The 72,089-nt window shown below is 39.4% G+C and overlaps 3 protein-coding genes across 3 annotated transcripts in view; 1 reads left to right on the top strand and 2 right to left on the bottom strand.

Moving 5' to 3' along the window:
• Positions 1 to 5,292, top strand: part of LOC104856293 (zinc finger protein 878) — a 30,802-nt gene extending 25,510 nt beyond the window's left edge. Inside the window, 2 exon segments of the mRNA XM_010615651.1 lie at positions 2,380 to 3,912; positions 3,914 to 5,292. Coding sequence (XP_010613953.1) covers positions 2,380 to 3,912; positions 3,914 to 4,043 — 1,663 coding nt within the window. The 3' untranslated portion in view covers positions 4,044 to 5,292.
• A 10,190-nt stretch (positions 5,293 to 15,482) lies between these two features.
• LOC104856294 (60S ribosomal protein L21-like) lies at positions 15,483 to 16,118 on the bottom strand. The gene has a single exon (XM_033759537.1). It carries the CDS (start codon positions 16,073 to 16,075, stop codon positions 15,593 to 15,595), a length of 483 nt encoding a protein of 160 aa, XP_033615428.1. The 5' UTR covers positions 16,076 to 16,118; the 3' UTR covers positions 15,483 to 15,592.
• A 2,396-nt stretch (positions 16,119 to 18,514) lies between these two features.
• On the bottom strand, positions 18,515 to 34,670 carry LOC104856295 (zinc finger protein 14). The gene is made up of 4 exons (XM_010615652.3): positions 34,549 to 34,670; positions 23,478 to 23,604; positions 23,243 to 23,303; positions 18,515 to 21,499 (listed from the first exon to the last, which is right to left on the bottom strand). Exons 1-4 carry the CDS (start codon positions 34,549 to 34,551, stop codon positions 18,958 to 18,960), a joined length of 2,733 nt encoding a protein of 910 aa, XP_010613954.1. The 5' UTR covers positions 34,552 to 34,670; the 3' UTR covers positions 18,515 to 18,957.
• Between the last annotated feature and the right edge of the window lie 37,419 nt (positions 34,671 to 72,089).

Raw genomic sequence — 72,089 nt, 5'->3', positions numbered from 1 at the left:
TGCCAAAAAATTGAAATATCTTAAGCCTATAACTTTTAAGTGAAATAAGACAGATGTAATTTTTTTCTCATTGAGTTTATTGGTACATTTTAGGTATACAGTACAGTTACATTCATCGTTGAGATCTTGTATCTTTACATGACAGGTCTTGGTTCTCATTTTTTTCCCCCTTACCTCTGTCCTCCCTTCACCTCCTACTCCCTTCCCTATTTACAAATACTTTATTTCCATTTTTTCATTTTCTCATAGTTTTTTTTCTTTTCCCTTATTATCTTTCCCCTACCCTTCCCATTTCCCCTACACCTTTAGCCCTTTTCTTCCTGTTCCACATTGTCAATTATACCATTAGGATCTTATGTACCATTATAGTTTTTCACACCAGAGAAATTATTTGGTGTTGATACATGTGTGACTTATTTATTTCATTAGGAGTATATCCTCGATATGTATCCATTTTTCTATGAATGACTCTAATTTCTTATTCTTATGGCTGAGTAATATTCCATTTTATAGAAAAACCACATCTTCCTTGTCCAGTCTCCAACTGATGGCAAATGGGCTGTTTCCAAGTTTTAGCTATTACAAACTGTGCCTCGTAAACATAGGTGTGCATATATGATTCTTTTAATTCTTTTGGAAAGATACCCAAAAGAGGGATGGCTGGGTCAAATGGAACCTCTGGTCCCAGCTCTTTGGGGTATCTCCATATTGATTTCCATAGTGGTTGCACCAGTCTGCACTCCCACTGACAATGGAGAAGGGTTCCTTTCTCCCCACAACCCCACCAACATTTGTTATTGGTTGATTTCTTGATAGCAGCAATTCTTCATGGGGTGAGGTGGAATCTCAGTGTTGTTTTCATCTGAATCTTTCAAATGACCAGTGATGTGGAACATTTTTTCATATATTTACTTGATGCTTTTACTTCTTTGTCTGACAAATAAGACACATAATTTTAAGTGAAGGAAATCAGACAATGAAAGCCTAATATCTGGTGATGTATATGAGAAACAGAAAATATGAATTAAGGAGTAAAAGAAAGGAGAGATGGTAGAAAATAAAGTGGCTTTTTGGTGATGGTGAACAGGTTCAGTGGATACAGTACAGTTACATTCATCGTTGAGATCTTGTATCTTTACATGACAGGTCTTGGTTCTCATTTTTTTCCCCCTTACCTCTGTCCTCCCTTCACCTCCTACTCCCTTCCCTATTTACAAATACTTTATTTCCATTTTTTCATTTTCTCATAGTTTTTTTTCTTTTCCCTTATTATCTTTCCCCTACCCTTCCCATTTCCCCTACACCTTTAGCCCTTTTCTTCCTGTTCCACATTGTCAATTATACCATTAGGATCTTATGTACCATTATAGTTTTTCACACCAGAGAAATTATTTGGTGTTGATACATGTGTGACTTATTTATTTCATTAGGAGTATATCCTCGATATGTATCCATTTTTCTATGAATGACTCTAATTTCTTATTCTTATGGCTGAGTAATATTCCATTTTATAGAAAAACCACATCTTCCTTGTCCAGTCTCCAACTGATGGCAAATGGGCTGTTTCCAAGTTTTAGCTATTACAAACTGTGCCTCGTAAACATAGGTGTGCATATATGATTCTTTTAATTCTTTTGGAAAGATACCCAAAAGAGGGATGGCTGGGTCAAATGGAACCTCTGGTCCCAGCTCTTTGGGGTATCTCCATATTGATTTCCATAGTGGTTGCACCAGTCTGCACTCCCACTGACAATGGAGAAGGGTTCCTTTCTCCCCACAACCCCACCAACATTTGTTATTGGTTGATTTCTTGATAGCAGCAATTCTTCATGGGGTGAGGTGGAATCTCAGTGTTGTTTTCATCTGAATCTTTCAAATGACCAGTGATGTGGAACATTTTTTCATATATTTACTTGATGCTTTTACTTCTTTGTCTGACAAATAAGACACATAATTTTAAGTGAAGGAAATCAGACAATGAAAGCCTAATATCTGGTGATGTATATGAGAAACAGAAAATATGAATTAAGGAGTAAAAGAAAGGAGAGATGGTAGAAAATAAAGTGGCTTTTTGGTGATGGTGAACAGGTTCAGTGGAAACGGGGGAAGGTGCAGGGTCATGGAGGAAATAGCATTAAAAGTAATCACATGATATACCTGTGTACCAGTTCCCCAAAATGAAAGCAAGTGTCATGTATTGCAAATGTGTCATTTTTAAAGCTTCCTAATTAAGACTTCTATTTCAGAAAGGGCAGTTAATTCATAGTTAAATATTTATAGGGGCATCCAACCAGATCCCCTCCTGGTAAATCATTGATAAGGAAACACTTTATAATATGATTGATTTTTTTTTCAATATTTATTATATTTGTTTTACAGATGTGAAGAGGCAGTGGAAGTCCATCAAAATAAATCATGGCATCAACATGGAGAAATGTTTTTTTGGACTCCAGATTGTGATATGAACATGAAGCCACCTGGTTCGAAGCCAGCTGAAAATCTTATTTGTAGGAAACCCTTGATTGGTCATTCATTGCTAGATGTACCCATCATAGCTCACACTGTACTCAAGTCATATGAGTGCCAGGGATTTAAAGACAAACTGTCTAATTATGATGTGCATGATTTCCAGTCCCTTCAGAGGCATGCCAGTGTAAACACTGGGGAGAGATCCTATGAACATAAGCAGTGTGGGAAAGCTTACACTGATTGCAGTGTAGAAACTCACACTGGAGAGAAGCCCTTTGTATGTAAAGAGAACTCAGATGCCTTCAGTATGCCCAGTTATGTTCAAATCCATGAAAGAAATCACAGTGGAGTGTATCCCTATGTGTATACACAATGTGGCAAAGCTTTTAATTCCCACGACTATATTCAAATACAGGAAAGACCTCATAGCAGAGAACACTCTGTATGTAAACAATGCCAGAAATCCTTTACTAATAACACTTCATTTTGTACACATGAAAAAACTCAATCTAAGGAGAAACCATATGTATGTAAGCATTGTGGAAAAGCTTTTGGCAAACCCAGTAATTGTCGAATACATGAAAAAACTCACATTGGTGAGAAACCCTATATATGCAAGCAATGTGGGAAAGCTTTTAGTACGCATAAGTATTGTCAAATACATGAGAAAAATCACACTGGAGAGAAACCCTATATATGTAAGTACTGCGGGAAAGCTTTCAATTTCAAGAGTAATTGTAAAATACATGAAAAAATTCACACTGGAGAGAAACCTTATCTATGTAAGCAATGTGGGAAAGCTTTCACCAGACACAGTGATTGTCAGATCCATGAGAAAACTCACACTGCGGAGAAACCCTATGTATGTAAACAGTGTGGGAAAGCATTTAGAACATATAAGTACTGTAAAATACATGAAAAAAATCATACTGGAGAGAAACCCTACATATGCGAACAGTGTGGAAAAGCATTCACTTGTAAGAGTTCAATTTGTACACATAAAAGAACTCACACTGGGGAGAAACCCTATGTCTGTAAACAATGTGGGAAAGCATTCAGTACACACAAGTATTGCCAAATACATGAAAGGAATCACAGTGGAGAGAAACCCTATGTGTGTGAACAGTGTGGAAAAGCATTCAATTGCAAGAGTTCATTTTGTAAGCATAAAAGAACTCATACTGGGGAGAAACCCTATGTATGTAAGCAATGTGGTAAAGCTTTCAGGACACAAAGTGATTGCCACATACATGAAAAAATCCATACTGGACAGAAACCCTATTTATGTAAGCATTGTGGTAAAGCATTCAGTAGACACAGTAATTGTCAGATACATGAAAGAATTCACACTGGAGAAAAACCTTATGTATGTAACCAGTGTGGGAAAGCTTTCACTGATAACAGTTCATTTTGTAAACATAAGAAGGTACACTGCAGTGAAACACTATGTGTGTGAACCATGTGGGAAATCATTCAATATATGTGACGATTGTCAAATACATGAAAGAAATCACACTGTAGAGAAAGCCTGTGTATGTAAGCAGTGCGGCAAAGCACTTGGTAACTTAGGATAAGCATGTTCTGTCGACTACTGAGATAAATCCTATGGATGTGAAACTACGAATGAAAGGATTGTGGCGAAGCTTTCAGTATATGTAGAAGAAATCATACTGGCTAGAAGTTCTGCACATGCAAGAATATATTAAAGCCTTTAGAACACACAGTCATTGTCAGATACATAAAAAAACTAACTGTTGGGAAACCCTATGTATGTAAGCAATGACAGAAAGCTTTCTGCACACATTGTCATTGTGAAATACATGAAAGAACTCACTGAATACAAAGTCTAGAAAAGTGTTAACTACATATACTTACTGTCATATGTGTGAAAGAACTCACTAGTGAGAAACACCATATGTAAGAAATGAAAGCATTCATTACACACATGCAAAGATTTTACGCCAGTATTTATTGTAGACATTAAAAAATATCACAGAAGAAATTAACCAGGAGTATATAAAGGCACAATGACATGAAAGGATTCAGAGTGGAATGCAGCCCTTTGTAAACAGTGGGAAGTTAGTACTCACAGGTATCATTGTATACATAAAATAATTCAGAAGGAAGAAAATCTGAGCATATGTGAATAATGTGGTAAAGTTTTTTTTCCCCCAGAATGCATTCCAATACAATGCATCTCTCTTGGGAGAGAAGCCATTTTTATGTGGTAAATGTAGGAAACTCTTTACTTCATCAACTTATCTTGAAACATGAGGAAACTAACACTGGTTAAAAGCCTTATGTAAATAATGTTAGCCTTTTATAATTTCTATAGCTTCAGAAAACAAACACACTGAAAGTAAGTACAATTATAAGTTGTGGAAATTCTTCACATTTACATGACCTTTCATTTAAAAAGGAACGTGAACAGTGCAGGTAACTCCTCTAAATGGGCACTGTATGAGAACACTTCTGGTTATTTAGATTTTTTTTTCTTACTGAAGTACACAATATAGTGAGAAGTGGAAGGGATGCATGCAAGTCTTTAGCTGGCTTATAAGAATGCATATTGGATTAAAAATCCCAGTAAATTCTTAAATATCTCAGTTTTAACTCATTTTCAAAATCCTTTGAACATGTCTCATGTAGTGGAAACCTAAAAAGTATATTACTTGAAAACTCCATGTCAATTACTTTTGTGTAGAATGCTCCAGAAAGTACACAAAGAAGGGATACATCATACACTATAAAGGTAGTGTGTTTATCGGTAAATTTTTTTTTTTTTTTTGGTACTGGGGATCAAACTTGGGTCCTTGTGCTTGTGGGGGCAGGCGCTGGAACCACTAAGCTAAATCCCCAGCTATCGGTAATTCTTTTGTTTTGTTTTTTGGTACTGGGGATTGAACTCCGGTCCTTGTGCTTGTGAGGCAGGTGCCGGAAACACTGAGCTAAATGCCCAGCTCTATGGGTAATTCTTTTTTTTTTTAACTTTTTTTTTTTTTTTTTTTTTAAATACCGAGGATTGAACTCAGGTCCTTGCACTTGCAAGGCAGGCCACTGAACCGCTGAGCTAAATTCCCGTCCCTCTATCAGTAATTCTTAAAGTAGATCTCTGGATTATGTAAGTTCACTTCTAAGAATTAATGTGCTGACATAATTCTGTTTAAGCAATATTGTGGGAATTTATTGTCTTGTAATCAAATTAGGTGATATTATTTTGCATCATGTTTAGTTCACAGGTGAATTGACATATTTATATTCCAATAAGCTTAATATTTATGTAGTTTGTACTATTTTAAAATAATTGTGAGGTAATAGGACACTTAAAACTGAATTTTTATTAATGATTGAAATTTTCTCACTAGATTCCATTTAAATTCTTCATGCATATGCTTCAATTTTTCTCCTTTGCTATGAGAGTTTTAAAATGAATGCTATATTTTTAAATTATAGTGTATATGTTTTAAATATTTCTGAACATGTATTTTAGACAGTCCAATTGTTTTCCAACAATTTATAGGTTAGCAAGTATTGTTTTCCATATTCTGAGATGTCTGCATGTGTCCAAACATAATTATAGATTATGTGCAGTGTATAATTTTTCCTGTTTTTTTTTCTTTGGTATCAAGAAACATGTCTATACAATTTTAGGATTTTGTACAAAACAAATATTTATTTTTTATGCTCATATTTCTGTACTTCAGTGGTACTAAGATATTCGGTAAGGCTTGTGTCCTGACTTCTGAATTTTTGGAATGTGAACAACATCCATTTACAATGAATCAAAAGCCACTTTGAAATAGCACTGTTGTTTAAGAGATAGTCAATCACATACTTTTACAGGTTCAAAGTCACTTTCTGTTCCATGAACAGTCTGTCATTCACTGTACATAACAGTAGCTCTACGAACCCAGTGAATTGCTGATTATCAGTTTGAACATAATTTTTTAATATTGGTAGGTATAAAGTTCTAAGTTTTTTATTAAAAAATCTGTCACTATATATGTAGTGAGAGATGCTAATATATCTTGTGCTTTTTCATATAGGAGATCAGAACTATTCTTGCAAAATGGATATACTGGAGATAATTTTCACTCAAATTTATTCTGTTTTCCCTTCAAGAAACATGGTACCTGCAGGAGAGGCCTGTTTTACTCTGCCAGAGCCCCCAGCGATGTGAATCATATTTCCTGGCATGTCCTTTTGTTTTTTCATACCATGTACTCATCAGTGTCAACATGAAAACCATTCCTCCATAGGCGAGCGTAGCAGTTTGCATCATAAGCTGGATATGTAGGCATTGATCACCTCTGATGTCAGTCTTTTCTTTGACTTTCTAAGCTGCACTCCTGATGGCCAGCAGAAAGTCTGCCTGCGGATAGCTGGTTGCCTGAAGCATTTGTGTTTGCAACTGTGCCACTTTGTTTGTTGCTGTCCAGTCTGAAAATTATTTCTCAACTTTTCATGTTATAGGATAGGATAGGTTTTCATTGGTTCTTTTCTAATGGTAATTTATTTAAAAATACTTTAGAATGAAATTTCTCAAAAATATCATGTGACATAACAATATGAATGTCCAGGGAATGCTCAAGCATCATTAATAGGCTTTGGGCCATAGATGAGAGTACTGAGACACCCTAAACTGATCTGTAGATTTTCTTGAACTCTACAGTACAGGAAGTAGGTGAGGCGTGTGTCAATTCATCCTCCATTCTTTTTTTAGAAATTATTTTTTATTTCTTGAGACCAGTTCTCACTAGGTAGCCCAGGCTGGCCTCGAACTCACAGTGATCCTTCTGCTTCAGCCTCCTGAATCCTGAGATTACAGGTTTGTGCCACCACACCCAGCCTCATCCTCCATTCTTGCATAAGAGTAACTATTGTGGTCATTCACACTTTCTTGTTTTTGGCTTTTGTCTCAACCAAGGTCATGGGTCTTATTTTATCTTTGGTGTTTTTAACTTGAATTAGGTGTTTCATTTTTGAAATTATTTGTTTTTACTCTGTACACAAATATTTTATGTTGCATATATTTCACATTTTTTTCTCTTACCTCATAATTTTCCAGAATTTAAATTTCTCTAATTCTTAGGGCTTTTAAAATTTATTCTGATGAAATTCATATTTCATATCCAAAAGATTTTACAATGAATCCTCAAAGTATTTTAGTTTATCTTTCCTATTTCAAGCTGTTACTTTATTGTACATAGAAGACAGGAGACTACAATATAGATTCTGAAGTACGTACCAATTTCAGGTATTAAACATTGATTTCTGCCACTGTTGCACAAATAGCAGCTCTATCTTGTATTAATACTTTGTTCACTGAGTATTGTCTTCCTGTAAAGTATTTGTTACTCTCTCTCTACTAATGGTACCAGGCTCTGAATAATGGATTTGAATTTCTTTTGTTTATATTAAACAAGCTATCACCTACTTGTCTATGTTATTGAGTGTTTTTAGACATTTGTTGTGCCGAAGTGCTATAATTTTTGAAAGAAGGTGGGTCTTTGACATTTTTCTTGAATTTTTATTATTATTATTTTTTAACAGTCTCAGAAAAAATTCAATGGATCATTCTTTGATTAAAAGTGCTATTTCTAAAGAATGGCAGCTTATTTTTATTATTAGTGCCTATAAACATTGCAAAATATGGCTTTTCAGCACATACTTAATCACAGCCATCCCCCCAATAGCCTCACTTATTCTACCCAAGATTTTTATATCTGTGTGAAAGCTGATCTTTTAGCGCCATTAAACTTCAAGAAAATCCCCTAATACTGTCCTTAACCCTCCTCCAATAAAAACTGTGATTTTAAAATTAGCATTTGTAATTATCATTCATGAGTTTTATTTAGTGTTCAAGTGATGTTTTTGTCTATGAAACCAGGTCCAAGTCTCAAAATGTTGTCTAGATACAAAGAGTGAAATAATAGAGAAGAGATACCTATGGTCTATCACAATAATTCATTAGCAGTTCATCTACTGAGAGTTTTGTGTCTTGTAGGCTCTCTAAAAAGCATGCTTGAATGACAGTGTATAAATAAAACAAGTGACCCACGAGGACAAATTGTTCATTTTCATTTTTTCTTTCTTTTTAGTCTTCTGAGACAGGGTCTCACTATGTAGTTCAAACTGACCTTAAACTCACTATGTGTAGCCCAGGCTGGCCTTGAACACCTGTAGTCCTCTTGCCTGAGACTGCCAAGTGCAACAATTATAAGCATGTCAACATAACTCCCTAAAAAACTGTATTGTTTCTTTTTCGGTTATTCCAGTGACTTTCCAGCTTTAAATTTGGAGGAAAATTTTCCATAAGAGGATTAAATACCAGTATTTTCGAACGCTGATAAAGTGTTACTTAAGTCCCACCTGTTCACAACTGCGTTATCATATACACTACATACTCAAATTTTCAATCTTTCACAGCACATTAACAAATCAGGCAAATTGGACTAGCATGACCAAAGCATGTGACAGCGCACAGGATTCTGATGGGGCAACAATCAGGAAGTCGTTTTCTTTAGGAAACAATTCTACTAAAAACAACATGGGAATAGAAGTCATTTAAAACATCCAAGACATATTAAACGCACGACTGTGACTCCAAATTGCCATTCAGTATGCTTTACACTGCAGGATATAAAACTAACCCCATCTACGGGACATTACGCTGACACACAGGACAGGCAGAGCCGACCACAACTCTGTATCCCACTATTTTCTGGTTGTACCAAAAAATGAACCAGCAAATGATTTCACCTCTAAAAAAAATCATTTACACTTAAAAAATGCGATGAGGTGGGATGACCTTTTTAAAAATGTTTCTAGAGCTGCTAAAAAATTTGCATTTACAAAATAGTTGCTAAAAACATTCCTCTGGATTGTACAAGAAGGGAGACAGGGAGCACTGGTAAGATGCGGTGTGTGACTAATCAGACTTGGCTTCTTGCTCTTTTGTTTCATCACAAGCTGCACTCATTTTTAGTTTCTCCGTTTTCCGTGGGTAAATCTTCCTTAGTTTCTTGATTAGCCACTTCGGCCTGTTTTCCTTTTGGCCCCCCTTTTCCTTTTGCTTGCACTTTTTTGTCAGAAGATTTATCCTTGGGCTCCTCCTTCGCCGCCCCTGGCGGAGCTGACCTTCCTCTTGGGCATCTTGGCGGCGCCCAGGAGCCTTGCAGGCTACGCTGCCGCTCCCCGGCCGTCAGAGCTCTCTATCTCAATTCTTATGTAATGCAGTAACATTATTTACATCAGGAAGAAATTGGGAGGATCTGCAAGTTAATCTGTACAGATAATAAAGGAAGATTTTAAGATAATTTTGCACTCTCAAAAAATGATATGCTCCTCAAGAGTTAGGGGGTAAGCAGAAATATAATAAACAGTAAAAATGAGACCATGCTCAATATTTTTAATCTCACAAGCTTTCTCCAAAAACAGATAAAGGTTGAATTCTATAATCTGACAAGTAAATGTTTAAGATATTCCAATACTGAAAATTGGGAGTACTGACATTATGACACTAGTGATACTATCTGATGTTTCAGTAGACCTAAGTTATTTCCATGCTCAAAGTTATGAACATGTTTGAAATTGCATTTTGCTCTAGGACTGAACTTCAAGATACCTAATTATGTATACCTCTGAATATTTCGTAAAAATTTTATATCAAGTAATTGATAAATATTATCGGAATTTAAATGTGGTATAGCCATTCAGTATTTGCCAAATTGCCAACCTGCTAACAGTGTTCAAAACCCAAGTGAATGCCACTCTACATAATAACTTTCTAAAGCATCCTTTATAGCATTCAGTTGATGCAAGCTGAAAGATTTTAAAAGATTGTCAAATCTAATATGCTTATTGGATCAAATATCTAAATATAAAATATTCTTAAGTATAACTCATTTTCAAAATTCCTTGAAAAATTCTGATACAGTGAACAACTGTTGCAAGTAATATGAAAATGATGTAAATTACTTCTGTGCAATGCTCCAGAATATACACTACCAGGAAGTACTGAAAGGCTAAATACAATGGTCTGTCAGAGACCCTGGCAATGGGTTCCAATCTGCTCAGTGGTACAAAGCATGCCAAGAAGAAAGAGAAATAGTTAAAGAGAGAGATCCGGGGAGCCAGGATGACCATTGCTTGTGCAATCAAGGCTGAACAAGCAAAGGTCCTGAGCACCCAGAGCTGTGGATATTTATGGGTGACGTTATAGTTAGATTGAGGTAACGTGGCTACATGAGAGAATGCGTAGTTGCTATGGATATGTTACTGATGCAAGACAAGGCTTGTAAAGGAACAGACAAAAGTATTCTTGAATCAGGAAAAGAATAGATAAAATATAGATCATGCTTTATAAGCCTGTCTTTTTTGTAAAGAAGGTTTTAATTCTGGGAGTAGAATTTGGGTAAGAGTCACTCTGACCTTGGCACGTAAGCTTTGGCTGCTTCTCAAAACAAGCCAATCGTGGGGTCAACTTCACAGCCTGCACTGCTCACAGCCTGATTTGGGCATAATCAATAAGGTGGTCACCCATATTCATCAGTAACGCTTAAAATACAACTCTGGATTGTGCATTTTTAGTGTTCACTTTATGAATAAATTTTGACCTGACATAATTCTATATTTTTGTAACATTGTAAAAGTATAGTAGTTAGCATTGTATACTCTTATTTTTTGCATTAATCATTTTCTTTTACATATTAGTAAATGTTTGTAGTACAAAATGTTTACATTCATTGTGGGGAGGTAGCACATGTACATAATACATCTTATTTTCTTTTCTCATCATTTTCTTCTCTGTGTCCCCCTCCTGCATGTCCTGATCCTCTTTTTTGGTACATGTTTGCAGTAGAATTGATAAATGAACATAACACATCTTAATTCCTTTTCGTATATCCTGTCTCTCCTCTTCTTCCTTGCTCTTTCCATCTCTTGATCCCCTTCCTCTTGGAGAAAGATCTATCTCCATACTTCTTATCTGTTTTATTTTGCTCTTTATTTGTACGTCAGTGTTCCCGTATAAGAGGAACCATGCAAGATTAAAATTGTGTGTGATTTATTGCACTTAGCATTATGGCCTCAAGGTGCATCCATGTTCCTACAAATGTATCAGGTATTTCTTATCAGAGAGGTAATCCACGCTGGGTAAATACCATAGTTTTTATCCATTCATCTACTGATGGACATATAGCCTTCTTCCAAGATTTAGTTATTGTGGATTGTGCTGCTATAAACATGGGCATGCATATGTCACTGGAAAATGATGCCTTTTACTCTTTTATGATGATACCTAGAGAGGGAATGGCTGTGTCAAATGAAATTTATAGTTTCAGTTTTCTGAGGTATCTCCATACTGATTTCCCTAGTTGACTTTGTGATTATTAATCTTGTTATCAGCATGGCTGATGGAGATATACCATGAAACCCAGTAAAGGACAATTTTGGGTCTGTCTGTATAGGCTCTTCTAGGAAAAACTGAGTTGAAGTTCCCTGACCTGAGTGAGAAACGACTGCCATGAGAATAGGTGTCATCCAAGAAGATTGGGCATTGGTGGATCAAAAGAGTAGAAAGCAGAAGCTGCTGCATACTTGTATTTTCTGGAACAAGTGTGACTTCTGGTGCTGTCACCCTCCAAGCACATCTGACCCAAGCGTTCAGCCTTTGAACACAGACCTTTATTAGTGATTCCTTGTGGGGCTTCAAAGCCTTCTCCTTTGGATTGTGGTTGAACTGTTGGTTCCTCTTGTTCTGAGGATTTTATCTGTTTCATTTGAACAGTCACTTGCTCCCCAAGGTTAAGCACGTAAGCATTCATTGTAGGAGTACTCAGCCTCTGTTTATACAAGAAAATAGAAATAATCTGTTACAGCATAAGAGAAGCAGAAAAACATATACACGTGTATACACATTTCACTGCAGTACACTAACACAGCATTGAATCTAGGAGAAAATACATTGAGGTTGCTTATATTTGCATCCTAAATTCACTAATGATGAAGTGGTTAGAGATGTTCCTTGAGGTAAAGTGAAAATATTTGATAAAAAAGTTGAAATAAAATATGTTGAATATGCATTTAATATACTCATTCTGCCTGTCATGGTGGTGCATGCCTACAAACCCAGCACTTGGCAGGCTGAGGCAGAAGAATTGCCAAGAGTTGGCCAGCCTGGGCTACATAGTGAGTTCAAGGCCAGCCTGAATTACATAGCAAGACCCTGTCTCAAAAAACCAATATATGTATAGCCAGCCTGGTACATAGTGAGTTCAAGGCCAGCCTGAATTACATAGCAAGACCCTGTCTCAAAAAACCAATATATGTATATATATATATATTTTTTCCCCTCTAATGAGCATTATAGCTGAGGCCTTGTTACATCATCATACTTATGCTTATATTGACCAGTAGTCAGGAAAAAATGTAACTTAGAGTCTATCTCATAACAAAATTCAAAGTATCACATAGAATTTATTAAAGAGCATACACTGAAGCCTCACGAGGCTGAGGCAGAAGGATAGCTGTGAGTTCGAGACTAGCCTGGGCTACATACTGAGTTACAGTTTCTTCTACATAGTGAGACCCTGTCTCAAAAAACAAAACAAACAAACAAACAAGCAAAGTATACACTGAAGAGTACTTGTTGTTTATGCTTGGTATTTGGTGGCTGGCAGGGCAGGGACCACTACTGTTGCCCAACAGCAAAAGTAAGTACTGTAACCCAAGTCACTAGTGAGCAAAAAGGATACAACTTTAAAAGCAAAGTATGTTCTCTGAAGAATGAGTGTGAGTTTACTTCAATTTGAAATACCAGAGACTGTGATCAGGGCCTGTGTATTTTAGACAAAAGTCCTAAGGTAGAGATATATTTCCAGACCATTTTATTTTATTTTTATTTTCGTAAGGGACTTCCTCAAATTTTCAGGCTAGTTGCAACTTTGCAATGTTTTTGGCCTCAGTGTCCTAAGTGACTGAGATAATAATACTATGCTGCACTGCACATCACTTTTCCATTATTCTACATCCAACAGTTGCAAGTGGAGACATCTCTCTCTCTGATGTGAGATAAGGGCACACTACTACATTTCATCAACTGCAGTATTAAAAGCTTAATGACAATGGGTCAGAGAAAGCCAGAGTAGAAGAAAGTAATATTGCTTTACACAGAAATGCACAAAGCAAATTTTCAAGTTATGGTACCTGATCAGTTTCTTACAAGAAACTAGCCAAGTGCTAATGAAAACATCTTACCTGGTAGAGTCAGTCTTTCCTCTCCTCCCACTCTGCCCTAATATGCTGACTTCTTAGTTCCACACCACTGACAGGGCCACAACCCCTGGATTTTTCTTGCTTCAGCTAGTGGGAGGTAACAGCAGGAAAGCTGCAGATAAGAGGAAAGAGAAGATAGACTATTTATTCTCCTGCCAACCACCTTCGTGTCCTCAGACTATGGACACCCTGCTGTCTTTTACTAGCTACATTGCATGTGAGTTAAACTCTGTAGCTCTTGGTATCACTGAGCTCTGGTATCTTTACATTTTGTCCCTTATACGCACTGTATCTTATTGCAGGTGAGTGTTACTGGCCTTGTCACTTTCTACACGACTCGTGTTTCTTCTAACACTATGAGAATAGTTAAACACATTCATCATTCCCTCACTGTAGATTTGTGTGCAGTGACCTTCACACTAATCGGATGCTTAATCCTCCTAGAGAAAATACATGACACATCGATAGCTTCTACACAATTTCACTTCTCTGTGTGGCCCTAAAGTTCATCTGACAACTGGAAGCCCTTCGATATGTTAACCAACTTATTTCCTTTTTCTAAGTTAAAGTTTTATTTACTTTTATCTTTTAGTATGTTTGATTCACAATGAATTCATTTATGGTGGAGAGTTGGTGCATGTGCATATTGACCCTTTTACTTTCCATTCCCTAATCCCTCTCCCTCCATCACTAGCTCCCTTTCTTGTCTATAAAGTAATGGCTTTCCCAGTATCTAAAATTTATTTTGCTCTTTATTTATGCTTGGAATTTCTCATATTGTAATAATGTCATATATCACATTTTTATGTTTATTATGTCTGATTTATTTACTTCAGTATTATGATATAATGTGTAGGCTTTTTTCTACAAATGATTTAAATTTACTCTTCTTTATGACAGAGTATTAATCAACTGCTTATATGTACCACATTTTCATCATCCTTTCCTCTGTTGATAGGCATGCAGGGATTTATGGATATGCACATTACTGAAATAGGGTGTTTTAGCCGGAACCACTGAACCAAATCCCCAGCCTTTTTTTTTTTTTCCCCGCTTTGAACAATTTATTTAACTGAAATCCCATATACTGACTTCCATTTATTTTGATACTTTTTGTTTTTGTACTGGGGATTGAACTTGAGTCCTTGGACTTGTGAGGCAGGCAGCGGAACCACTGAGCTAAATCCCCAGCCCTATTTTGATACATCTTAAATCTAAGTGTAAATAAGGTTCAAATGGTACTAATTGACAGTGTGAAGTAGGAAGAAAATGGGTAAAGGGGAAGCGGGAAGGGGAGGGGAGGGGAAAAAAGGAAGGGAAAAGAAAAAAATGTGAAAAAAGGAAAAAATGGACACAAAGTCTTTGTAAATAGGGAAGGGTGAAGGGGGTGAAGGAAGGGCAGGGGTCTGGGGAAAAAATAAGAACCAAGACGTAGTGTAAAGGTACAAGATCCCAGTGATAACTGTATTGTTTGCTTTAAATGTACCAGTAAACAATGGGGAAATTTTTAAAAAAGTAAAATATTTTTATATGTCTTGCCCCAAACATGATTTAGAGGATTTTCAAGCCAATGTAAATATTTCATAGATATGTGGCCATTTGGGTACACATCTGCGCAATACCTCATATCTTTCAGCGAGAAAACACTGAAAAGTAAAGACCTGGCGCAATTAACCGGGTATAATGAGAATCTGCTCCAGATCCTGTTTCTCTGAGGTAAAGGCACCACACACCTGCTCAATTAGGAAACCATCCTTACAACACAGGATGATTTTTTATTTTTTAAGTCGGGCTTAGGGCACTCGGCCGCTAACTGGGAGCTGCATGGCAGAGCTACGCCCCCAGCTTATGCCGTGAGTTCATAGGGAACAGGTTCCGACAACTCAGCCTCCTTCCCGTCGTTTCTCAGGAAGTGCGCTTCTCTGGGCGGGGCAGGCTGGCGCTTCACCTGAACCCAGGTCCCTTTCTCTTTGGCGTCCTTCTTTTTCTGATCATTTTCCTTGACCCGTTTCAGGAAGCTATCACTACTCTTTGGGTGTTTAGTATGCTCAGTACGCACATTAATCCTCTTGGCAAGAATCTCACCCTTAACTTGCTTGTTTACAACAACGCCAGCAGCACGCCGGGTAACACTGCAGACTCTTCCAGCCTTGCCATGGTAACATTTGTGTGGGATTCTTTTCCCAACAGCACCCATTCCCTTGATGTCTACAATAGCACCCTTTTTGTAGACTCGCGTGAATGTGGCCAAAGGAGCAGCCCCATGTTTCCTAAAAGGCCTAGAGAACGTATACCGGCTTCCCCACCTCTTTCCCTTTGTGCTTGTCATTGTGGCAAATTACTGGAAGGTGCCGGTTCCGGCTGAAAGGCTTAAGAAATTCTTGATGACAGTTGTTTTTCTGGAGTAAAATACTGTCAATTAGCATTTCTCTGATTGCCAAAGGTGCTGAACACTTTTTTCAGGTATTTATTGGCCATTTGTAGTTCATCTAATGAGTGTGTACTCACCTCATTTGCCCAGTTTTCAATTAGGACTTTTATTTGGGGTGCCTAATTTTAGTTTTTTAATATATTCTAGGTACTACTCTGAGGAGTAGATGGCAGTTTTTCCCCATTCTGTAGGTTTTTCCTTCACTGGCTTACTTCCATGTCTGTGCAAATGTTTCTTAATGTGATATAATCCTATGCGTTCACTGTCATCCCACCTTAATTTCTACCCCAAACACCCATAATAGCATTGAGAAACCTACTTTTTCACATCTCTATAGTCAGAACACATAATGCCCAGCTTATTCATGCTTCATTGTTTATGTTTTAGTCTATGATGCAGGAATATGGGTACAAAGTGTCATGAAAAGAATATTTCCTGAGCAACAAAATCTCGACTTGGAATAGTGATATTTTCTCTATCCCATCCTACTTTATATTCTAAGCCTGAATTTTTCTTTAAGCTTATAATGTAGATAGAAAGAAACTATTATGTAGTTCACTAAGGCATCTAGCTAAGTTGCTCAGGGTGGCTGCAAAGCTATGCCTCAGCCTCTTCTGATGTTGGGACTAAAAGGAATCACGATCACATCTGGCTTGAACTCATATCAACTGAGAAAAGGAAAAACAGTTATGTGGAACATTTTGCGTTAAAATAATTTTGATACTGGGGAATAAACCTAGAAGTACTTCTCCAGAACTTTTATATTTATGGTGAGGCGGGACTTAAGTTGCCCAGCCTGGCCTAAATTATTTTCTTCCCACCTCTGCCTCCTGACTGGGTGGAATTACAAGCATGCATTGCCAGGACCAGCAAGACTTTTTTTCATGGTAAAATAATGGGAAAGTAAATGTGCTTTGCCTAAAATGCCCAAAATTTTCACTATTTCAACACTGGCTGTATTAGCAATAGCAATATACATTACATCTTCCTAGTGATGGTGCAAAGCAGAAGTGAGCTGCAGCATAGTCACCTGTTCTAGGGTGAAAAACGGCAACCTGCTCTGCCATGTTATTATATTCCACAGATTGCAGAAGACATTTCAGAGAGAGATGTTAGATAGCATTACCCAAGTGGTAATTTAGGCGCCTACACATATTTAGGGCTACAGCAAGATACAATGTTAAGTCCATTATGGGTATTTAATGCACTGCTGCATTATGTTCTCAGTTTACCACAGATTGATAACAATATAAACCCATGAGAAACTGAGCAGCTTCGGTATTCAAGAAGAACACTGTACAAAACATTTCACAAATATTTCAATGTTTAAAGGAAAGGCAAAACACAAGTCAAGGAGATCAAATTTGCCACATGCTCACCTGGGCAAGTCCATGTGTTTGAAGGTATTTCTCACATACTTCAAACACCAGTGGCCTTTATGGATAATGGAAAAGGGCACTGTATAAAGTTTTCTTTAGATTGGTAAAACAGAACAGTCTGAGTCATAGATTTCTTCTTGCTAAACTGACACTTATGAGTTAGGTTTTCCTTCATGCCATTATTTTAGCTTCTTACATTAAAAATGTTTACCAAATAAGAATAGACACCCCCCTCACAACATTCATTTAATAGCAATCATTCTCTTCAAAACTCCGCTGTTGACAAAAATTCCTTTGAAAATGTTGTTGATAAATCATATGATCACTTATATCTTTGGACAGATTTATTATATCATGGGCCGGGGTTTTGTTTTAGCTCAGTGGTTCTGCCACCTGCCTCGCAAGGACAAGGTCCTGAGTTTGATCCCCAGTACCAAAACCCAAAATAAATAAATAAATACAATATATAATTCACGATATCCTACTGGAGACAAGTTATGGTCTTTGCTGGTCTGTGGAACTGGGAACTCACTGCAGAATGGTTTATTTTTTTGGTACATGTGGTAGGAAAACTGCTATTAAATTAAAAGTCATGGCAAGGTAAGGATGGAAGGTAAAATTCTGATACAAAGAAAAAAATTTTATGTAAATGTCAATGTTGGATCCAATATGAAAGAAAAATAGAGGAGAAAATATGTACTTGATATAGTTACATTAGGATAGATGCAGGGATCTTAGCGTATGAAAAACAACATTTGCTAATCTACATGTGTGAAAACAATTGGACTTTGTCAAAAACACATTTACACAAGTCTGCAAATATATATATCTTAATATAAAATATAACATCTAATTAAAAATATTGTTACACAAAAGATGGAGTATACACATCATGAATTTAAAATAAAGCTAGAAGAAAAATCCTGACAGAAAACAAAATTTATGTTTTAGTGGCCTAGAACTTTCAATTATAAAAACAAATAAAAAAGCAAACTACATGAATACAAACCCTACTTATGTGACAAAGATATTTCATCTTGCTTAATTAAAACCCTATGTATTTGACTCAAAGAAAATTGCTTACAGAAAAATACATCAATTAAACATATATTCCCATGTTGAATACCACAGATACATAATTAAAAGATGTACTGAACGAAAAAGTGTTTATACTTTAGGGTATTTCCATCTGGGTGTGCATTTTCTGGAAAATTTATTAAGAAAAGGTAACATCAAGCTTTTCATATAAGTCATTTCTTTAGGTCTCTACTACATCAGAAATTTTTATGAGTATTTTTCAAAATAGGCTTATATACATAAATTTCCTCCCATGAGGTATCTTTCATACTTTTGACAGTATTTCCACATACCGAAAGCTTTCCCACACTGCCTAGTTTCTTCTCAGTGTGACTTTTCATGTATTTGACAATAATTGTGTCTACTGAATGCTTTCCCACAGTGCTTACATACATAGGGTTTTTCCCCAGTGTGGGTTCTTTCATGAGTTTTATGAGAACTGCACGTACTGAATGCTTTCCCACAGTGCTTACATACATAGGGTTTCTCCCCAGTGTGAGTTCGTTCATGTATTTTATAAGAACTGCACGTACTGAATGCTTTCCCACACTGCTTACATACATAGGGTTTCTCCCCAGTGTGAATTCTTTCATGTATTTTACAATGACTCTGTGTACTGAAAGCTTTCCCACAGTGATTACATACAAAGGGTTTCTCTCCAGTGTGAGTTCTTTCATGTCTTTGACAATACTTGTGTGTACTGAAAGCTTTCCCACAGTGCTTGCATGCATAGGGTTTTTCCCCAGTGTGAATTCTTTTATGTATTTCATACTGACTACGTGTACTGAATGCTTTGCCACACTGCTCACATATATAGGGTTTCTCTACAGTGTGACTTCTTTCATGCCTTTGACAACACTTGTGTGTACTAAATGCTTTCCCACATTGCTTACATATATAGGGCTTCTCCCCAGTGTGAGTTGTTTCATGTATCTGACAATAACTCTGTGTCCTGAAAGCTTTCCCACACTGTTGACATTCATAGGGTTTCTCCTCGGTGTGATTTCTTTCATGTGTTTGACAATACTTGAGTGTGCTGAAAGCTTTCCCACATAGCTTACATACATGGAGTTTCCCTCTGCTATGAGTTCTCTCATGTATCTGGCAATCACTGTGTGTTCTGAAATTTTTCCCACAATGTTGACATACATAGGGTTTCTCCCCTGTGTGAGTTCTTTCATGTGTCTTTTGAGAACTACATGTACTGAATGCTTTCCCACACTGTTTACATACATAGGGTTTGTCCTCACTGTGAGTTCGTTCATGTAGCTGACAATACCGTTGTGCTCTGAATGCTTTCCCACAGTGCTTACATACATAGGGTTTCTCCCCAGTGTGAGTTCGTTCATGTATCTGACAGTAACTCTGTCTGCTGAAAGATTTCCCACACTGCTTACATACATAGGGTTTCTCCCCAGTGTGGGTTCTTTCATGAGTTTTATGAGAACTGCATGTACTGAATGCTTTCCCACAGTGCTTACATACATAGGGTTTCTCCCCAGTGTGAGTTCGTTCATGTATTTTACATTGACTCTGTGTGTTAAAAGCTTTCCCACAATGTTTACATACATAGGGTTTCTCTCCAGTGTGAGTTCTTTCATGGATCTGACAGTTGTTTTGTATATTAAATGCCTTCCCACAATGCTTACATACATAGGGTTTCTCCCCAGTGTGAATCCTTTCATGTCGTTGACAGTGACACTGACTGCTGAAAGCTTTCCCACAATGCTTGCATACATAAAGTTTCTCCCCGTTGTGAGTTTTTTCATGTATTTGACAATGCCTGTGTGTACTGAATGCTTCTCCACATTGATTACATACATAAGATTTCTCCCGAGTATGAATTTTTTTATGTCTATAAAGTGAAATGTTAGAAAAAAACTTCTTTCCACATTGCTCACACACATAAGGTTTCTCACCAGTGTGCCTTCTTTTATGTATTTGATAATACTTCTGCATACTGAATGCTTTCCCACATTGCTTACAAACATACGGTTTTTCCCCAGTATGGCTCCTCTCATGTACTTGACAATTACTGTGTGTAGTGAATGCTTTCCCACAGTGCTTACATATATAGGGTGTATTCCCAGTGTGACTTCTCTCATGTATTTGACAGTACCAGTGTGTGCTGAAAGCTTTCCCACAGTGCTTACATACATAGGATTTCTCCCCAGTGTGAGTTTTTTCATGTCTGTGACAGTTACTATGACTCCTGAAAGCTTTCCCACATTGTTTACATTTGTAGGGTTTCTTCCCAATGTGAGTACTTCTATGTTTGTGAAAGGAATTACTAGGAGCTAATTTGGCACTCCCACATTCCTTAGATATATAGGGCTTCTCTCCAGCATGCCTTCTTTCTTGTATTTCAATATAACAGGAAGAAATTAAAGATTTCCCAGTTTGTTGGCATACATATGCATTCCCTGCAGTGTGACAGATTTGAACATCACTGAGTGTGCTGGGGGCTTTCACAGTTTGCTTACATACAAAGGTCTTCTCTCCAGGGTGAGTTCTTTCTCTGGGATCACAGTCAGCTTTCCCACGTTGCTTGTATTCACAGGGTTTCTTTCCAGCCTCTATCCTTGCAAGCTTCTTAAAGGGCTGGAAACCACTGCTGGTTCTTCTATCTTCATTACATTTATAGTGCTTCTCTTTAAATCCTGAATATTCCTTTGGCTTCAGTCCAATGTGAAATCTGATAGGTGCATCTAGAGATATATTATCAATCAGGGGCTTTCTATAAGCAATGATTTCAGCTGGTTTTAAACCAGCTTTTTTCATGTTCACATTAACATATGGAGCCAAGAGGAACATTTCAGATTGATTAAAAACTTTATATTCATAGCATTTCTCTACCTCTTCATTTCTGTAAAAAAAAATTAAAAATATCAATCAAAATAAAAAGGGTTTCCTTAGTAATAATTTACTGGGAAAACTTCCCACATTTAATGCCTCCTAGGAAATTTTGACTGAACTGACTGATTGCCCTGGAGTATGTCTTAAAAACAGCTATTAGGAAAGCAGTGGTATTCATCTGGGAATTTTAAAGCTGACACACGTTTGCAGTACGTTTGCTTTCACTGTGGGGAACTGGTCCACGTACATACCACACGTGTATCAGCTCTGACACCTTCCCCATGATTCATCTCTTCTCTCCTAACCCTCATTCTCTTCCCATCTCCAAGGAGACCGACTGCATGTTTTCTGATACTCTCCTATATTTTACTACATAACTTATACTTTTGATTTTTTTATTAAAGAGAAACCACCTGGTATTTCACTTTCCTCAACTAATTTATTTTACTGATTATTACTGGATGGAGATATACCTTTTTTTTTTTTTTTTTTGCAAATAACATCATTTTTCTTTATGGCTGAATAAATAAATAGAGCACACTTTCATTGGTTTGTTTTTCTGTGTCAGTGAGGATTAAACTCAGAAACTTAGCACTGCATTATATCTTCAGCTTATTTATTTAGTTAGTTTTTTGGTACTCGGGATCAAACTCGGATCCTTGTGCTTGCAAGGCCGGCACTGGAACCACTGAGCTAAATCCCCGGCCCTCTTCAGCTTATTTAATTTTTTATTTTGATACAGTTTTTCACTGACCATTAATTTGCTCATGCTGAACTTCAACTTGTTATTCTGCTAACTCAGCTTCCCAAGGTGCTGGGATTACAAGAAGGCACCCCATGCTGAGCCTGTCCAAAATGTTCTTTATCTATCCATGCATCAAATGACAGACATCTAGGCTGTTTCCAGAGCTTAGCTATTTGGAACTGAGCTGCTCTGAGCATATTTGACTATAATACGATGACTTGAACTCTTTTGGGACTATAACCCAAAAAAGTGTATCTGGAGTAGCACTCGGGAGGCTGAGGCAGGAGTATTGCTGTGAGTTCAAGACCAGCCTGGGCTACATAGTGAGTTCCAGGTCAGTCTCAACTACATAGAGACCCTGTCTCAAAAAAAACCAAAAAACCAAAAATGTATATCTGGATTAAAAGGAATTTACATTTTCATTTTTTGAGGCATCTGTGTATTTTTTTTCATAGTAGTTTTACTTTACACTCCCACCAGTGTAGGAAGGTGCCTTCAAGAATTATAAAGCACCCACAGATTCAATTCTCTAAGGATGGTTTGAAAACACCTATTATTACAACACTACCATTCATTTGCATGTTGCATACAGCTTCCAGGTTAACAATTTTCCAGATACAGAATGTCTCATATTCATGTATACAAAATTAGATACCCTTAAGATGGGTCCTGTCAAAACACAAAATTTATTCTTTTCAAATATATCTATACCCAATGCCTAGATGCAATTTATTACGTTTTCTTGATGTTGATCATGGGAGAACATTTTTGTATACTGATATATCAGATAGTGTCACTTGTTGCATAAAATCTGTACTACATCAGTTTCCTATATTGGAATATTTATGTATTTGACTGTCAGGCAACACAAACGCAAACTGTATACATTTTTAGGGAATGTAGGATTAAATACATTTCAACATTACATTATTTTTACATTTTCCTTGGTTTTAATATTTCTGCTCACACTCTGATTCTTGAAGTATTTTACTGGTGAGTGTAAATTACCTTAGATTTCTCCAGCAATTTTTGTACTCCTCTCCAATTTGCTGGCTATCCCAGGTTTTTCCTGAAATGTAAATATGCAAATATAAGAAGTTAGTATATTATTACATAAAAATTAACAGATTCCAGTTAGATTCATGGTATAATCCAACCAGGTAGTTTTTACATTCTGATTAAACTGCACCAAGAGTAAGAAGCAATGTTCTCTGATTGTCTAAGAAAATGATATCATCCTTACCTACAGTGGCCATGTTCATAAACGTTTCCCCCATCACATCTCTGTAGAGCTTCTTTTGGGATGGGTTCAGCAAAGCCCACTCTTCCTTGGTGAAGTTCACAGCCACATCCGCAAAGGTCACTGCCTCCTAAATCATAATACATATATTTCCAAGGGAAAGTTGAAAAAGCCTGAAACAGGTCAATCCCTCTCATAAATTGAAGAGAGGCTGACTTCTTCAATTATTAACTCCATGTATGCACATTTTTTTCACAGAGGAATTCTGACGCGAGATTGCAACTCATTATTAATGCTGCACTATGATAGGGTAGTGGTTCTCCTGCTGGGTTACCCCATATATTTGTGCACAGACTGTCAAACAGAGTTCATGAAGGAGGCTGCACGATCACAATCTGGAAAACACTGGGACAGATGAATATCTAATGAACGATTTTGATAGATGATAGACAATCTCTTTTCAAATCTTATTATTTATGGAGTAGAGTCCTTCTTTCTCTGACTGCACTTAAGCAGCATTTTGAAACTTGAATCTGGTTTCAGAAAAAATAATTTAATTGACGATTACATAAGATTTATGAAATATAATTACAAATCCTAAGTGAAAATTGCTTTATTGGTGCAAGACTGAAGACAATTAAAATAGGAAAAGAATGGCATACTATCTTACAACTCAGTGACACCAAATGGTCACAGGTGTAAGAAATTCTAGAGGAGTATAAGTGGGAGTAATGACGGAAAGAATATGATTAACACACCTCCAAGAACTGAAAACCAATGGGCACTATGAATAGCAGAAAAACTCCAGCCAGGTATGGTGTTGTATGCTTGCAATCCTAGTACTTGATAAGATGATGCAGACAACTGCCTTGAGTTCAAGGCCAGTCTGAATTACACAGTGAGCTCCTACTTTAAACAATCCACAGAAAAGGAAAATTTCAAAAACAATCATGTTACTTATAAATCACACCTTTGATTTGTTAAAAAAAATTACTGCCATACAGTATAATAAAAATCTAATAGGGCTGGGGATTTAGCTCAGTGGTTCCACTGTCTGCCTCACAAGCACAAGGTACTGAGTTCGATCCTCAGTACCCCCCCTCAAATCTAACAACATTCAATACCTTATAAGAAAGGGATACCTTGCATAATATATATGAAAGACATTAAAATTTCATCTTTCAGGACCCTGTGCTATTAGTAGAGAAAATGGCAAATGGATCTTAGGAAAAAGACAGTTGTCAATGGGTCCCCATGTACAAGAATACTGATTCACAATAGAGCTATTCATCTGAAGATGTTATTACCTCAAGAGAAAACATCAAATATAAAATAAGGTTCAAGATCATGTTTAAGACAACTGCCAAAAAGTGTGAAGGAACACAATTAATAAGTAGGCTTATGCAAGAACGGAGGATAAATCCATATACCCTGTACTTAATTCTCTTTACTTTGGAGTTTACCAAAATCTACAAAGCAGTAAATTCACTCTGGTGTTGAGAGAATTCATTATGTTATTGTTCCTGGAGATAGATATGATTCTTTGCATGTCAAAATAAAGTAAACTTGAAACTCCTCAACCATATGGCCAATGGAATGGATGAGAAAGCACTTTGCCTGTGATTCACATATTAGCACTTGTGAACAATAAATAGTGAGACCAAAAAAGGGGGGGAAAAAAAGGAAAAAGAAACTCACCCAAACTGTTAATTTCTCTAATACCAATTTATGATAACTCTAAAAAGGAAAACAAAAGAATACTGTTCACTGAAATTACACAGGGTAAATGTAGGAAAAGTAGCCAAAGTGGAAGAGTGGTTTTCTATAAAGCAACAAAGGGTTGAGTCAGGTAGGGTATCACCTGGATACTCTCATGAACTGCTCAAGTCCCAATTATGAAACTTTATGAATATTCCCAGGATATTTACATTGTTAGTATATCTCATCAAAAATTTTTAGAGTAAAATTTATAATAAAATATTTAAACAGTAAATTACTATTATGATTTGTATTTCAGTGTCCTTAGACATTGAGCCAGGATTTCTCAACTAAGTCCATACAAGAAAGGATGTTGTAATGCTCTTTCCAGAACTCTTTAAGGGTTAAATGTGTATATGAGACTATCTGGAAGCACAAGTGGCTAGCATTTGGGTTATAACTTAAAACCAAAATTCTGGTCATAACCCAAGTTGTTCCTGTGTCAGACCAGTCATAACTCGAGGGTCCACTGTATAATGAAAGCTATAGAAAACACTAGTTTAGTATTGATTCAACAATACTTGATGAAGCTATATTAACTTGACATAATTAAATTTGTACCGCAAATTAAAGATTATAGTGATCAAATAGTAAGGTAAAAAGCAGTTTTCTAAAACAAACTTACAGTCCTTAATATATATCTCACTAAACAGAGCATCAAACCACATGAGGCAAGATTATGTGAAGGAAAAAAATCACTGATTTACAACTATACTGAAGAGTTAAAAAAAACCTCCCTCCAACAAGGGGAAAAAATGAGACCTGTCATGTAGAGGTACAAGATCCCAACAATGAATGTAACTGTACTGTATCCCTAAAATGTAACAATAAACGCAATTAAAAAAAAACCTCCCTCCATAATTGATAAAGAAAGCAGAAAAATACAGAATGGATTAGTTAAAATCAACAACATCATATCTCAAGAATTATTTCAGATTGCATAATATTTTATCAAGTAAATACATAGTACACAGTCTTCTAAAAACTGCAGGAAATATTCTCTATGTGAGTGATGGTGCTTTTCTCTCTCTTCACTCATACCTACATTTTATGTACATGTAAAGGTCAAGAAGATGGAAAGTGTGGGTTTAAAGGGCAGTCGCTTCTGGAAGTTGTCCTTTCCAACATTGCTTTAATCTTCCCTTGTTTAAATTGGTAACTCCTAATCTGATATTTGTGGCATTATAAACAAAATGAGCTTGCTGATTTATTAGTTCGTTTGTTTATTGCATTGCTTTGAATATCACACAGGTGTTTAAGCATTTGGCCAGTGTCCTAACACTGAGATTCATCACAGGTAATGTTAAACATTTCTTCCACAATTTTTATGTCATTTGTCAGCACTCTATAATGACTTTGGAATTAAGGGAAGTGTTTGGAAATTTTGGAATTTACTATCATCACAATGAAGCTCAAAGTGGAGGATACAACTTGTCTCCGTCTGAGATCCTGTATGTTAACTTTTAATAAACTTACCAAAAGTAGGCACTTTGATACCAACAATTTAAATGAAGAGGGTTTTATGTTGGCTCAGTTTTAGACCATGTTCTGTTGGTTCCAAGGTAGAAACTGGGTAAGTGTCAAGGTGGAGGAAAAGGGATTCAATCTAGCAGGCAGACAGGAGAGAGAGGTGGGAGGAGCAGCAGACAAGAATGCACTCTTCCAGGCTTTGATCCTACTAACCCATCTCCAACAGGGCCCCACCTCCTAACACAGTCACACACTGAACTCATCAATGCCTGAATCCACTGATGAGGACAGTGCCCACCCAAACCAATCAATTTGAACACTTAAGAGACATTTGGGTGACATCTTAGATATAAACCATAACTGGAAGTTCGTTAGGGAGAAAAAAACAAGGCACAAAACACAGCCCAGTCTCACCCACACAGAAACCTCATGCAGTAGTCCAGAGCCTCACATCAAGCCTCCTGCTCACTGAACAGGATGGAGAAAAGTGGGGCTGGTATCACTTAGTTGGGAAAGGCAGGGCTCTGGCCACAGTAATGTCGCCCCACTGATACAGGGCAGGATGCTTAGGTCATGGCAGAAGTCTCAGCTCTACCCAGAGGTGTGTACCACTGACAGTCTACATGTGGGAAGGAAGAATTCTCAACTGACACAGAAAGGCCCAGATTCTGCCAAACCTAGTTCAGTCCACTTCCCATAAGAACTTATGCTTCCACCACAAGCCCCACCCTGTCTTGGGTCATCTGGCTCTGCACAATTGCCTTTCAAGAACTGAGGATCTCTCAGGTCTCTTCAGCCAAATTTAGAAGAGCTTACACAAGTCAGGATGAGACAGCTTTGGAGTCTCTCAGCAATGCACTGGGAGCTTTTGACTTAAGTGTCTTGACAAAAGAAGATTCGACTCTCTGGCCAGTGTACCAGACCACAGATTCCCTGATAAAAGGCTGCTATATTTTCTGCTCAATGAGGCAGAGGGAGAAGAAAAGCAATACACTACCTGCTTGAGTGGATCCCAAAAGACACACTCTAAAGAAAACCCTTCTCAGCCTATGCTTCCTCCCAGGATATTGACTTGATCTAGCCTGTTGAATCATTGTACTAATTGCTAACTTGGTCTTGTAGGTAAGACCATCATACATTTTAGAAATAGCACCTTGGCAAGACAAAGAAAGGCTAACGACATTACCCAAGAATTTGCATGTAGGCAATGGAGAGGGTCAGTAGCCAAATCAGGGGTCTCAGAGCCTGAAATAGTCAATCAGGACCAAACAAAGGCACCCCAAAAAGCTCTCAAGGATATCCTAGAAAAAGACAATGAAGATAATAATTCCAAAAATCCTAAGAGATTAAATCCACCAGCAAGATGAGCAACTTAACTGAAGGGAAAGAAAGAGAACCAACAACAGGAAAATAATATACTGGCAACAGTCTGTCAATACCTATCAGTTATACCCATCATTGCAAATGGTCTCAATTCACCAATCAAAAGAAACAGACTGGTAGAATGGGTTAAGAAGTAAGATCCAACAACATGCTGCAAACAATTAATATATTTACTCAAAAAGACATTCTTAGACTGAAGGTAAAGGATGGAAAATAATACTTCGTGTAGCAGGAGCACGGAGACAAGCAGGAATAGCTATTCTAATTACAGAGTGGATTCCCAGCTAAGATTGATCAGAGATAAAGGTCACTACATATTTGGTTAAGGGAACAACTCAAGAGGAAAAGGTAACAATCATAAGTATATTTGCAGCGAATACTGGCACAAAAATCAGATCAGCACAAATGCAATTTTAATGGCACATTTGTGTACACTTTTCTAATTAAAAAAGGAAATAAAACACAGTCAACCAATGTAACATCTTATGCCAGTTTCTTCATCTTAAAAATAGAATAAAAACTCCAATCTTCCATAGGATGAAATACTTCAAGTATGTATAGTTATTAAATCCATGCTTGGCACTAGTCATGAGTGAGGCAAGTGTTTTATTACACCACAGTAAGAGTCCACTAAGTAGACCACAGTGAGAAAGCCCCACAGAAATGACTGTTAGTGAGGATGTGAAAAAAACTCAGTTACTGAAAATACAAGATGGGCAGTCATGCAGCATGATACTCTGACAATTTCTTCAATTATCAAATATACAGGTACTTTCTCAACTCATTTGTTTCTAAACAAAATATTTCATGCTTAGGAAATAATGAAGAAAGAGGTTTACTTTGACTCATTTTTGGGCAAAGGAAGAAAATTTACATCTGTTAATGCCCTTCTTGTTGATAGAGACCTGAGGTCACACAGCGTATCACATGGAAAGAGTCTAAAAATGCAGGTATGTGATGCTCTCTGTTCTAATTCCAATATTCAGTAATAGGGACATTAAAAAAAAAAATCTCATTGGGTAGGAGATTTAGCACAGTGGTTCTACCGCTTGCCTCACAAACGCAAGGACCTGAGTTTGATTCCCCCGTAACAAACAAACAAACCCCCCAAAACCTTATCTATTTCTAATTGCTCCCCAAGCATCCCAACTGCTCATATTTTCTCAGATAATGTACATACTGGGAATTAGATTTTTGTCATGAATTTTGAGCGGAACAAATCACACACAGTCTTTATTGTTTCGATATAACTCATCAAACTGTATCTTAGATATATACAGAAAAATTATGAAGACCTAAGCCCATACCAGATTTGTACATGAATGTTTATATTGCAGATAGTGAAGCTAAGTAGAGACTGTCAGGCAGTTAAAAAGGGACCCAGCCTGGGATAGAGTGGATGTGAACTAGGTCTGTGATTGAGGGGTAAGGTAATAGAAACCAGGCCCCAAGATGAAGACAACTTGGCTAGGCCCCCTTAAGCCTCATAAGAGATAACAACAGCTCCAAGTTGGACTGTAACTAAAACCATCTGGTCCAATAAGCCCCAATGATATGGATGACCAGAACACTCTGACACTCACTGCTAACTCTTCCAGGAATGCTTTGCTCTTCTTTATGCTAACAGTTACAGATAAACTAAAGTTAATGATGCCAGTGTGTGTATCTTTGTTATGTGCCTTGCTTTTCTATTAGATCAATATTAGTTAAGAAATTGCACTCATAACTCCATAGGTTGATTTTAGGTTGACCGGGGTAATCCGCAACATGACTTTACTGTATTAAAAATAACCCCTAGACACAGCACCTTAGCAACAACCCACTTTCAGGCCCCCTCCTGCTGTCAGGAGCTCATCTCTTTAATAAAATTCTTCCTAAATTGCCTTTCCCATCCTTGGCTCCATTCTTTGGTGACATGAGACATTAACTTGGCACATTTAACAGGTTGGGATACACTTTAACGTTTACAACTTAGTACTCATCAAACCAAAAGGCAGACATAACTGAAATGTCCATTAATTGATGAACAACTAAAAGTGTAAGCTTTCCATATATTATTCATTCACAAAAAGAAATAATTTTCTGATAAATGGTAAAATATAAATTAATCTTAGACATGTCATGAAAAGTGTAAAAACAAAGAGTTTTGAGTTATCCAAAATGGCCAGAATATGAAAATTTACAAAATATACAGTACATTAGCAGTTTATAAGGCTCGGGAAAAACAGGAGAAATAAGGAGACACGCTTTCTCTAGAAACTAAAGAAAATATTCTAGGGTGTTGACTGTATATAATTTTAAGTTAATGAATCAAATGTTAAGTAAATTATATTTTTGTAAAACTGGCACAAGAAACAATTCCTAGTTGACAATAAATGTTCAAAGAATTCGGAGAGCTGTTTGCAATGCAACTAATAATAAATGGAGAAAGCCAGAAAAGAGGAAGATAACTGTGAGAGGAAAATGAAAAAAGAAGGTGTATGACAGCATTAAGTGGAAGCAAGGAGGAATAAAAGGTGGGAAAAGAACAGAAAAGGGAAGGGACAGAAAGAGAGGAAAAGGACTAACAAAAAAAGAAAGAAAGAAAACATTGAGTATAGTAGGAAGGGAAAGGGGAAAGGGAAGAGGGTGGATGGATGGAAGAAAAGGTAGAAACACAGAGGCCAATGTGCTTCTATTTACAACATTCCCAGCCTCAAAACTTCTAGTTGAGACTTTAATGGGGAAAGGCCTTCTTCTTGTTGTCCTTCTTGTCCTTGTCCCTAAGGATAAAATCAACAGGATCGTTGACCTTGTATGTCAGACTGCAGAGGATTTCCTGTAAGATATTTTGGAATTTGGGCTGAAAATACTGACAAAGGAATAGCCAGAGTGCTACACACAGTGAGGTAGCTTACACCATGGAGAAGGCAATCTGCTATGCCTCACCAGAGGGGACCCTGAACATGACACACACAATGAAGGCACAGGAGAAGAAAGAAAATCAAGGCTAAATAGCTTATGAGACCACATCCATGTTGAGTAGGATTTCTTCTCTGTACAGAGCGCTCTCAGGAGGGAAAACAAGGCAGAGAAAATCTTGGATTATTTTAGACTCATACAAGGCAAGTTAGAAAAAATATTACCATCACCATAATTGTCATAACTGAACACAACCCAGGATTAATTCACAAGGTAGACAATGTCAACAGGGGCTAGGCTATTATGCACATTGAAACACCATCAGAAAAATAAGAGAAACAGTGGGCATAGTCTATAATTGTGAGCAAAAATTGAGTGTAACAAAAGGTGAAGAACAAGAACATCTCGAGAACAAGAACAAACAAGTAGTACAGAAGGGGAGGCACAACAGACTGACCACCAATGATGATGGCACTCAGTAAGATGTTAGAGGAGGCAAAAGCAGACAAGAAGTACACAGATGTGTGTAGACTGCACTCACTCCAGGCAGTAACCTGATGAGCAGATTCCTCTGCAATGTGAACAGATTCATCAGCAGATACTGAAGGGTGGGAACTGACTGGAGCTGCCTGTGGAAAAGCCAACAAACAAAGAGGATAACCAGAGACAAGGTTCGATATTTCTCAACAAGCATGGCTGTGGTATTTGCTGAGATACCAGGGTGACCAGAAAAGCCTAGGCCTGTTGGAAAACTTTGAGACAGTTTGGGGGTGGGCAGTCTGGGGTGAGTGGGAGTGTTTGGGGTCAACAGGGCCATCAGGACTCTGAAAGCTGAGAAGTCCTGGGCTCTTGAGGGCCTAGGCTGAGGCTGTCTAAACTGAGAGGGAGAGGTGGGGGGTGCACAACGCACTGACTGAGGGGTGGACAGGAGAGGAAACAGACAAACCAAACTGTCTAAATCCAGGAGGGGCAGAATGAGGTAGTGAAAACCCGAGTCTGGCTGAAAGAGCTAGACTATGAAGCTGAGACCAGCCAAGCCCCAGGGCTCAGAAGGTTAAATGAGCTATGGTCCGTGAACAGAGACTGAGGTCATGGGAACAGGGTGGGTTTCCTCTCTCACAGTTTTAATACTCATTAAAACTATATCAAAGGCCTGGGATTTAGCTCAGTGGCACTGTGCCTGACTAGCAAGTGCAAGATCCTGAGTTTGATCCCTGGTACTGGAAAAACAAACAAACAAAAACTGTATCAATACAGGGCCATGCCTGCCTCATAACAGCAAGGACCTGAGTTCAATTCCCAGTACCGGAAGGAAAAAAAAAAAGCCTGTATCAATACAATGAAGCTACATGAAATGCAATCAGAACACAAATTATAAATAAATAGCTCTTAAACATTTTGATCTCAAGGTCACTGAACATAAAAACTATAGAGAAATATAAAGGTCTGTTTAAGGACCAGTTTTTTTGCCTATTATAAATGTAAATAGAAACAAAAAGTTACTGATAGAATTAAAAATGCAAGAATATTCCCTATGTTTTAAATAGTGAACATTTTAGAGAAGAAACCGCATTTTCAAAAATCAATTTAATTAGAAGATAGAAGCTGTTTAAAATTTTCGCCAAAAGAGTATTTCTAAGGCTGGGGATTTAGCTCAGTGGTGCTGCCTGCCTCGTAATCACAAGGTCCCCAGTTTGATCCGTGGTACAAACACCAACACCAACACCAACACCAACACAAAAATCCCCACAGCATTTCTAAAATCTGTCTTCAGCCAGCTAGATGTCCCAATCTGCTTCCTCACTCAGTCTGCACTGTAGTTTTATTGAAGAAAATGCCTCCTCCCATATCACTGTAAAGCAAGGAAGTTAATGATGCATAGAGATGATCTCACACTAAACAACTGTACAACCAACTCTAAAAATTATTGTGAACTATATAAAAAAATCCTTAAAAGTGTGCCGCATCTCTAAAGAGAAAAATCATTCATACAAATAAAATTGGAGATGATCTGAATATCAGAATAATTTACAAACTTAGATTTGATGATGCAACATGCTATGAATTCTTTAAATATATGCTCAATAAAACTATATTTATTTACCAATAAAAAACTATAATATATCTATTAGGATTCCTTCTGAAAACCAAAAGACCCTGTTACGTTTTTCAAAAAAGAGCTATCCTTTCTCATTTTTTGGAACATGCTATATGGATATGGTCACTTAAGCCTGTAACTCAAGACAATGTGTAGACACACTAAGGGTATGAGTACTACAAAGAAATACATTTGCTGTAAACCGACTGATAGTCTCTGCAGTTTACAACCATCATAAAAAATGTACATGAAGCTATAGGGTGTAATCCAGTAGTGACGAGGAGGAGCACAAGAGTGGAAAAAAATATGAACCTTAAACTGGGCTGTCAAGCACAGCACTAGTGATATTTGGGGCCAATATTTCCTTCTATTAAAAGCTGTCCTGGGCCGGGGATTTAGCTCAGCAGTTTTTGCTGCCTGCCTTGCAGGTGCAAGGTCCTGAGTTCAATGCCTGGTATGGGGGTGGGGGTGGAGAGCTGTCCTATATTTTATATGAAACGCATCAACATCTTTGACCTCCACCAACAAAATGGTATAAATCTTGCCTAGACTCTATGTCATGACTGCAACAAAAAAAGCTGACACCAATATGTGCTAGGACACGCGCAATCACCAATGGCTACCCCCCCCGCCCCGACTTACTAGGTAAACATATAAGCTTATGAATGATAAGGTATTCAGGGAGCTGCCACATCTTACTATGCATGACAAATACAATCAGAGTGATTCTACCTAACAAAGTACACTGTGTCTACTTGCACACTCTGTCCTTGTCCTCACCACCTGTACTACATTTCAGATGTCACTGATGTAACCCAAATAATTAAGGTTGTTATTTTATTTTTTGTATTGTTATGCAATCCAAGAGACATTCACTGCATGCTTGGCAAGTACTCCACCACTGAGTCACATCATCAGCAACGTTAAAACTTTTTTTGGATGCCCATGGCCCTTTCAAAAACCTATCATAAGCCTGGCAATGTGGGGTCACATGGGAAACTTATGAACTACTAAATATAAAGAGGCCGAGGTCTGAGAAAATGAGCTGTGGTATGAGACTTACATCGCAGGTATTTATAAACTTCAGATCTACCAGGTCAGCTGATGGGAGGAATGAGACCAGGGATCTAGTTCAGCACAACTGCACTCAGCTCCAACTCACACCTTCCGAAGCAGGGTCTTCCCAAAACTCTCTGCTCTTCCCAGATTAGCAGAGGGAGCTGCAGCTGGGGCGGTGGAAGTCCACATTCTAGGTTGGCAGTGTCCCCGTGGGCACAAGGTGCTGGGAATCAGAACTGGCCATACCCCAGCAAAGGGCAAAATGACAAAGAATTATGAAGCACCAAAGAACAGGGGAACTCAGGGGCTAAAGCAAGGAGGTGTATTCTGCCATAGCTGATTCTAGTCACTATATCCAGACCTCACGATTCCATCCCATTCCCAAACCCCGTTCCATAACGTCACCATTGCGTGGCTTGAGGGTCTCCCTGGGTCATTCCCATGCAGCCCTCAGCCAGTGGATGTCCCAGAAGACCGCACAGCCTATTCAGGAGCTCTCGGCAACAAACTCTCGCTCGCTCCGCGGCGCCATGACACAGGAAGTGTCCGCCCACTTCAGCCCACTTGATTGGATAATTCATAAAGCCCGCCCTTTCATCACAGATTGGCTCCGGCAGCATGGCCCGCCCCGAGCCAAGAAAAACAAATCTTTACTTGTATGGGTGGCGCTCAAATGCTCTCTCCCGGTGTTAGGTCTGGTGGGTCTGGGATCTGGGAATCACCAGATTCACCCTCCCCGGGCCTGTTGTTAGAGTGCAAAGCGAAGTACTTTTATTTCAGGTATTGCAGGAAGCAGCAGAGTCACTCCAGGGAAGGAGTGGACGCTCACAGCAGTCAGTGCTGAATCTTGGGCGGCGGTCCTATTTCACAGGGTAGGGGGCCCGTCTCCACCAACGTCGACGCTATGGGTCTTGCTGCTAGGATTTTGGTCTTGTGGGCTGATAGAGGAATTGGGTAGGCAGGGCAACCTGAATTTGGAGGGACAGTTGCCTGCACAAGGGCAGATGTTAAAACCAGACTGTCAGCCTCAAACCAAAAAGCTTGAGAAGTGGTTGCTGCTCACACAAACACAAAGGGTGCTTTTTCTACGCTCAAATAGGGCTCAAATCTTTTAACACTCCTCAGGGGTCCCTTCTGACCCTATATACTAGGTTGTCGACCTCACCTTTCCTGAGGGGTAGTTGCATTTCAGCAGTTTACTCAAGGCTTTTCAGAGCTGCTCATTTTCATAATGGACTTAGTGCACTCTTCCTGAAAATGGGGTCTTAAATTCCCTCGGGTTTCAGGGCGAATGCCTTAAGAAAGAATCAAAACCCAGTCGTCAGTAAACAATAAAGGGAGGACCTTCTGTTTGAGAGGTCAGTATCTGGGAATGAGGCAATAGGCTTCATTGCCAAGATTTTCTCTCTGTCTCTTTCAATCAGCTCTCATTTCACCTGACGTGGTGGTGCATGCCTGCAATCCCAGCACTTGGGAGGCTGAGGCAGGAGGATCGCTGTGAGCTGGAGGCTATCTTGGGCTGCATAGCGAGTTCAAGGCCAGCCTGAACTGCATAGCGAGACCCTGTCTCAAAAAAAAAAAAAAATTCAACTCACTTTATCCAAGAAAATGAATATATATGTTGCCAAAAAGAATTCAATTAGTGTGTATCTGAAGAAATCACGTTTTTTAAATGATAGCAATATTCTGCAAAAGAGTAAACAAAGAAAGGCAAACATTCCATCTCCTTTAGACAAGCTACATACTTCATCCAAGGTCATTAAAAAAAAAAACAACACCCTGAATTCTGAAGATAAACGTATTGACAAGCATGGAGGACATGAAATGGAGGCACACACCTGATCCACTGGGTCACTTCCTGGTGAGGAGATACCGGAGGACTTCAGAGTGAAAGCTCCCCATGCCCTGTCGTCCCACCCTGACACTGAATTCCTAGAAGGAAATATAAGCACTCCTGTGATACTTGTTTACAACTCATTTGGCTTGATAGATGTATAGGATAATAGTAAAGCGTACTTCTTGGAGTGTCTGTGTGACTCATGTTGTGTAAGCCAAGGGACCATATGCGTGTGACCCCTGTCCCCTTCCTCTCAGGCTCTTTCCTTACTCTCTGGTCTTTGCCTACACTATGTTTTCAAGAGTTTTACCTATTTTATCCTTGAGCAGATTAAGTGTTTCTGTATTTATATCTTTGATCCAGCTTGATTTTAGTTTAGTGCATGGTGATAGATATGGGTCTAGGTTTAATTTTGGCACATGGAAAGCCAGTTTTCCTAGCATTTATTAAAGAGGCTATCTTTCTTCCAGTGAAGCTATCTGGCTTCTTTGTCAAAGATAAGGTAGCTGAGTGTGCTTGGAACTGTGCCTGCATCTTCTGTTGTGCCCAAGTCGCGAAGTCCCCAAAGACCACTAAGGAGTCGAGTCTGATGTAAATGCACAAGGAGTTTATTGCAAGCTCGAGCCAGGACCCTCGTATTTCACCGACCAAGAGGATCAGAAACAAAAGCCCCCTCCTACTATCAAAGCATGATTATATAGGGTTGGGTGGCTTGAAATTCTTCCTCTCCTATTAGCACTTATTACTATGACTTACTTCTATTGGATGTTGCTGGGGCACTTGCAACAGAGGGGAGATAATTACAACAAGCTGGGGAGGGGGCTAATTCAGAGAAAGATCAGCGTATCTTTTTCTACAGAAAACATCTTGAGTAGGCACTTTCCATAATGCACATCCTGCGTGGTTAAACAGTTAGGCAATTAAAAATCCCCTCTGTACTTGGCAAAGCATGCGGTTTCTCTTGTTCAACTTATCTCTAACTTATCCTATTTTGCAAACTTAAGCAACTATTGGGGAGGAGGTAGATTGAACAAAGGAACAAAAGATCAGGAAGGTTTATATACAAAATGGAGTTTCTTTTGTTCTCCTCTCAGAAAACCCAGCTTCTACATTCTGGGCAAAGGGCCAAGAAGGAACCCACCTTGATCTTAAAATTCGGTTCCCACATTCCCCCCTTCTCAAGGACCTCAGGGAACCAATCATGGGAATTAGGGCGTTGTCCTCGTTAAGCTGCTTCCTGCTCAAAGGGGGCATTGCAAGACCTAAAACTAAAGAAGGGGTCCCCTTGGTCTTCGAGATTTCCGAGGCCAGGGTTTAACCAGAGTTTGGTTCCATTTATGTCAATAATAATTTTGTTGTGCGTCAAGGTCTTCTTCTACTTTACACCTGGCGCTCTTCAGGAGTTCCCGCAGAGCCAATTCTTTGAGGGATCTAGGAGTGGTAAGAGGAACATACCTATTAGATGGACAGCATTTCCAATGCTCGTCAGCTCTTAAATACTTTGGTCTTATGTCCCGCGAGAAGTCTTTGTAAAGACTTAGAACTCTTGGACCTAAGGGACATAACTGTAATGATTCTAGGAATATTATAATCCAATAGAATTGATAGGGGTCATTTTGATAGGCAACAGAGTCATGATAGGGATGAGAATCAAATAAATGTCGATGCTGCATCTTTGGGCGCACTGGGACGGTGGGAAAATGACAGAATAGATGTACCAAGTAATCTATGGCTAAGATAAGGGGAAATCAATGATGGTAGATTCCCCCTATCATCCAATCAGGTTCATCCATATTTATTGTGAAATTCATCACCATTCTATGTTTTGGACAATATCCAGATAACAATGCCATATCTTTTACACGGTTGAAGTACCAACTGCTGAATATTGCACTTGAGTGGCACAATAAAAGCAAAACTTTTTAGGATACAGGATCAGAAGCCATTCCATTGTAGTTGAGGAGATCCAATTTTTTCCAATGGTTTCGAAGAATTGCGTGTTTAAAGTACTTGGGGTCAAAGCATATCCTGGCCTTAAAGAGAGAGAGAGAGAAAATTAATTAGGAAAGGAATATTATAATTCTTCTTGGATGCCAGAGATTTCTTCATTTTCAGGAGGAGGCTGATATTGCTGTCTTAATATCATCAGTTGCACAGAAGTTATTCTTTCCTTTTTTTCTTTTTTCTAGTCCCTCACAGACCTTTGCCATAGAATCTTTGATTACCCCAGAGTGGTCGACATAATAACAACATTCTTGTCCTAGGGCAGCACAGACCCCCCTTGTTGTTGAAACACCAGGTCCATACCTCTCTTGAGCTGTAAAGTCACTTCTGCAAGACAGCTTAAGGATTATTGAAGTTTTGTTATAGACAATTCAATTCTTTCAATATCCTCATCAATCACCATTCTGAGCTGGTTATATTGATGTTGTTGTATGGCTATGGCGGCAACCCCAGTTCCTGCCCCTATAAGCCCCATCCCTAATAATACAGTTAAGGTTATGGCGGAGACTGGTTCCCTTTTTTCTCTATAATTTTTGTATTCCCAACGATCTAGAAAGTTTTCATAATCATGATAAATTATTCGGGGCATCAGATGTACTAGGACACAATAATCACTGGTCTGATTCAGAAATTTCCCATGCACACAAGGAGTTAACCCTGTAGAGCAGGCCCACTATCCATTATCAAGGGGGGACATAGTAAGAGGTGTTGTTGATAGAATGAGTTTGATTACAGAGATGTTGGTGGGAGCTTGGTATGTTGCCCAAGCAGGTGCCTGTTCCAATTACTGACATCAGTGTGAGTTGGCCTCTTCTTCCTTGTCCCCATCTACACTGGGTGTGGCTATCAGACACATTAAAATCTCCTACAAAGGCTATTCCTTCATAATAAGGGGGCATAATATCATAACATAGCCAACATTTTTGAGTGATATTAGGTTGGGTCTTATTAAGCATGTTGAAGGCTTCTTCCATTACATCTAAGAGTGGCTTGTGTGGCCCCTCTGGGGTAGGGCCCGGAGTGGTGACTGTCTTCGTGGCATTGGGTTTTTTCGTGGGGGCCCTGGGAAGTGTGGGTCTCTTCTTGAGAGAATGGGTTAGAACCTTATTAGGACCTAGTGTAAGTTGAGATTTTGGTTGTTCTACTGATTGCCTTATATTGAAGAGGAGCCCCTGATCATAACCAGTTTGATACAGCCTTAGGCCCCAATATTGGCCAAATGCCCATTGACTAAACTGTTTCCCCTTCTCTGTGAATGTCACTTTAACTGGATTAGGGTAATATCCTGATTTGGTTAATTGGCCATCTGAAGGCTGCCTAGTTATAGTTATCAAATCATCCTTTATAGGGGGAGTCCAAAATTGTTCTGGTTGATTCACAGCCCCAGTTTTTACAATAGAAATATTCAGGCCCTCCACATAGGGTCTGCCAACTCTTATCTCTTTTTCCTCCAGGCCAAACATAGAAGGGCAGATTTTGGGGTTCATCTGGGATAGTCGAAGCACTCGGGGGTTTCCTCCCACATCCCATGAAGATACCTTGTTGTACATCACGTAAATCAAAATAAAGTTCTGGCCACCAGGTCCCTTTCGGGGCTATATGGGAAGTACTGTTGACTTTTTCTCCCAACCCAGGGTTATAGATGATCCAGGTTAGATTGGAAGGCTGATGTGGATTAGACCACGAGCTACAGCATTGACTCGAGCCCAACATCATTATTATTGATACTATTATTATTTTCCAGACCCGAGGGGCCATCATTTTGAGCATTAAATCTTAATCTATACACAAGATAATAGAGCGAATAATCCAACAATTATATAATATACTAAAGCCAAACAAACTTTAGAAGATAAGGTAAAATCTGAAGGGGCTGCAAAAGCCAAACCAATACCTAACACAAATCCTACCAGGAAAATAAGGCAGAGACAGAAAATATCTACAAAGTTTCCTGTGCTAAAGGCAGCACAGTGGCCCATATCAGGGCAATCCTAAACTCTTTTGGTTATTCTTAACTTTAGAGGATTATCAGGGATCCTTGGCTATTTTCCAACGTTCTGAAGACAGCAGAGATGTTTCAGGTGGGCTGTCTCTCTTCACATGGGTGTGATGGATCCAAGCTGCAATTCTGTTTACTTTAACTGCTGTGGGAGTGGATAACAAAACAACATAAGGGCCCTTCCAACATGGTTCCAGGGTATTCTGTCGATGCCGTTTTACAAGGACACAGTCCCCTGGTTTGAAATCATGGGGAGTGGGATTTGGGCCTGAATCATATAATGCTGGAAGTTTAGGCCAAATTTCTTTATATACTTGCTGGATACCAGATAAAGAATTTAACAATTTATAATCTTTACATTCAGTCAGAATTTCTGTTCAAAGATTTGGGATGATAGGAGGAGGAATGCCAAACATTATTTTAAAGGGGGTCAATCCCCTTTTATAGGGTGTGTTACGTACCCTATATAGTGCAAAGGGGAGGAGTGACACCCAATCACCACCAGTCTCCAAGGTTAATTTAGTCAAAGTCTCTTTTAGGGTTCTATTCATCCTACCTGTCCTGAACTTTGGGGGCGATATGCACAATGTAATTTCCAATTGGCCCCCAATACCTGAGCTAGATCTTGGCTTAGAGAGGAAGGCTGGTCCATTGTCAGACCCTAGGGCTACTGGGAATCCATACCTGGGTAAGATGTCTTCTAACAATCTTTTCGTCACCATCTTAAAGGTTGCATATTTGGTGGGGAAAGCTTCTGTCCATCCTGAAAAGGTGTCTACAAATACTAATAAGTACTTGTAGCCATATTTTCCAGGTTTCACCTCTGTGAAGTCCATCTCCCAATAGGCTCGGGGCCTGTTTCCTCTTAGGCGGTGGCCTGGACCATTGTTAGTATGCATCCTGTTGGTCATCTTACAGACTCTACAGGAGGAGGTAATCTCCTTGATTTTAGAGGCAATATCCTTTATTTTGATTTGGGAACGCTGAGTCAATTCTCTTATTTTCTTTTCTCCCTGGTGAGTAGATCGATGAAGAGTTGAAAGTAATTGATCCCCTAGCTTCTCAGGCAGGAGGATGGTTCCATCATCTAATTTCCACCATTCTTTTATCAATTGAGCTGTAGGCAATTGCTTGATCCATGCCAAGTCTGAATCAGAGTAGTCTCCTATTTCAGGAAGAGCTGGGGTTCCTCGGTCAAGAAGCTGCAAGGCTAAAATCTCTGGGACTCAGAGGGCTGCTTCTTTAGCTGCTCAATCGGCCAGATTGTTGCCCCTGGCTGTGGGTGAATTGCCTCTCTGATGGCCTGGGCAGTGTATTATGGCAAGTTTCTTAGGCAACCACAAGGCCTTTAATAAAGCCAGAATCTCTTCCTTATTTTTTATAGTTTTTCCTTCAGCTGTCAATAGCCCCCTTTTCCTGATATATGGCCCCATGCACATGAGCGGTGGCAAAAGCATATCTACTATCCTTATAAATGTTTAGTTCTTTTCCTTGTCCCAGAGTCAAAGTCTGAGTTAAGGCTATGAGTTCGGCTCGTTGTGCCGAAGTCCCAACAGGGAAAGGTTCAGCGCAAATTATTTCAGTCTCTGATACCACTGCTGCCCCTGCATACCTGTGTCCATTGCGCATAAAACTGCTTCCATCGGTGTACCAACTCAATTTTCCATCTGGCCATGGTTGGTCTTTCAGGTCTTCTCGGGTGCCATGCACCTGGGCCGGTATGTCTTTGCGATCATGGAGCAAAGCATCCATGTCCGGGTTGGATAGCAGGGAAGCAGGGTTTAAGGCAACTGGAGGCTGAAAAATAACTCAGGCAGGATTGAGGAGAAGATTTTGGTAATGAGTTAGCTGGGCATTGGTTAGTCACTGGTCTGGAGTTTGCTTTATTATTCCTTCAACGGCATGGGGGGTGGTCACATACATTTGTTGCCCCTAAGTAAGTTTGTCTGCATCCTTGACCATTTGTGCTACTGCCGCGATCATTTGCAGTCAGGGTGGCCATCCGGGCACCACTGGGTCAAGTTTCTTTGACAGATATGCTACCGGCCTTTGCCAAGGGCCTAAATATTGAGTCAGAACTCCTTTGGCTATCCCTTTACTCTCATCCACGTACAAGTGGAAGGGCTTGGTTATATCTGGCAGGCCCAGTGCGGATGCGCCTAGCAGTGCAGCCTTGATTTTCTCAAAAGACTCTTGTAAAGTCTCTGTCCATTGGAAGACCCGCTGGTCATTAGGAACTGCATACAAAGGCTTAGCTAATTCTGCAAATCCCGGAATCCATAGGCGACAGAATCCAGCCAATCCCAGAAATTCCCTTATCTTGGGAGGAGAGTCTGGAGGGGGGATTTTAAGCACTATCTCCTTTCGGGCTTCTGATAGCCATCTTTGTCCTTCCTTTAACTTGTAGCCCAGGTAGCTTACCTCTAGTTGACATATTTGAGCTTTCTTGGCTGATGCTCACTATCCAAGGTCTCCAGTGGTTTTCAGTTCTTTTTGTTCCTTCTATGCAAGCTTCTTCTGATTCTGCTGCAATGAGAAGAACATCTACTGTAGCAAGGTTAGATGAGGATTTTGCTGGCGGTACTCACCCAGGTCTTCACGTAGGGCCTCATTGAAGATAGTGGGTGAATTTTTAAATCCTTGAGGCAGCCTTGTCCAAGTCAATTGTCCATTGATTCTTTCATCTGGGTCCAGCCATTCAAAGGCAAATATGGCTTGACTTTTAGGGGCCAAAGGAAGGCTGAAGAAAGCATCTTTTAAATCTAATACTGTATACCATTGGCGGGAGGGAGGTAATGAACTCAAGAGAGTATGAGGATTAGGCACAGTAGGGTGGCTATCAATTACCCTCTTATTTACCTCTCATAGATCTTGAACTGGTCAGTAGTCATCTGAATTAGGTCTCTTCACAGGCAACAAGGGAGTGTTCCAAGTCGACTGACATGATTGCAATATCCCCTGTTTCAATAAATTTCTAATATGGGGCATTATTCCATGCCAGGCTGCAAGTGGCATGGGGTATTGATGGACCTGAATAGAGTCGGTGCCAGGTTTAACTTCAATTAATATTGGTGCTCTATGTTTGTCTAATACAATTCCTCCTGTTTCTGCCCAGGCATGAGGGAAACTCTCAAGCCAGAAGGTAACATCTTTTTGGGCTTGTGACCCCAGCATAGGTGTTTGATAGAGCCTATGTTCATCCTCAAGCCGAACAGTCAACACATGAATAGGATTCCCATCTTCGTCAGTCACCTGGGCACCCTCTGGTTTAAAATGAATTTGAATGACCAATTTTGTTAGCAGGTCCCTTCCCAAAAGGGGATATGGGAATTCTGGGATTACCACGAAGGAGTGTTGTACTTGACCAGTTCTCAAATCTATTGTCCTCTGAGCAGTCCATTTGTATTTCTTTATACCAGTAGCTCCTTGTACCCAGGAAGTTTTTCCAGAAATTTTTCCTAATGGCTGTAATATAACTGAATGTTGAGCTCCTGTGTCCACCATAAATTGTATTGGTTTCTCCTCCACTTTAAGGGTTACCCTAGGCTCAGGGAGGGGTTCTGAGCCCCGTCCCCCCTAAGCACTTTCTTCTCCCATTGCCAGAATCGGAGCCTTTTTTCGGGGCCTCTTAGGACATTCCTTAGCCCAATGGCCCTTTTCTTTACACTAGGCACATTGATCTTTGCCCAACGGGTCCTGGTGCAGACTCCAAGGCTCTCTTTCATTTTGGTTTCTGGCCAATTTTCTCAACTCTTTTTTACATTCTCTAGGTTCTCCTATGGTGTTTGCTGCTAAGACCCGAGCCAATTTGCGGGTCTGGAGGTCTTCAGTTAGCTCCCTGTTATTGTAGACTCTTTCTGCAATGACTACCAAATCCTGTACACTTTTTTCCACCTAATCTCTCTATCTTCTAAAGTTTCCTTTTAATGTCAGAGGAAGCCTGGTTAATGAAAGCCATTATTATTGCTGCCCTGGATTCTGGGGCCTCCAGGTCCATAGGAGTATACCTGTGAAAGGGCTCCTAGATCCTTTCCAGAAAGGCGGCAGGGCTTTCATCTTGTCCTTGTTGCACACTGCCTACCTTAGACAAATTGGTGGGCCTTTTGGCAGCCAAATGTAGACCCCCCCAAAAGAGTCTGGCGATAAACCTGGAGTTGCTCCTTACCTTCTGCTGTATTATGGTCCCAATCAAGTCTAGACAGAGGAAAAGCTTGGTTAAAAAGATCTGGATTTATCATTGGTTCTCCATTTTCTCCAGGAACCAATTTCCTAGATTCAATCAAAACTTTTTCTCTTTCTGCAGTAGTAAATAAAACACGAAGTAAATAATGACAATCATCCCAGGTAGGCTGGTGAGTAAAAAGCACAGTTTCTAATAAATCAATTAAATCTCTAGGATTATTAGAAAATTTTGCATTCTGTGTCCACCAATTGTACAAATCACTGGTTGCAAAAGGCCAATAATGCATAGACTGATTGTCTTGTTCATCTGGGGGTCCTGCCTCCCTTAATGGCAGGACCGTGGAATCAGGTGGACCCGGTGGGGATACAGCCCACCATTGTCTAGTGTTTTGGGAGGGTCTGCTGGGAGGTTGCAGATCCAGTATAGCAGCAGCAGCACCCTCTTCTGGAATGGGAGCTGGGTCTGGGTCCGGGTTTGGAGGGGGGTGATAGGGAGGAGGGGGACAAGGAAAGATTAATTCTGGATCAGTTTCCCCCTGTAAAGGTAAAGGAGGGTAAATTGGGGCACTCAGCTTTGTAGCGGATTTCCAAGGCTTTTCTTCCGTTTTGGAGACCAGAACAGGAGTCAACTGCTGAAGAGTAAGAAAAGACTATAATCAAGGAGGGGGGTTCAAGACCAAGTCTTCCCAAGCAACAATATAAGGAAACTGATCCGGGTGACTCTGAAAGACGATCTTTTTCACCTTCTGAATGATCTTTAAATCTAGAGTGCAACCTAATGGCTATCCCACTCCCAAAGTAGGCCATTCAGAATTATACATAGTCTGATATTTCCCTTTCTTTACCTCTACAGACAAATTATGGGCTAGTGCCTTCACTTCTTTAAAATGTTCAATTATCAGGGAGAGGGGAGTAGTTTGGGTCTGTCCCATTTTCAGTCATGTCTGTCTTTGTCCACACAAAACAGAACAGAAGAAAAATACCAAACGGATCCAAAAGTAAAAGCAGAAGTAAGGCGGCAGCCTAGCGCCGAATGGTGGGAGTGACCCACTCCGCCTTTTCAGATGTGGGGCTCTATGTCCCCACTCAGACTCAAATGTAGGGCTCTCTGTTCCCACTCAGAGAGGTCTGGAACGTCTTCCAAGACCCCAGCCCAATAGGCACCGTATAACGCATCCGTCACAGCCCTGCTTGGCATCGACTTTCTTGCAAGGTCAGAGACAAAGAAAAAGAAAAAGAAGACAAAATACCACTTACATTTACATGAAATGCCGGCCAATCTCCTCTGGAGTGAGTCCTAGGGGCTTTGGGGATCCCGGACAAGCCCCCAAATGTTGTGCCCAAATCGCGAAGTCCCCGAAGACCACCAAGGAGTCGAGTCCAATGTAAATGCACAAGTTTATTGCAAGCTTGAGCCAGGACCCTCGTACTTCACCAACCAAGTGGATCAGAAACAAGAGCCCCCTCCTACTATCAAAGCATGATTATATAGGGTTGGGTGGCTTGAAATTCTTCCTCTCCTACTGGCACTTATTACTATGACTTACTTCTATTGATGTTGCTGGGGCACTTGCAACAGAGAGGAGATAATTACAACAAGCTGGGGAGGGGGCTAATTCAGAGAAAGATCAGCGTATCTTTTTCTACAGAAAACATCTTGAGTAGGTACTTTCCACCTCTTGAGTAGGTACTTTCCACAATGCACGTCCTGCGTGGTTAAACAGTTAGGCAATAAAAATCCCCTCTGTACTTGGCAAAGCATGTGGTTTCTCTTGTTCAACTTATCTCTAACTTATCCTATTTTGCAAATTTAAGCAACTATTGGGAAGGGGGTAGATTGAACAAGGGAACAGAAGATCAGGAAGGTTTATATACAAAATGGAGTTTCTTTTGCTCTCCCCTCAGAAAACCCGGCCTCTACTTTCTGGGCAAAGGGCAAAGAAGGAACCCACCTTGATCATAAAATTCGGTTCCCACACTTCTATTCTGTTCCACTGATCCTCAGGTCTGCTTTTCTTTGCCAGTATCATTCTGCTTTTATTATGGTAGCTTGGTAGTATAATGTCAAATTGGGGATTGTGATGATGGCCCCTGCCTTACATTTGCTGCTGAGAATTGCTTTTGCTATTCTGGGGCTCTTCTCATTTCATATGAATACTAGGATTGTTTTCTCTAGTTCTGTGAGGTATGCTATTGGCATTTTGATTGAGATTGCATTAAATGTGTATAATAGTTCTGAATTATAACTATTTTCACTATATTGGTTCTGCCTATTCAAGAACAGGAGCTATCATTCCATTTTGATGTTTTTGTCTATCTCCTTTTTCAGTGTACTGTAGTTTTCAATGTATAGGTCTTCTACTTCCTTTGATAGATTGATTCCTAAGTATTTCATTTTTTGATGCTTCTGTTAAACATGTTGCTTAGGTAATTTCTCTCTCAGTGTGTTGGTTATATGTGTGTAGGCATGTTATTGATTTCTGAGTGTTGACTTTGTATTCTGCTATACTGCCAAATTTAGTTATTAAGTCTAGAAATCTTTCGGTGGTGAGCTGGGGATTTAGCAAAGTGGTTCAAGCACCTGCCTCACAAACACAAAGACCCAAGTTCAATCCCTGGTACCAAAAACAACAACAACAAAAAAGAAGTATCACATCATCAGCAAAGAATGATTATTTAACTTCTTACTTTCCCATCCTTATTCCTTTTATTTCTTTATCTTGTCTAACTGCTCTGGCTAATGTTTCCAGAACTATATTAAACAGGAGTGATGATAGTGTTCATCCTTATCTTGTTTCTGATTTTAGAGTGAAAGCTTTCAGTTTTTGACCATTTAGTATAATGTAGGCTATTGGTTTGTCATAGATGGCTTTTATCAGATTGAGATAAAGACGTTCTATTCCAATTTTCTATAGGGTTTTTTAAAAAAATCATGAATAGATGTTGTATTTTCTCTAATTGTTGAACCATCCCTGAAACCCTGGGATGAATCCTAGTTGGTCATGGTGTATAATCTTCATGATGTGCTGCATTTTGCTTGCCAGTTTCTAATTAAGGATTTTTTTGTGTCTATGTTCATTAAGGAGATTGGCCTGTGGTTCCCTTTTTTGGATGGATTCTTCTCTGGTTTTGGTATCAGTAACACTTGCTTCCAGGAATAACTTTGAGAGTATTGCTTTCCTTTCAATTTAATTAAACTATTTGAGGAGCAGTGATATTACATCTTTGCCAAAGTTCTTGTAGAATTCAGTAGCGAATCTGCCAGGAGCTGAGCTTTTCTTTTCTTTTTTAACTTCTTTTTTTGTTTGGTTGTTTTTTTGAGACAGAGTCTCACTATGTAGTTCAGACTGTCCTGGAACTCACTGTGTAGTCCAGGCTGGTCTCAAACTTGCAGTGACCCTCCTGCTTCAGCCTCACGTGTGCTGGGATTCCAGGCATGTGCCACCACAACCGGCTAAATATTTTTTTTTCTCTGAGCTTTTCATTGTTATATTTTTAAAAAATTCTTCCATTTCATTGATTGATATTGGGTAATTTGGAATTTTTATTATCTTCTTGATTCAGCTTTAGCTAGTCATATGTATCTAGGAATCTATTTCTTCTGAGTTTTCCATCTTATTAAAGTACAGGTTTTCAAAATAGGTATTGATTATCTTCTGGATTTCTGCAGGATTCACTGTGATTTCACCCTTTTCATTCCTAATTGCATGGATGTGTGTATTTTCTCTCCTTTTTCAATATGATTGGATAAGAGTTTGTTTACTTTATTTAATCTTTCAAAGAACTAACTCTTAAATTAACTGATTCTTTGTATTGTTTTCTGAGTCTCAATTGCATTATTTTTTGCTCTGATCTTTATGATTTCCTCCCTTGTACACACTGTTGGTATAACTTGCTCTATTTTTTCTAGAAGTCTGAGGTTCAACATAAGGTTATTTGCATTCACTCTGCTTTTATGATAGGAGATTTCACCATTATATATTTACCTCATAGGACTACGCTTATTCCATCCATTATAAGTCAGTATGTTGTATTAACATTATCACTTAATCATAAAAGCTAATTTCTCCATTAATTTCATCTGCGACCCTTCGGTGTTCAGGAGGGTGTTATTTAATTTCCATGTGTTTATGTAGTTTTTGTTTCTTTTGTCATTGATTTCCAATTTCATTGCACCATGATCTGATAATATGCATGGAATAATCTCAATTTCTTTGAATTTACTTAAGCATGTTTTACAAGATAGTATGTGATCTAATTTGAACAAAGTCCTGTGTGTTGCTGGGAAGAACGTTTATTCTGTTGCTGTCTGATAGAACACTATAGATATCTACCAAGTGCATTTGTTCAAAGGTTTGGTTCAGCTGATATTTCTTTGTTGATTTTTTGCCTAGTTGATTTGTCTAGGTGTGATGGGGGGCGGGTTGAGATACCCTATTATAATTGTACTAGTGCTTATCTGAATTTTTTTATACATTAGTGTTTGTCTTGTATAGTTGGGTGTGCCAGTATTTGCTACATATATATTTCTAATTGTCATCACTTCTTCTTGGATTGTTCTCTTAATAGTGTCTCTTCCAATTGGTCTTGGCCTGAAATCCACTTTGTCTGCAAACATAATAGGTACTCCTACTTTATCCTGGGTTCCTGTCACATAAGCAATGTTTTCCATCCTTTGACATTCAGCCTATGAATTTCTTTTTAAGTATGTTCTTTTATGCAACATATTGCGGGATCTTGTTTCCTGATCCATTCTGCCAATCTGTTTCTTTTGATTGGTGAGTTTAAATCACTCACTTTGGTGGTTATAACTGATATGTATTGACTTATTCTTGTCGTATTATTTTCCTGTTGCTAGTCCCTTTCTTTCCCTTCTATTTAACTGCTTCCCTTGCCTGGGGGATTCATTCTGTTGGGATTCTTGGAATTGTCTTCATTGTCTTTTTCTATGATATCCTTCAGAGCTTTCTGGAGTGCTGGTTTGGTGGTCATGAATTTATTCAGGTATTTATTATGGAAATATGCTATTTTCCTGTCAATTTTGTAAGATAATTTTGTGGAGTACATCAATGTGGGTTGGAGTTGTTTTTCTTTTAGGGCTTGAAGTAGTTTACTCCAAGTTCTCCTTGGCTTGAGGGTTTGAGTTGAGAAATCTGCTGTGACTCTGATAGGTCTTCCTTTATAGGTGATTTTTTTTTTCTCTAACAGGTTTTGAGATTCTGTTTTTATGCTTAATATCTGGTGTCTTGACTACTATATGCCTTGGTGTATCTGGAGTTCTATATGCCTTACTTATCTGTATCTTGTGTTCTTTTTTTCATGCTTGGAAAGTTTTCTATTTCTTCTGTGATCAGGTTATTTATGCCCTCTGTGTTATTTTCTGATTGCTCATTGATTGTAATTAATCTTTTAGACTTTTTTGCATCATGTAGCATCTCTTGGATTGACTTTTCATGTTTCCTCGCTATTTTTAAGAGGTCATTTGATGATCACAAACCACAAGCCTGACTTCTAGATCTGACATTTTATCTGCATATTGGTTGACTGTTCTGCATATACTATACTTTCAATAGAATTTTTTTTTAATGACTAAGTAGGTTTAATCCTAGGAATACAAGGATGGTTCAACACACACACATCAATAAGTGCAATACACCATATAAACAGAAGCAAAGACAAATATTACATTTTCATATCAATAGTTCAGAAAAGGCTTTTGACAAAATCCAATTGTCCCAGAATTCCAAGAGACAGGACAGAACAATGGGAACCAGGAGGACTTTATTAGATGCACCTTGGCTCAGTAGGACTTCTGTCCAAAAGATCAAGTGCTGAACAAAGAAATGTTCTAGTTTTTATACATTTTCCAAAGAGGGTAGATTTTTAATGTCATAGCAAGTGAGTAAATTGGAACATGACAAGAGCAGACAGATTTGTAATTTAGCCTTGTAAGAAGATAATGTTTTATGAATCATATAAGAACAGAGTGTAATAAACTTTGTTTACAGAACATAGTTGTCAGCTTTATATGTATCTTTTCAGAGCACACAGTGCCTCAGAAGGGGTTATAAAACTTCACTTACAGGAATATGACTGTCTACCTTATCAGTACCAGGGGGAGGTCAGCCTCAAAGGAAGGCAGATTCCTGAATAACCAGGGTGTCAAAGGACTCTGTTCAACAGCCAGGTGTAGTGGTGCACACCTGTAATTCCAGCACTTGGGAGGCTGAGGCAGGAGGATCACTGTGATCTCAAGACCAGCCTGGGTTACATATTGAGTTCAAGGCCAGCCTGAACTACATAGTGAGACCCTGTCTCAAAAAAAAAAAAAAAAGAGAAAGAACTGTGTTAGCAAGAACCTTGCTGTTTATCTTATCTGTACCAAGACAAGGAGTTATAGCTACAGGAGGGGTGTGTGTGTGTGTGAGACCTGAGTGGGGGAGGGGAAGGGGGGATTGCCTGAGGCTGGGAAGGACTTGTTTTTCTTCACAACATTCATTCATGATAAAAAAAAACTTTGAAGAAAATAAGTATAGCAGGACCTTATCTCAATCTGATAAATGCCATTTATGAGGAGCCAATGGCCAACATTATGTTAAACAGGGAAAAGATTAAAGCTTTCTCACTAAAGTCAGGAACATGACAAAGATGTCCATTGTCATCACTTCTGTTCAATGTAGCACTCAACCAAAAACCAAACCAAAGCAAAACAAAACAAAAAACCCATAAAAGACAAAAAAAACAAGAAAATCCAGGCACGGTGGCACATGCCTGTAATCCCAGCACTCGGGAGGCAGAGGCAGGAGGATCGCTGTGAGTTCAAGACCAGCCTGGGGTACATAGTGAGTTCCAGGTCAGTCTCAACTACATAGTGAGTGAGACCCTGTCTCAAAAAAACCAAAACCAAAAAAAAAAAAACAACATAGCACTCAAAACATCAGCCAGAGCAGTCAGGCAAAAGAAAGAAATAAAAGGGATTATTATAGGAAGGGAAGAAGTCAAATTATCATTATATGCATATTACATGATCCTATACATAGAAGACCCAAAATATTCCAACAAGAGATTCCTTGACTCAATAGAATTTTTAATCTCCTAGATTTCTTTGAGTCTGTTTTATGGAATCTTTTTTTTCTACTGGGGATCAAACTTGGTACCTTTTGCTTGCAAGGCAGGCAGTGGAACCACTGAGCTAAATCCCTGGCCCAAATCCAATTGTTTTTCTATGCCGGCATTTATGGTTTAAATGTCTTTCTGAAACTTCTCTATTTTAAAAATCTGTATCTACTTTAGATTCACTAATCATTTCCTCCATTATAATCATCTCTTTAATTATCTCTGCTTTGTTTCTGTCTAAAGACTTATTAATTCATTTTGTTACCTCCACTGCCATTATTTTGTAAAATTCAGCTGGGAAGTTTTTAATTTCTTCCACCCCAATGCCCCTTGGATTTACCTTGAGTGAGCTGGGGGATTATGGGTTGCATCTCAGTTGCATATTTTCTCATTTTCTATTTTTTTAACTTGTTTTCTGTGTTGAAGCTTGTAAATTATTTATGGTAGGTAGCTTTATTACCAGTAACAAGACTATTTTAGGATATGACTACTTTTCAGAGGTATCTTCTAGACTTTTGGCTTTTGAGTCTGTTCCAGTATATTAGAGATGAAATGTTACTGCCTATTTGGTCTAGCACCCAGTTCTTTGGTACCGAACTATCATACTGTTTAAGACCTTCAGGCAATCTCAGTATTGGCATATAAGAAATATCAGTTGATTACAACTATGTCACCTTGGCTAAAGCAGTATAATCAATAATAATGATAGCATCTAGCACAGACTAGAAAATGACAAACTGTGATAACTATTAATTTGCCAACATTACAGTTAAAATATATTTAGCTGTATAACAAGATTTAAAACAAATCGGACAATTATATATAGTAAATATCCATTCAGTAGAAATTTTACCCTAAAGGGAGAAAATTTACAAGAGTTAAGAGGAAAAAGTAAATAAAAGAGAAAGATATCAGAAGCAAGGCTGAAGGACAGAGGAAGATTACCCAAGCCTTGGTAAACTAGTGAAGTAGTCAGAAAGCTAAGAAAAAAGAAAAGAACAACAACAACAACAACAACAACAACAAAGAACAAAACTAAACAAAAAAAGTAAAAACAATGTTCACACCCATGAAAAAAACAAAAACAATATTTAAAAAGCATTGAAAAATAAAATTTTTCTCTGATTTAAAGCCTGTGGTTATCTTCTGGGGTCTATAGTTTTGTCGTAACATCCAATTCATGCTGTGATTCTGCAGGAGGCATTCAGAGACCAGGTCCACGGTGGATAATCCCAGCAAGACTGTAGCAGAATTGGGGCAAAGTGCCTATTCTGGTACTTTCAAATCCACAGAAGTTCAGGCTGACTCTGGACTCTGGTTGTGAGGCTCGGACAATAACTGATCAACCTACAACACTCTGGATGTGTCTTGCCACCCTAACCAAGGCTCCCTGACATCTCTCACAGTTGTCCTTTACCCAGTCCCTGTGGGATTTCAACACTGGGAGTTCTGAGATAAAGCTGACCCATGACTTCTCTGAGTCCTGGTTTAGTTCCCCCTACCCCATAACTGGCATCTATGGAAGTCACTTGCACTGGAGTCACTCACCAATCAGCGTAGCACCCAACATCTACTACTCCATTCCACTGTTTTTCTCTGGCGGCTTCTGGAGTCACCCACTCTCATTATGTCTCTGTATCTTTGATCCTCTTCAGAAGCCAGTAAATGTGGAGTGCAAATTGCCCCTCCTTTTTCTGCATTGAGGCCTATCTCTTCATTTTCTCTGCGGGCTCCAATTTTCCCTTCAGATCCTTTCTGGGTCCTGGGGGATCCATCTCCCCTCCTTTTCTTCCCCATGTTATTTTCCAGTGTTTGGATTCTGAATCTTGGAGACGTTAATTTTTTTTTTTTTTTTTTTTTTGGTGGTGTTGTTTTTCAAGACAAGGGTATGGCTATATAGTGCAAGCTGGTCTTGAACATACTATGTAGCCTAGGCTGGCCTCAAATTCTGAGCAACCCCCCTGCCTCAGCCACCAAAGTCCTATAAAAAATTCTAAGGATGGAGGGGGTAAAGGGAGGTAAAGGGAAAGAAGGGAAAGGAAAAAATGGAAACAAAGTCCTTGTAAATAGGGAAGGGTAGAGGGGGTGAAGGGAGGGTCTGGAGAAAAAATAAGAACCAAGATACATCATGTAAAGGTACAAGATCCCAATGATAAATTTAACTGTACTGTATACCTAAAAAATACCAAAAAACTTAATGACAAAAAAGTAAGAAACAAAACAAACAATTCCTCACATATTAAAAAAAATCTAATTTATTATCACTTATAGAAAAAAGTCAGTAACATTTTTAATCACATCCAAAAAAAAAGCACACAAGCAGAAATAACTGAGCCCAGAGCCAGTGGAATAAGGGAATGAAGAGGCTGAAATGTGAACTTGAGGAAAAAAAACCCCCACAAATAATTCTTTCAGTATACTAATAATGATATATTAACCTCAATCATTAACTCATTCGAAATCCCAAAGAGTTGAAACCAAATAACATTTTTCTTTTTGATGAGCTTCCAAAAGCTACATAAAAATCACAGAAAGGTACTGGAAGTAACTAGCCATTGTTGATTTATGCTCCTGCATTATGATTATGTGGAGCTTTATACATACTTATGGTAAATGCAAAACAAATAATTCTATGTTTTTCTTTGCTTTTTGAGATGTAATAACATCTCCACTCAATTTTTAGCTAAGAAAACTACCATCTTATGTTTAGATCTTTAAAAAAAAAAATTTTTTTTTTTTTTTTGGTACCAGGGATTGAATTTGGGTCCTTACATTTGTGAGGCAGATGGCGGAATCACTGAGCTAAATCCTGGGCCCTCTTTTTTTTTGGGGGGGTGGGATTACCAGGGTTCCAACTCAGGACCTTGTGCTTGTGAGGCAGGCAGCACCACTGAGCTAAACCCCAGCCCTTAAAAAATCAATTAAGTCTTTGAAGTAACTTATATTTTATACACAAAACTTGCTGCAAAAGAAGCAAAATGGAAGGTGGTTACAAAAGAAGCCTGCCTCACTGCAGTTGACAAAAGAACCCATTTAGAAGGTTAAACACTTTCCTGAGGTTGAACACAATACAATGTGCTCATAAAGCTCATGATAGCTCGATCGCAAGTGGTTAGACAGGGTAAAATTAGAAGTCAGGAAATTTAAATCTGGGGCTTCTTCACATCCTACCTAGCCACCCCCATAAGGTGAAATTGCTATCTTGTGCACAGGTTGAATGCTGAGCAGAGATACTCATCCACAGTCAGTTAGTTGAAGGTTGAGCCTTGTCTTATCCAATCTCTCTCTGAATTTGAATGTGTGTTGTTTGCCAAGCACTAAGCAATTCTCCAACAAAAAATGCTGCGTCCAAAACTCAATTCACCAGCCAGAGTGACCAAAATTCTGACAAATTCATAGTGCAGACCTAGTACCCTGCTCCAAGTGAAGATTGTTATCCAAGTCCTGTGATGTTTTTTTGCTTTTGTTTTTGGTATCAGAAATTGAACTCAGTACCTTGTGCTTGGGAGGCAGGCAGTGGCACCACTGATCTATATCCCTGGCCCCCTGTGATGCTTTTAATGATGAGTCATTGTCCTGAGGTTCTCAAGGGGTCACACTTTCATTAACAAAAATGAACATACAGCCTCAAAGTGGACCATGGTGAAGAGGAATGAACATTCCTATTGCTCGGGAAACAGCTTTAGAGTCTCTCCTCCAGGGGAAAGTACATTTAAAAAAATTACACTGCAAGGCCGGGGATTTGGCTCAGTGTTGCTGCCACATGCCTCATAATTGCAAGGTCCCAAGTTCGATCCCCAGTACAAAACAAACAAACAAACAAAAAAACAAAACAAAAAACCACACTCAACTCATTTCAAATTCACAAATAGTTATCTAGGGTAGGAAGATTCCTAGAATGCCTTTCAGAATGGACCCCATACATTTTCAAAAAGGAAAAAAAATGCAACAATCTTGACATAAAAACAGATGATGTTTTATTTAACCAATCACTCTGATCAGGGATGACTGATGTAGGAGTGATTATGAAACCTCCACCTTAGTTGTGCTTGGTGATCCACACCTGTGACCGTGTCATTTTGGAAAGCTGAGGGAAAGTTCAATCTCAGTGTGGGCAACATAGTGAGACCCAGTGCCAAAATTTAAAATAATAATACTAGAATTTTAAAAGGGCTCGATGTAGCTCAGTGTGAAGAACCTGGGTTGAATCCCCAGTACCAAAAAGACATACCTTGCAATCATTTCTTGAGTAACATCCTCTCATGAGACTTACATGATGTTGTCCACCCATTTTTTTTTTTTGTACTGGGGATCAAACTCAGGTCCTTGTGCTTGTGAGGCAGGCAGCAGAACCACTGAGCTAAATCCCTGGCTGTCCACCCAATTTTTAATTCACAACAAAGATGAACAAAATTTCTATTTGTCTTAAAAATTAGCTGCAAAAAAGATTAGCTGCAATTAGCAGTAATCATAAGACATTTATCTAACTTGTCCTAAATATCTTTCTTTGAATTCTATAATCTTTGACCCACTTGGGAATTGAGGCACCATATAACCTCCACTTTAATGTCACACTAAGATCACTCTTAGAGAAAAACCACTGGTCTGGAAGGTAATTTTTGTTACCCTCATTCAAGCCCTACTCTCCCACATTGTATCTACTCTTCTTTGTACTTACTATACAGAAGACCCTTGTGTCTAACTATTGCAAACTGCAGACCTACATTTAGTGCTTTCCCCTTGCTGCAATACTGCTTTTACTCAGTCCTACCTAATTCAGCAAGTCATGTTTTAAAACGATGTTTCCACACTATCCAAGAACTGTGGCAAATACACGAGTAATGGTGCTTTTCTCTCTTTTCACTCATACCTGAATTGCACATATATATGAACGCCCGACGTCAAGGAGATTGGAAGTGTAGGTTTAATGGGCAGCCCCTTCCGGAAATTGTCCTTTCCAGCGTTACTTTAATCTTCCCTTGTTTAAACTGGTAACTCTCAATGCGATATTTTTGGCATTATCAACAAAATGAGCTTACTGATTATTAGTTCATTTGTTTATTGCATTGCTCTGGATATCACAAGTGGTGTAGCTAGTGTGCGAACGCTGAGATTCATCACAGGCAATGTTAATAAATATTTCTTCCACAATTTTTATGCTACTTGTCAATACTCTATAATGACTTCGGGATTGAGGAGAAGTGTTTGGAAACTTTGGAATTAACTGTCATCACAATGAAGCCCAGAGTGGAGGTATAACTTGTGTGTTTGAGACTCTGTATGCCAACTTTTAACAAATTTAGCAAAATTAGGTGCTTTACTCACTTTGCTGTCCCTGGGACAAAATATCTAACAACCACTTCCTAAAGGAGGAGAAGTTTATGTTGACTCACAGTTTCAGTTTATATTCTGCTGATTCCAGGTGGAAATTGCCTAGCTTCAAGGTGGAGGAAAAGGTACTCGAAACACTGCAGCCAGAAAGAAGCAAATAAGAAAACACTTTTCTAGGTCATGATCCTAGTGACCCATCTCCAACAGGGCCCCACCTCCTAACACATTCACACCCTGAGCTCATCAATGAGTGAATCCACTGATGTGCCCACATACACCAATTAACTTTTACACTAATGAAATAATTAAGGAACATATTATTTTGTATTTTTTGGTACTGGGGATCGAACTTGGGACCTTGCGCTTTTGAGGCAGGCAGTAGCACCACTGAGCTAAATCCCCAGCCCTGAGAGACATTTTATAAACCATAATAAACAGTGCATTTCTGGGGTGCGGGGTGGGGGAAACAGGGTACACCAGACAGCTCAGTCTCACCCACACAGAAACTTCATAAATAGTAAGTTAGGAGTCTCACTGAACTGGATGGTGAGAAGTGGGGGCTGTAGTGATTGAGCTGGAAAAGGCGGGGCTCTGACCACAGTAAGGTCACCTCACTGATACGGGGCAGTATGCTTTGGTCCTGGCAGAAGTACCAGTCCCACCCAGAGGGCCAGAAAGGATCAAATGTGCACCAGTGTCAGTTGACATATAGGAATAAAAGATTTTTCAACTGATGCAGGAAGGCCCAGATTTTGCTAAATCAAGCAGAACTTACACCTCTACCACAATTTCCACTCTTCTCTTGGGTCATTTGTCCAAGCACAATCACTTTTAGGAAGACTGAGGGTCTCCCAGTTCCTTGCAACAGTTAGCAGAGCTCCCAGAGCAAATGAGCACCAGCACAGGAGTCTCTCAGCAATGCACTGGGAGCTCCTGACTCCTGGCTACTGCACTATCAAGACACTTTGCCTGACAAACGAGGACCCCCTTCCTGGCCAGCATGTCTGGCTGGACAGATCATACAACCCACAATTTTTTTCACTGATGCACATCTGTTCTATTTTCTGCCCACTGAATCAGACAGACAAGAAAAGCAATACACTACCCAAAGTGAAATACAAATGACAGACTCTAAAGAAAACCCTTCCCAGCCCCATCTTCCTCCTGGAACACTGACTTGATGTAACCTGTTGGACTACTGCATATGATGGAGGATTTGTTTTTAGCTTTGCAGAGCTGCCTGTGTCTTATTAAGGCATTCAGTGGCTTTCTCTATGGGACCATAACTGTGCCATTGCACTTTCACACTCAGTGTAACTTGGTCATATAAAGTGGATTTAGCCTAAATATCTTTGACAGAAAAGACTACTTTTCTCACACTTCCAGGATATCTCAGTCTGACACTCATAACCACCAAAACCTAAAGAAGAATTTGGGTCTAGACAAGGGAAGAATACAATAGAACAGAAAGGAAGGTTTAATGTCAGAGGGCAGAAAATTGAGGCATTTAGCTTCATGACACAGACTTTCTCATACATTCCCTTTTCATCCAGTCATTTTTTATTTTTATTTTTTTGGTACTGAGGATCGAACTCAGGATGTTGCTTTTGCCAGGCAGACGTGGGCACCACTGAGTTAAAGCCCCAGCCACTATCCAGTTACTTTTAGTAAAGAAAATAAAAATGTGCAAAAAGAGAATACAGTTATTTAATAAGTAATAAATTGGCATAACATGGTAGCAGTATTAAGCAACAATAATAATAAGATGAAAGAAAAAATTTCAGATGCCTGACACTGGTTACTTACTTTATCCAAAGTCACAAAGAAATCTAGAATTTTGAAAAGCAATTATCAACAGGAGGACCAGAATGGTAGCTGCAATTTAGCCCTACTGATAATCACTTCCCTGTAGTGAGACAGGAATAGCTAAGGACTTAACACAGTAAATTCTCTATAACGTGCTCTAACCTCCTCACATGTTGAAAGCTTCTCTGCTTTAATATGTTAATTTCACCACAGTGAAGTTTTTACAAGGAGTCATAGGATGGTTAAAATTACTGTCCAGCTTATTGGCTTGAGAGAGGACTAGGATACTAGTAAAATACATGTCTGTATGCATCTGAGTGACAAAGGAGGCATGACCTAAGAGATTACAATTGGCCCTATCCTCCCAGGCTCTTTTCCTGATGAATAGTCTGGAAGGCTGAAGAGCTGTCATTGGAAGCTGGAAGTAGCTTGAGACCAGCAATCAAAGATATGCTCTCTTATATATATCTCACCCCTAGGTTTAGGATATTGAAGCAAACTATCTTTGCCCAATGAGCCATATGCCAAACCACCAACACCCAGAGCAACCTCAGACCTCCTCCCTTCCCCACTCATCAATTTTGGGGATCCGTCCCTGGCACTGACTGGCAAATTGACTTTATTCACTTGCCTCTGGTAAAAAACCAAAGATACCACCTTGTGCTAGATGACACCTTCTCAGGATCTATAGAGACCTTCCCAACATCAACCAAAAAATTCCTCCACAGTAGCATACATCCTACTCACTGAAGTCACCCCATACTTCGTACTCCCAACATCCATCTAAACCAATAATGGACCTGAATGTACCTTGTAGTTCATCCAACAGGTACTCTCTATAACCCAGCCATTCCACGTTCCATATTGGCCCTAATCCTCAGGAAAGGTCAAAAAGGCTAATCACCTTCTCACAGAGCCTAACCAAGTTTTTCCTCCAGGTCCACCTAGACTGGACTAAACTCCTACCCATAGGCCTTTTCAAACTCAGGTATCTTCCCTGCAAACCTTATACTCAGCCTCTTTGAGATTCTAAATGAAAGGCCCTTCACTGCCTTTATATTCCCTACCTCCTATTTGAAGCTGACTCCTTACTTAATACACTTTGGCATCTCATTTGGAACTATGCCATCCTCTCAAAACTCTCCAATAGCCTAGACGCCCTGAAACCTCTGTCCCTGAAACCTGGAGACTGCTTAAATATAAAGCCCTCCAACTTCTCTCTGGGACTCAATCCAAAATGACAGGGCCCTCTGAAGTAATCTTGACCACCCCAACAGAGGCAAAATTAAAAGGTCTACTCCTGGGTCTACTTTTCTCTAAAAGACTCCCCTTTTCCAGTGTATACCAACCATACTCACCAAGCCGCCTCCTGTGACTGAAGCAATCCAAGACATAGCTAGACAGCCCCTGAGTCTCTCTCTTTGTAGCTTTGCCTGTGTTTTGACCATTCTAATAGAAGATTTCCCCCATTATCCACCCCGTCCCTCCCTAGACACCATTAATCCAAGACCTGAGGCTGAGGGAACCCTCTCAGACTTCTCTCTAGAACAAATCACCACTTTTACTTGTTACGTTCTCCTGCTCCAACCATTTCTTTCTCAATATAACTTATTCTTTTAACCCCTAACAGCACAATACAGACCTTTCTGTAAGACACAAGATTTCTGGTGTCACAAGCAGAACAAAGAAACAAACCTTAGGAGTATCTTGGCAAGGCTTTTATTTCTACAGAAAGGTGTGTGATTAGGGATAAACAAAACCAACCAGTGCACATAACAAGTAATCTGTTTTTCATTCCCTGAAGCACTAACATCACTGTACCTGCTCTGTTGGTGACAGTGTGGCCTTACAAGATAACCCAACTGGCTAGTCTAATGAGGTTAGGGTTGCTGGGATCATGTGATCCTGTGACTCAGGAATCTATTTATTATACACAAAATTTATGGCAGGTGGACTGGCATATGGCCCTTTGTCCTAAATTGCTGCTCTAAGGAATGGCAAACAGGCATACGTACATTTTACAAAAATAGAACTTTATGAAAAATAGTTATATAAAATGGATTTAGCCTAAATATACCCCTTTGACAGAAAAGACTACTTTCCTCACACTTCCTGGATACCTCACTCAGACACTCTCTCACAAGGCTAAAATCACCCAAAACTTTGATGAAACCATCCAACCACCCTGCAGGGTCTGCCTCCATCTTTCCCAGATAGCTGACTCAGTAGTCCCTGCTCCCTTTGGAACATCACTAAACACGTCTGTAGGGCTACACTTCACTGAGACTGCCAGTCCCAGGGGCACAGCCCTAGCTGATGGATCTGACATCAGACTCCCGGGTGCACTAAAGGCTATATCACACAGGCCTTAACAAGTCAGAAGGCCATAACCAGTCCCTCCCCAAATGGACTCCATCTAACCCAACCTGCTCCGCTGTGTATTTCTGGAACCAAATAAGATCACTTTAACTCAGTTGGTTCCTTAGACCCCTCCCTCTTTAAAGCAACTATCCATCTCCTCCCACCTTTTGATCACAGATTTAACCACCTGGGAACTTGTTTACATGTACCTGGGTACACTTCTTCCTTCCAGGGCAGTCTAAACGCTACAACATCTGAATATTGCCAAGACAGAGGAAAGGAAACCCTGAAAGACACTTCCCTTGCTCATGGAGGTTTCCAAAAAAGAAATAGCTTAATACACCTGAAAGCACAATCTTCCAACACCAAAAATTTCCCATTCTTAGCCAAGAGAGTCTTGCAATATTACAACCAACCTCACCCCTTTCCCCCTTGATAGCTCCAACTTTTAACTCCAACTCCCCCTTCCATATATGGCACAAATTCCAGACAGTCTGTCATTTACTTCTATCCCACCCTCAGACCTCCTCCTCATGTTCTGATTTGATTTCACGGAATCCCTTTCCTTGGAGACGGTTATCTTCTGGGTGAGCAGAGACCAGGCATATAGCTGCTTATCTACCAACTGCACTGGAACCCATACATTAGGCCTCCTCATTTCCATCCTTTCCTTAGCAGCATTTTGGGGAAACTGAAACTCCCACCTAAGAATAGTATGTGGAAAACTAGAAGTGGTTAAGAACAAGGAGTTAATCTATCAACTTGATGTCAACAGAAACCATGGTGACCAGAGAGAGAGAGAGAGAGCATTTTGGCCCAGAGTGCATGTGAATGCCTTGTAATCTTTATCTTAGGATAAATCATTCTCTTGTGGTGTCTTTCTGCAGATGTTTCTTCTGTAGATTTTGCTGATAATGTATGTATAAATAACTAGGTTTGCCTCAAATAAAGCAGACGGTCTTTTGTCTCCACTCTGCCTAGAGTGTCTTTCCTTTTCAATCCTCACTCTCTCCTTCAGGTACTGTTCGACTAGTGGGAGCTGGTCCCCCACACAACATCCAATGAACCCATTCCTGTCTCCATCATAACCCACATCAGGGTACAATGCACCACACAGCTGGTCCCCTTAACAGGCACCTGGGGAATAATCACAGGCACTGGAATGGGATCTGGCCCTAGCAGTTTCTTTTTCAGAGTCCACTAAGCAGTCAAAAGAACTTGCTGAGGGACTCAAAGAAGACCTATGACTAACATGGATACTTGCAAGATCAAACAGACTCTCCGGCTTCAGTCATCATCCAAAAAACCTTTATCACATATGCTCCACTCTAAGAACAATGCTACTTTTTACATCAACATATCTGCTATCATCCAAGACGGGGTAAAACACTTCAAGAATGGGCTTCCAAACTCCTTGCAGGCTCTTTCAGTGGTCTATTTCCTCTTCCTCTTCCTTGGCTACTTCCTCTCCTGATCTCTTTAATGCTTATTACTCATTTCCTTCTTTTTCTTCCCTGCATAATTAATCTATTCCAAAGATTTTTTTTCAGAAATGAATTGTGGTTATCTCTTGGGCAACTACTTCAGAACACCTCCAAATGGGCTTCCTTCTCCAAAACATAAACAAACAAACAAACCCAAAATCCTTCATCCTCCCTTCTCAGCAAAGAGTAGCTAAGAAAACAATGACCCATTTTCCTATACCCCTTTAAAGCCAGGCATGACAGAGCCAGAACAGGGACACCGCCAGTTCAAATGAGCCTACTACTCATCTTAGAGAAACCTAGGTTTCATTTTCCTTAGGTCACAGAGGACACGTCAATAGGCCGTGAGCAGTACCCAGAGGACATGTCAGAAGCTTACAGAGGACACATCAGCAAGCCACAATCCTACCATTTCTCTGGACCACCCCCTGAAAAGCCTGCCAACAAAACATGACAAAAAAGTCTCAGTCTGTAGGAAACACTTTCTCTGATCTGCACACAGAGGTCCCTCTCAGACTTAGCAATAAACTGGCCTGGACTGTTGAGTTTGTGTCCTTTCTTTCCTGCTCAGTGGCAAACTTAGCTTATGTCAGAAATGCAATTAAAATTAATTCTAATGCACTTATATTCACACAATAGGTATTAGACATTGTTAGGCTGTTCATAAAACAAGAAATAAATTTTTTTCTAAAAAAATACAACATTTACAAAAAATTTTGTTAGGACATATGAAATTTTCCTTCAATTGCAAAGTATAAATACTATGTATATTGTAATACATTAACATTAGAAATAATAGAGAAGGAACAACTTTAAAATTCCCATTTATTTTATTTTCTCACTGGGCCTCAGTCACACCGAGTGCTATCACTGAGCAACATTCTAAGTCTATGCACATGGTTTTGATGCAAAATACAGTATTTTTCTTTTTTTAGACAGGGTCTCACTATGTAGTTTAGGCTGGCCTTTAACTCACTACATACCCTAGGCTGTCCTTGTATTTGTACTGATCCTCCTCCATCAAAGTCATAAGTCCTAAGCTACTATCCTCAGCTGCAAAATATATAATTAAATAGTTTCAAAACTAAGTTATGAGGGCTGGCGATTTAGCTCAGTGGTGCTGCCACCTGCCTCCCAAGCGCAAGGTCCTGAGTTTGGTGCCAAAAAAAGAAAACTAAAAAAACACACACACACAAACAAAAAAACAAAGTTATGAAATCAACTTAGAAAATATAGAATTAGGTGATAATTTTAAAATATAATGCCAATGTTAAAAAAACACTTTCAGTTAAATATACAGCTTTCAAGAAAAATATTTAACAAAACATTTCATCAAAAAACAATGAATAGGGCCAGGGATTTAGCTCAGTGGTGCCGCCGCCTGCTTTGTAAGTGCAAGGATGTGAGTTAGATCCCCAGCACCCCACCAAAAAAACCCAATGAATAATTAATAAAAGAGGAATCAATATATTGGAAAAGGTAATCGAGATGGAATAACAAGAAAGAGGCAACAAGAAAATACAAAGAAAAGGAGAAAAAATAAGAAGAATGGATGTATTAGTTTCTGAGTCTATGTGGGCCCATGTTGACCATCAACTTTTGTTTGTTTTTACTTTTTTTTTTGGTACAGGGTCCTGAACTCAGGACCTTGCTCTTGCATTAAATCCCCAGCCCTGGCCATCAACCTTTTTTTTTTTTTTTTTTTTTTTTTTTTTTTTTTAATCACTATGTAGTTGAGACTGACCTGGAACTCACTCTATAGCCCAGGCTGGTCTCGAACTCACAGCAATCCTCCTGCCTCAGCCTCCCGAGTGCTGGGATTACAGGCGTGCACCATCATGCCCAGCATGGCCATCAACTTTTGATATATTTGTAAAAGCTTCTGAATGCTACATTACAGATGTATACCACTCCACCTGAGTAAAAAAGAACATTTTGTGAGAAATAAAAAGCATGCGAGAATCATCCTTTAATGAACTTTAGATAGTGGATACATTCTCAGAAATACATAAAATTTGAAATATGGCAAAAGAAAAAAAATTTTTAATTTAAAAAAAGAAACAAATATGACAAAAGGAAAGGTACATAGTGGAGAATGAAATAATTTGGCACCTGAAGCATCAATCAAAAAGCTTTCCTAGCCTGGGATTTAGCTCAGTGGTTCTACTGCCTGCCTTGCAAGCACAAGGTCCTGAGTTCGATCCCCGGTACCCTTCCAAAAAAAACAGAAACAAAAATCATTTTTTCTATAAATTCATTTCTCAGTGGGGTTTCAAGTGCTTCAATTAAACTTTGAAGACATTAATTAAGATGCCGTCTATATACGTACCAATTCCTAGGATGAATATTTTCATTATGCATAGTAAACATATATGAATGTAAACATGCTGCTAAGAAAATAATGAGACCTAAGCCTCGTGTGTGGGACCCAAGCCTGGTGTGGAAATCCCAGAGGAGAAAAGGAGAGACTGAAGGCCTAGGGAAAAGGACCTAGGAGACAAGGAAAAAAGAGGTGTGGAAGAAACCTGGGGGGTGGGATTCCCAGATAAACGGAGGAACCCGAGGAGAAATGAAAGTCCCTAGGCCTAGGGGAGAGGACTGAGGAAGCATGGAGAGACCCGAGCAGAAGCGAGAAAACCAAGACAACGAAGGACCCAAGGACCCTCAGAGGGGCTCAGGAGGCATGGAGGGACCCGAGGGCAGGCAGAAGGAGGAAAAGACATTTGGAGAAACCTGAGGAAGACCAGTGCAGGGACCCAAGCTTGGGCTGCTGGAGCACAGGCATCCATGGGGGAGCCCCGGTGGGCCAGGACAATTCTGGGGCAAGGGATCAGAGTCCCAGTGAAGAGAGCTGAGTTAGGGGCAGGGTGAGCCTAGGCTGGACCCGAAAAGCCTCGGACTGTTGGAGGACTCTGAGCCAGTTTGGAGGTGAGCAGTTCTGGATGAAGTGGGAGTGCTGGGCCAAAAGACAAGAGCTGGGACACTGAAAGCGGAGAGTCAAGGGAAGGCAGTTGAGTGGGGCTGGAGGGCCTAGGCGGGGCAGGCTGTGTGCACAACAGAAGAGAGAAGGGGAGAGGGGAGGAGAGGACAGAGACAAACCAAACTGCCTAAGTCCAGGAGGGGCAGAAAGAGGGAGTGCAGAGTCGGACTGAAGGAGCTAGACTGCAAAGCTGAGCCCAGCCAAGCCCCAGGGCTCAGAGGCGGATGAGCTATGGTCAGTGCACAGAGACTGAGGCCATGGGAACGGAGTGGATCTGCTCTCACAGTTTTAATACTCATTAAAACTACATCGATACAATGAAGTTATATGAAACATAATCAGAACATAAATTATAAATAAACAGCTTTCAAACATTTTGCTCTAATGCCAGTACACACAACTGCTAAGAAATCTAAAGGGCTATTCTTTAAGGACCAGTTTTTAGACATTTATCATTGAAAATAGAAAAAAAAAATTGTTATTGATAGAATCAAAAGTGCAAGAATGTCCCTGTGTCATGTTGACAGAGTAAACATTTTAGGGAAGAAACTACATTTTCAAAAATAAATTTAATTAGAGGATAGACACTGTTTATGATTTTTGCAAATACTTCTAAAATCTACATTGAAAGGAGTCAACTAGATGTTCTAATCTGCTTCCTCACTCAGTTTGTGACAATAAGTAGTTTTATTGAAGAAAATTCCTCCTCCCATATCACTGTGAAGCAAGAATTTTTTTTTTTTTTTTCTTTTTGGTACCGGGGATTGAACTTGGGACCTTGTGCTTGCAAGGCAGGTGGGAGAACCACTGAGCTAAATCTCCAGCCCTAAAGCAAGAATATTACTGACACCTAGAAATGATCTCATGCATCATTAAGCATTTGTATAACCAACTCTAAAAATTTTGTGAAGTATATCAATAAAAATTTGTAAAAGTCTACAACGTCTCCAGAGAATAATAATATGTACGAATAAGACTGGAGAAGATCTGAATATAAGGAGAATGTACAAATCTGATGATGCGATATGCTATGAAGTTTTAAAATTATATGCTTATTACAACTATATTTGTAATATTGTACCAATAAAACTATAAACTTAATAAGCATCTACTAGAATTCTTCTCTGAAAACCAAATGACTCTGTTACATTTTTCAATTAAAAAAAAAGTAAAGAATAGAGCCATCTTTTCCCGTTGTTTGGAACATGCCATTCAGATATACTCACTTAAGCCTGTAAATCAGACAACATGTAGACACACTAAATTTATAAGAAATGTCAAGAAACACATTTGCTATAAACAAACAGATTTGATAAGGCTGGCAGTACAACTCAAAACTAAGACATGCTTTATCATTCCTTTATGGTGGTAAATTGCTCATTTTACTTGCCAAGTGAACCTAATGTTTGCATAACAAACTTTCAAAGGTGTGCTTTAGTCCAAGTGAAGAAATATACAAAATATGAAACTGAAGTATGGAATAAAAGGATAAGAAAATGACTGCCTGATTGAAGAGCAAGAAAGACTTCAAAAATACAATTGTACGGGCACAAATGTTAAGGAGATTTGAAAAGATACAAATAAAATACTTGAAAAAAATTAACATGGAGATGGAAAAAATCATAAGAAGCTATATTGATTCTTTACAAGTGACAAAGAAATATCTATCCTCAACACAAATATGATTATATGATATAAGCAGATAATTTATAGAAGGGCTTACAGAGGATATTTAAAAAGGAATGCATAAAAAGGAGGCATATAAAACAGAAAATTGAAAAGGCACAATTAAGTTTCACTATGAACCTATGACACGCATCAAAGTAGAAAAAGAAGAGTATTGGTTGTTTATAAGAAAAAGAAACTCGTGCCCATTTGTGGTGGTAATGTGAATGGTATATATTAAGATTTTAAACGGATACGTGCTCTGCAGGAGCAAACAAGCTCTGGAGCACCTATGGAATTTTTTTTTCAAATTTGCTTGTAGTTCAGCAACAAAGAGAATGTTTCTTGTAGCCTTTATACCAGTAACAAAACTAGAGAAGCCTGCTTTGACATAATAGTGGGAAAAAAGATAGGATGCTATGGAGACTCTGTCAGGACTTCCACGTATATACAGCAATGTAAATAAATTTGGAAAATAATATTAAATGAATTAAGTAAAATTCAGGATGAATTCCCCAACATACTCCCATTTGGACACACTAAAAATACATGTAATGAGGACAAGGTGTAGCTCAGTGGTAGGACACGTGCACAGTGCTTATCAGTCTCTGGAGTTTATAGCCAGCATAAGAAATGTACGTGAAAGCACAAAGACTTGAGTTTGATCCCCGGTGCCAAAAAGAAAAGTGAAAAAAAGAAATGTATATGAAGCTGTGGGGTGCTACCGACTGTAGGGGAGCAAAGACTGGATTTCACGAGGAGAACAGGGATCTTCAGAAAGGTGGGAGCAGGTTCGGTGGCGACAGTCAGAAACCACACAGCACTGAGTAGTGAAGGTAGTAGCTGCTGCAATTTTATTTCTAACTCTAGGTGTATATATACTAGTTTCAAGGGCACACCTCAAGAGTGATTTCAGTCACAAGCAGGCATGAGAAAGATAGACAATAGTACTGTAAAAGCGAAGACCACAAGGTCAAGGTAAGACCACACCTATACGCAGTCAGAAGGGGAAGTTTGTAAAACAAAGGACTGGCTTCAGCATGTCACCTTCAGGATCACCTTCAGGACTTCACAGTCTGGGGCGCAGGGTCAGCACTTTGGCCGCCCGTCCTCTTGTGCCCCAACACCTCCCCATCTCTAGGAACATCTAATTGTTCCTGATCTTTCCTGGGCCCAGAATACAATTCTACAGATAATGAACAAATAGTAATAAAGACAAAATAGAACAGAATTATAAATGAACCCAATGTCCCCAAACTGCAGGCAGAGAGGCCAGCTATTCTCTTCACGGCTGACTTCGCATGCGGTGTGTGCCAAGGACTTCCAGGAGGCTTAACCCCGTGGGGACGATACCTCGGGTCTGGTTTCTGCCAGGTGACCGGCATTGTCACGCAGACTCCACTGGAGTGGTCGTGGCAGTGGGGTATAATCCAGTGGGGATGAGCAGGAGCACAAGAGTGGAAAAAATATAAACCTGAAGCAGGGTTGTCAAACACCGCACCAGGGTATAATCCAGTGGTGATGAGCAGGAGCACAAGAGTGGAAAAAATATAAACCTGAAGCAGGGTTGTCAAACACCGCACCAGTGATATCTGGGGCCACTATTTCCTTCTATTAGGAGCTATCCTATGTGTTGTGTGAAATCGATCAACATCTTTGATCTCTACCCACAAGATCCTATAAATCTTGCTCATACTGTCATGATTGCAGCAAAAAAAGATGAGACACCCAGGCATGTGCCTGGTCATGCACAATCACCACTGCCTGAAAACCCCTGACTGGGCAGGGATTTAGCTCAGTGGTGCCGCCTGCCTCTCAAGTGCAAGGTCCTGAGTTTGATCCCTGCTACCAAAACAACAACAAAAAAGCAACAACCCTGACTTACTAGGTGCAGTAAACATATAAGCTCCTGAATGTCAAGGTACTCAGAATGAACCAAGACTACAGGATCTGTCAAATCTCTAGCTCTGCACCCCCAATCCAAATAGAGAGACTCTAGGCAAAATATATTTTATGCGTTCTTGCGCACTCTCTCCTTGTCCTGTCCACCTGTATTCCTGAGTGCAGTCCCTGTACCATAAAAAGCATCAGACACACTTTGAAGTCTTTGGTATACTGCAGAGACCCCTTCCCATTCTGCTTCAATGATTATGTCCACCCTATTTTTAAAACTACAAGGTTAGTTTCCTAATTTCCAATTTTGCCTCAAAAATGATTAGGTGAATCAGTATCAATAGAAGACATATTTATTTGTAACTAAGTTCTCATTTCTTTAGACCTGTGACCATTGACCCACTCAAACAAAGCCAGACCACCGTGCTTCATTTACTGTCACACCAAGAATAATCTCGCCTGAGAAGGAGCTCACTGTTGTAGTTGCTGATTTTGCCATCCTCTGACATCCCTTGCTCTCCCATTTCCTTTTTACTCCCCTTTGCTCCTCTCTATTCCCAAAATGGTTTCATTTTTATTCAGATATGCCTGCAGATCTTAACTATGGGGATTTACCTCTACTTCAATACTCATTTTATACAAAGTCCGCCTCAATCAGCATTTCAATTTTATTTTTTATTTATTTTGGTACTTGGGGATCAAACTTGGGACCTTGCACTTGGTAGGTAGGCGGCGGAACCACTGTGCTAAATCCCTGACCCAGCGTTTCAATTTTAAAAGAATGTCTAAAAACAATCTAAGGACTATAGCTCTATGTCAGAAATGATAACCCTTTCAATTTCCAGTCACACCAATATCACAGGCCTATGTCCATGTAGATACCGTGGGTCAATGCATTTTTCAGAATGGGTTTAACAGGCATCCCCTTCCTAAAGTTGTCCTTAGCAAGAACACTGAAAGCCCCCACTCTCCTTAGACTGGTAGAAATTGAGCTGCAGCTGTGGCTGCCCAAGTCTGTATTCTGGGATGTCAGTGTCGCTATGGGCACCGGATGCTGGGGGTCTGGAACTGGACCGGCCCCAGCAAAAGGAATAAAATGACAGAGGATTATGCAGCACCAAAGAACAGGGAACTCATGTGGAGCTAAGCAGGGAGATTGTATTCTGCCATATCTGGTTCTAGCCCCTAACACCCAGACCTCACCCCGATTCCAACCCATCCCCAACTCCTGTTCCATAACATCACCATTGAGTGGCTTGAGGGTCTCCCAAGGTTTTTCCGCATGCGGCCAGCAGCTGTAGAAGTTACAGAAGAAGGCAGCCTAGCCAGCTGAAGAGCTCTCAGCGAGGTGCTAACGACCTGCACCTGCACAGTGGCGCCAGACGCAGGAAAAGCCCTCCTTCCTGCTCCCACTTGATTGGATACTTTATACAGCTCGCCCTTTCATGGCAGATTGGCTCTTGCCTCACTGCCCGCCTTCTGGGCGGGATGTGGCTGGAGAAACACACAGCACACTGCGTGGGTAGAGCTCAAATATTTGTGACGCAAGTACTTCTGGATCAAGCTCTCTCCTACAAGGTCAAACACATCTTGCCTGAGGGATAGTTGCATTTAAGCAATCCTGTCCCCCACGCCCTTACCGGGGATGGAGCTGGAGACCTTGCGCTTACACGCAGGCGCGGTGCCACTGAGCTAAATCCCCGGCCTCTGTCGCCTTGGTTTATTTCTTTTATTTATTTGTTTATTTATTTATTTTTGGTACCGGGGATTGAACTCGGGACCTTGTTCTTCCTAGGCAGGCATCAGAACCACCGAGCTAAATCCCTGGCCCTGCTGTTTTTTTTTTTTTTTCACCCTCACTGAGTTTATTAGTTCATTTTAGGTATACAGTACAGTTACATTCATTATTGGGATCTTGTACCTTTACATGTCAGGACTTAGTTCTCATTTTTCCCCCTTGTCCCTTGCCCTCCCTTCACCCGCTCCTTTCCTCCCCATTTACAAACATTTTATTTCAATTTTTTCATTTTCTCATATTTTTTCCTTTCCTTATTACCTTTCCCCTACCCTTCCCATTTCCCTACACCTATTTAGCCCTTTTCTTCCTATTTCATATTGTCAATTATCTCATTAGGATCATATGTACAAAGACTATTATCTAGAATATATAAAGAACTCAAAACAATCAGCCCCCCCCAATATAAAGACCCGATTCAAAAATGGACATCTGAAATGAACAGACATTTCTCAGACAAAGAAGTAAAAGCAGCAAGTAAATATATGAAAAAATGTTCCACGTCACTGGTCATTAGAGAGATGCAGGTGAAAACAACATTGAGATTCCACCTCACCCCACAAAGAATGGCTGCTATCAGCAAACCAATAACAAATGCTGGTGGGGTTGTGAGGAGAAAGGAACCCTTCTCCATTGTTGGTGGGAGTGCAGACTGGTGCAACCACAATCGAAGTCAATATGGAGATACCTCAGAGCTGTGATTAGAGGTTCCATTTGATCCAGCCATCTCTCTGGTGGGTATCTTTCCAAAAGAATTAAAAGAATCATATAATGATATATGTGCACCTATGTTTATAGCAGCACAGTTTGTAATAGCTAAAACTTGGAAACAGCCCATTTGCCCATCAGTTGGAAACTGGATAAGGAAGATGTGGTTTTTCTATAAAATGGAATACTATTCAGCCATAAAGAATAGAAATTAATTCATTCATAGGAAAACACATACATATGGAGGATATACTCCTAAGTGAAACAAATAAGTCACACATGTGTAAATACTGAATAGTTTCTCTGGTGTGAATAAACTATAATAGTGCATAAGATTCTGCTCCTGTTTTCTTAATGGCACTGTTCCTGAAAATGGGATCTCAAGTGTGTTCAGAAGGTTCCAGGGTGAATGACTTATGGAGGAATCAACCCCAGATGTCCGAAAACATCATGAGTCCAGGATAGGCCAGGACACAAAGGAAGAGAGTGAGGGCTTGCTGTTTGAGAGATCAATATTTGGGAATGAGGCAGTAGGCTTTATTGCCAAGATTTTCACAGTGTCTCTCTCATCCAAGAAAATGAGTACATACTGCCAAAAATAATTCAATTATTGTGCATATGAAAAAGCTAGAATTAAATGATAGCAATATTCTGCAAAAGAGTAGAGATGAAAGAAAACATTGCAACCCCCTCAAACAAGCTAGGGTCATTAAAAAAAAACAACAAACCCCAACTTCTGAAGGTAAATATTGACAATCATGGGGTCCTGAATGATTCCATGAAAT

The sequence above is a fragment of the Fukomys damarensis genome, unplaced genomic scaffold, assembly GCF_012274545.1.
Source record: "Fukomys damarensis isolate Sample0158 unplaced genomic scaffold, DMR_v1.0_HiC HiC_scaffold_37, whole genome shotgun sequence".
NCBI lineage: Eukaryota > Metazoa > Chordata > Mammalia > Rodentia > Bathyergidae > Fukomys > Fukomys damarensis.
The sequence above is the reverse complement of the archived record's forward strand: the minus strand, read 5'-3'. Positions and strand labels throughout refer to the sequence as shown.

Bases quoted from the DNA above. Each gene is read 5' to 3' on its own strand.
- LOC104856294 (XM_033759537.1), bottom strand. From the start codon at position 16,075: ATGACAAGCACAAAGGGAAAGAGGTGGGGAAGCCGGTATACGTTCTCT.
- LOC104856295 (XM_010615652.3), bottom strand. The intron at 23,304-23,477 runs GTAAGGATGATA...TTTACATTTCAG, and splicing joins TATGAACATGGCCACTGTAG to GAAAAACCTGGGATAGCCAG. The intron at 21,500-23,242 runs GTAATTTACACT...TTTTTTTTACAG, and splicing joins AATTGCTGGAGAAATCTAAG to AAATGAAGAGGTAGAGAAAT.